Source organism: Oryzias melastigma, linkage group LG9 (genome assembly GCF_002922805.2).
Source record: "Oryzias melastigma strain HK-1 linkage group LG9, ASM292280v2, whole genome shotgun sequence".
Classification (NCBI taxonomy): Eukaryota; Metazoa; Chordata; class Actinopteri; order Beloniformes; family Adrianichthyidae; genus Oryzias; species Oryzias melastigma.
Window position 1 is genome coordinate 15,384,967 of NC_050520.1, and position 72,089 is coordinate 15,457,055.

Genomic DNA, 72,089 nt, shown 5'->3' on the forward strand with positions numbered 1-72,089 from the left:
TAATTTTACAGTGAATTCATGTACTTCAGTTTAATTACATTTAAATTTAACTTCATACATCAAATCCTGCATTTTTATTTGATAATTATTTTAAAATTAACATTAGCAACAAGTAATTACATTGTTTGAAAACGTCACATTATAAATTTATCAAAGTTACACCGTACAGCAGCAGGTTAAACATTGAAGTGCATGAAAGCGAAAATTCCGACGCTCCTTGAAGCGTACACAGACAACTGCGAAGCACGCGCTCAGTTCCCACAGCAAACAGGAAGTAAGTGATCGCTGACATTCTAGCGCTCAGACAAAGTCACTTCTTACCGGGTGGATCTCCTACAGATGGATGATAAATGCTGACAGGTAGACATGCTTCACACACGAGCTACAGAGCCTGTATCTCATCGGTGCTTCTCCCGAATGAGCGCGTGCATCGCTATTAAAAGTCCGATGCAGCATGCGCCCATAGTTCCGGCGCGTGACTCAGACGCTCAGCGCTACAGCCTCTTTAAATGAAAATATAATATCGATACTTGGTGAGAACCCATCGAGAATCGATCGCAGGACTAAATATCGCGATATATTGCAATATCGATATTTTGGCACACCCCTATTTGATTGTAAGATGCTTAAATGGGTGAGCCTAAACTATGAAAAAATGAATAAAAAAATAGGTAAAGGGAAAAAAACAATAAATTTTTCATAAATAACAGTTAAAATAAATGCTCTTTTTATAAAACATTGCTATCAGACTTGAAATATCTCGTCTTTCCATTTACAAATACTTGTACAGAAAATCCTTTCTTTCAAAACACTTGGAAAGAAGCTAATTTTTATTGCAAAGATCTCAGGAGCAAACCTTTTCCTGACCCTTTTGCAAATGTATGTAATTAAGCAATGTGAACTAGTTTAAGCTTTGCCATAGCCAGGCCTTCTGTTGCAGGAAATTAAGGATAATCTTGAAGCTGTGGACATTCTTTGTTGCCACAAGGCATTCTCAAGGTGAAGTGGCTCTGCTTCAAGATTGCTTTTCATCCCAGATGAATTAGTTTTGCGTGTTTCTGCTTACTGTGCCCCTCTCGTTACCTCTTAGTTTTCTTCTTCGGCTCTGTCTGCTTGTGTGTCTGGTTTTTATTTGAACATTTGCTCATATCCCCGGCCATTATCAGTTTGTTGTGTAACCTCAAGCAGAAACAAGACAGCAGAGCTCGGAGAAAGATCTCGCTTGGTTTTGTTGTGGAGCTAAAAATTTCTCACCTTTGTCTTCCTCATAAAACGGTAAACAGGTAATGTAATATTTTTTACAGAATTATTCCTAGAAATGTTTGTACCAATGTTAATTATTAGTTTAAAACGTTCATATTAATTGTAAATTGATCAGATTTGTTTCTTTCTCCGTCAAAGTCAAGATGTTTGAAGGAATATTTTGCCCCTAAATTGAACAAAGTCTCTTCTGATTGGTTAACTTTTCAGCCTACAGTGTACACAAAAAATCTGACATTGACTTTTAGACCTACACTAAAGTTATTGTAAAAATGTAACAGTAAAGTAAGATATAGGGCTAAGAACACATTAGTTTACCTTTAGAGTTCAACTTCAATCATCTTTTCATCTGTTTTGAAAGTGTCAAGTCATTAACTTGTATTTTGTTTCTACAAAACCTTTTGTATTAACCCTTTTTTACCAGCAACCTTTCAAAGTAACACATGATTTGCCTCTTTTACCTTTATTAGATTTATTTAAAAAATATTTATATTTTGGGAATCATGTACTATTTGTGGAGAAAAAAAGTAAAGTCAAACTAGGATATTAAAGTCCAATCATACATTGATCTATTCTAAAAAGTTCCCGGTGGGCTTATAATTGTGATTATACTGATTTTAGCCTATATATATATATATAAATCTGTGTCATTTTCTAGGACTTAGTTTGTGCAAAGTGGCAGTAGTTCATTAGAAATTCAACTCTGAGTTGTGGACAGGACTGTCAATGCAGAGAAAGCCTTCTCTCATTTCCCATCATCCCCTTAATTACACTCGCCCGAGAATTACTGGTGCAAGAAAAATGGCGAGAAATATCTCCAAGCAGATCCAAGCCGTGGTCTTAGTTTCTTTTAGAACTTACTTTTATAAATATTCATTGTGTGTGGAGTCTTGGGTTGTGTTTGTTAGTGGAGGGTAAAGGATGGACTAGGTTTTTCGCTTTTTTATTTTATTTTTTTGTTTTTTTTAAGTGTAAAGCTCTTCCAGCTGTGCTTGAATGAAAGCACTGTTTTATAAATAAAGTTTGATTGATTGATTGAACTATTCAGACATACAGTTTCGAGCCAGATACCAGCTCAAACGAGACAATCTTTTCGTCTCCAAGTGGATTTATCAAAATGAAGTGGAGCGGGAAGCTTGTGGGCCGTCGAATGTTGCACCTACGTTATTGCTACAGGCTTTTTCCAACAAAGTTTGTTTTGTCTGCTCCTGATTTACGATTTGAAAAAAAAAACATTTGTGTGAATGCAATTTAAGCTTAATTTTTTTAAATTGTCATAAAAATTCCACAAAAACATGTCAAAAACATGATTTGCATTGATTGGAGAAGGTCTGTAAAGAAAAAAATATTTGGTTAATTTTAAGTTGTAGTATACAGAAAACAAAAATGTGAAGCAAAAAAAAACTATTTTAAATATTTACTTGACTTTTTGCACAAACAATTATATATAAATATGAATATCTTAAGTCAAAATCTTGTCATGTTAAAAAAAAAGACCTAATTTAACTGTTAATGATTTCTAAACTTTAGATCAACACATAATTACAATGTGCTGTCTTTGATCTAGTATTATCTATCCTTGTGCTCATTTTGGGGGTAATAAATAAGCACGAGATGGGCACAAAAAAGGAGAGGAGGTGTCTGATAGTGATCTTTCTCGAGTTTCCAGCGTTTTGATCTTTCAGACATAGAGGTCCATCCATCACATTGCTCTTCCTTCTGCTTTTATCAACTCTACATCACAGCTCATTTAGCAGCACCCCCTTTTAAAAGCAGATTTCCCTTCATCCAGCAGCATATGTGGAACATCACAGAGAAGATCAAATACCCTAAAAAACATCAAGTTCTCCTCAAAGATACTTATGATTGTTGCCTTTTCTTTTAGATAAAGTAAAGCATGACTTAAGTTCAAATGACCCAGGGACATTTGAACACACCCTAAGTGAAACATGACTGGCACAAACAGAATTTCTGAAAGTTGGATCAAATCTGTTATAATGTTGGTGAATTAACCTTTGGAAGTAAATATTAGAAGACTTTAAATCCTTCCAACAATAATAAAGTAAGATTTGAAGGTGAGTGTCTCAAATCCACTGTTATGAAAGGCTGTGTGAAAACACTCTCGAGAAATCAAGCTCCAAAATCCACCGATTCCATTGTTTGTTCCCCATGACAAAAGGGCTGCTGGTCAAATGGGGTAAGAAAATTTACTTTTTGGTTTATTTTTTTTAATTTATATTGATCTCGTGGTTAAAATGGAGTCTATAAAATAATTTACTGTATTATATTAATAGAATGTGAATGACAAAAATCGAAATGAACTATAAGAACTTTAATGACCTTTTTACACTTTGGAAAAAGAGAATAAACAAAATAGAAGATTAAATCTAACTGATAAAATACAATGTGTTTGTATTTCAATTACATAAACAGCTATAATTGTGTGAATGTTTATTTTTTCATTTTTTAGGCTATTTTGCAGTTTAGCTAATATTTTCGTTTTATGCTAGATGTTTTGGCAAAATTAGACATTTTGCCAATTTGTAGGCTAATTTAGCATTTAGCTAATAGTTTAGCGAGCTAGCAGCTACAGCGTTTTCAGCTATCAGCTTCAGCATTTTTAGCTATCAATTTTAGCATTTTCAGCTATCTGCGCTAGCATCGTAGGTGGCCACATTCAGCTTGCAGCATTCACACTAGCGTTATCACAGGTAATGCTATATATCTAGTTTAAGCTTTGCACACACATAATCAGAGCTGTCATTGATGAGAAAATGTAACAGACTTGGTTACCTGGACTGGAAATGTATTTGTTTACTGTTTCCAACTTTGTTAAAAAGTTACACATCGGGGTCTCCAGAGGCAGCAATGAGTCACATCCTACAAACGGCTGTTTTCTGTCTCAGACACCTCCTAAAATCCAGTCTGCAATGTCCACCTCACACACATACGTTTTCTCCCAGACACTCGCCTCTAACCTGTTCACAACTCTGTGCTGTCCCTCACACCGCCATGAGTGTTTTGTGGTCAAACAAATCACGTCAGCCATCAGTGTGAGCATGTCTGTCAAACCCATGCAAACACGGTTGAATTTATCTGGCAGGTGTAACCCACCAGGGTGGTCTGCAGGTGACACAGGCTGAAAGGGGCAGCAAATAAAAGCATTCAGTAGGTCAAAGAAACTCACTAAAGGAATAAATGGGATTGCATATAAAAGAGGAATTACATGCTAAATAGGTTGAAATTCATAATATAGTGGTCCCTCATTTATCATGGGAGTTAAAAATAAACTGTAATAGGTGAAATATGCAAAGTAGTAATTTTTATTTTTTTACAATTGTAATAGATTTATTAAGGCTGGAAAACCCCTTAACAGACACTTTGCACACTTCTCTCAGACAGACATTAAAATGTTCACACTTTTCTTTCTTGCTTAAGAAAAGTTCAAGTCTTGACAAACAAGTCCAGTTTTATAGAATGAAAACAAATAAATAAAAGATTTAGGAAGACATTCTGTACAACCGACACTAAGGAGACTGATAATTTTCTAGAACCAATCAGTCCGCTGAATACAATGTGCTGTAAAAATTTAGATAAATGTAAGCAACGTGCACAAAAGAAAAGTAAAACAACAAGACAAGAAAGTGAATGATTATTAAGGGAAGGATCTTGGTGTTTGTAGTGTTAAATATATATATTTTAAAAACAATCTCTGATCTAAACCAACCGGTGCTTTGTTACTCGATGTCTGTACCAGTCAAATTTTGTCTGTAAGAACACCATGTTTAAACAACGGCATCTATTTAGTTAATCCAGGACATTTTAGGCATGCGGTCCAGGAAAGACTGTTATTTGGTCATTTGATCATTGGCTGTGTGTCTTGGACACTCAGGTAAAGGGGAGGGATGAACCATCAACTGACCACTGGTTGGTGGTGAGTTGGGATCAATAGCAAAGGAAGAGTCCGGACAGATGCAGCTGACCCAACATGGGAACGTCAAAACGGTCTTCAACTCCCACATCTGAGGTGTCTTCAACCAGGTTTAGTGGGAGGTTGGAGACATTGAGTCTGAGTGCATCTTGCTTTCCAACTGTATTATCAATGCTGCTGTTTGAAGCTGGGGCTGTTAAAATCTCTGGTGGGGGATGCCGTCAAGCTGAACAAGTAATCTTATCAAGTCTGTCTGGCTTGTGTGACTCTTGAGGCAGCTGACAGGTGTCTGCCAGCCAAGGAGCATGCAGTGAAACCAGTTGCTGAAACTTAGGTCTGAGAGAAGTTCAAGGAGGCCATAGAAAAGCACTTATGGTTGGCCTCAAAGAAAATCTGCCAAACCATTCGGCACCTCAGAAGGGGAGAACAGCTCTTTTATACAGGGTGGGTGGTGAGCTGTTGACCTTGACTGTGGACATTGTTGAGAGGTATATTACTTTGAGGATCTCTGTACTTTCTGCTGAGGAAGCAGAGTCAGGAGTGAGCCAATCCATCCTCCAAACTAGAGTCATAGAGGTGGTCAAGAAGCTAATTGGTGGCATGCACAAGGTTTGGTTTAGGTCTGCAAGAGGCGTCTTTGCAACATTGCGTAGCAGTTGGGAACAGTGCTCTTGGATTGACAGGATGGCCGTGGCAGTCCCTCCTTCAAAGAAGGGGAACTAGATGGTGTAATCCAACTACAGGGGTATTGTACTTCTCAGCTTCACTGAGAAAGTTTACACCAAGGTACTGGAGAGTAGAATTTGTCCAATAGTTGAACCTCTTATTCATGATAAAAGTACAGTTTTTGCATCAGTCATGGGTCAGTAGGTAAGGGTAGACCTTACACAGAGTGGTACAATGTTCACAGAATTTTCATGTATTTTGTCAATTGTAGAGAAAGTCTTATCCCTTGTGGATGTTCTATTGGAGGTGTTCTAGGAATATGACTTTGAGGTCCCCTTGTGTAGTTGTCAAGTTACTGTACAACCAGAGCAGGAACCTTGTTTGTTTTGCAGACGAACCGGTTTCCAGAGTATTTATCTTGGAGTGATCCCCTTTGTTATGATTTAAATGGACACAATTTTAACCCTTGTGCTAGCTTATGGGTTCAGATGACCCAACCCTTATATTGATGTGTGATTCCGCCCATGACAAAAGTGGACAGGATTTTATGTCTACCACAGACACCAATGAAGATAAAAAATCCTTGAATCATTTTTGGACACCCCTGTTAGGAGCCAAGAATGACACTTTTAACCATGTTACGAAGGGACAACAGGGGAGTTATCAGTTGTCAATAAAAAGCTGTGAATCTTGAGCAAAAATATTGGATACGAGCCAATAATAACAATTCTGCTTTGCTACTACTCAGTTTTTGAGAAACCCAATATTTGATCTGGGATTAACAGTCTATTTGGTAAAATTTAAACTGCTTGCTAGTTGTTGCTATGTCACAACAAGATTGTAATCCATTCTATAATGTCTCTGGTAGTACGTAAGGAACAATTCCTCTTCTCATATTCCCAGATCTTTCCGACCCTTGTTTTCATTTTTTACTGTTCTGTCATATTTGCCCTTTTTCTTCCTGAGTCTGGCTTTTTTCAGTTTCGAACAAATTTTTAAATTTAAACTTTTTTGTGAAAGACTACATCTGATAGTTTGGACATTGAGTCTCAGGTCAGCTGCCAGTTGGCATTAACCTACAGGTTCCACTTGTATGATTACTGCTGTGTTCATTTACAGTTAGGGTGGAGTCCATGTGTGTGTTCCAACGACTGTATGTTTGTGTGTGTGGCTGGCCTACAAAAGTGCCTCAGAGCAGCACTGTGTGATTGAGGGGGAAAAGGCCAGGTATGCTGAGTGACTGCCATATTACCCATGAGCATGAATCCATCTTCTGTTCAGGCATTTGGCTGTTTGCAGACTCACATGAATTTCATCATGTGTTTTCTTTTAATGGTTTTCTAGGATTTCCTAAAACAACTATAGCAGTACTGTTGTACTGGATTGCGCCACACAAGTCAGAGGATAGGTGGCATGTCAGATGGTCGAAGGGATTTTAAAACAACTTTTAGGGCTTTTGCGTGTATTTTCCTCTTCATTTTGAAAAACAAAACAGTAAAAATCCCCCTTAAAAAAATTGTAAAAAAAAAATGTCATAGTAAAGCCAGTATGACTACTACATATGTATATATATTATTTTAAAGCAAGTTACTTTATTTGAACAAAAAAGAAATCCATAGTGCTCTGGGTTTGTTCAAAGTGTGGAGAACAATCAGAGGCATGAATCTAACCTTTATCTTTTGTATCGTTACATTAGCTTTTTTGTCGTTATAGTTTGAAATTTCATGTAATTCCTATTTCTTTGCCCCTTTTGATTTTATTTCTTTTTGTTTCAAGTAACCCTTCGAATATGCCAGGCTTCTCAAGGGTCTAATGAGCTGGCCACCTTTTTATTTGACCTACGGAGAGGTTCCTGTTTGTTTGTTAGTGTTGCGTATTAAAAAATTAAGGTAACTGGTGCTATGCTAATTCACAGAGTAACAACTTGTCAACCTTTTTAGCCATTTAGTATAAACAACTTTATGGGAAAAAGTACAAAAATGTACAATAAATCCAGATGAAATTTAGGGTAATTTTAATTACTTTTTGTTATAATCTAAAATTTAGTTGTCTGTAGAGCTGCAACCACAATGGGCACCAAACACTGGTGGATGTATGTAAAAGTGGAGTCATGAATGGATGGTTAAGCTAGTGCTGTCATGCGATTAATTTTTGTGCCATTAATTAATTGTGAACTGTAATTAACTAATCTAATTAATCAATTTTAATCGCAATTTTTAGCTCATTAATACCTGTAAAAAGTCTAATTTTTAGGTATTTTATTTAAGTTTGTGACATTCCGGCGCATTTAAAGATCAAAATAAATCTAAAAACATGGCTTTATTTATGTTTTATTATAAAAGACTTCCAATCTTTACTTTGACACCACCGAAGGGTTATTTTTTTTGCAATCTTGAAAAAAAACAAAAAAACCAGCAGGTCCAGAGTGCCCTAATTTACACTTTCTGAGAAATCTCAAAAATATTGAAAACAAACTTTTTTTTATGCCAAAATTAAATGTTGATATACCTGATTACAAAGTTTAGCACAACATCAAGATAGTAGAAAAGACATGAGAGAGATTTTATAGTTTCCTTCAACCTATATAGGTGAATTTGATCATTTTAAAGACTGAAATAAAGCAGAAAAGACATAGAGAATTTATAAAAGAGGAAATGAAACACTGCAAAGGAATAGAACTATTTAGGCTTTGGACTTTTGCTTCATCATCTGGACAAAAATGAACGCCAAGAGGGGAATTTTCTCTCTAATATAACACTTTTTTAACTTCTTGTGACGATCACCTTTATTACAACAGAGCACTCTGTATTTGGTCCAATAATTTAAGAGCTATTGAAGAAACATTCTGTCATTTGTTGACGATCCCTAAATATGAACAGGGCAAATGTCTGTCGAATATCCAACCTAAAACTAACTTCACCGCAGTCTAAAAATGAGTTTCTCTTAAATTTTCTACTAGTTTTTGTATACTTTCAAGTCTTATTGGAGAGCATCTGAAAATCCAAGTATGGGATGTGCAGCCTGCTGAACTTCTCGAGTCACTTAACAGTGTTTTCATTGCCCATTGTCAATCAGTGAGTAAAATGACGGTTTGTAGGAAGCCGGTGAAAGAAGGGATTTAAGGCCGTAATCTGCCTCACTGATCCCTTTTAGAAACAGCCAACTGTCTGGCATACAGCCTGCCACTCGCCACTACATGCCTGCTTTTGATACCTAAACGAAGAACTGTAATTTGACACCCAGAGTGGCATGTTCCTCTCCTCACATACCTTAGACCCAGCGTACATCAAAGCTATATGTGTCCATTGGAAACACAAAGAGGAGCTGTCTTGCAGGTGAGATGTTCTGTTTATCATAAAATAAAGTGACCAGGCTTAAAAAAAAAGAAAAACATTTAGGACAGCTATTTGTTAAATATACTCAAACTTGTTATGATACGGGTCATTTTGTGCCCTATGGTATGAGTCAAACAAAAACAGATAGAATTTCTTTGCAAGGAAAACGACAAAACCCGACTTCAGTTCTCTGTCAAACAGGAGCTCCAACGGATATGTGTCCTCAGTTTAACCCGGCCGAACATTAATCTTGACTTTAATATCTTCAAGCTGATTTTTAGCTTGCCTGAAGCTGATATCCACTCTTGGCTCAGTCTCTGTCAAACAATCGCTCACTGTCTTTAGAGCTGACTTGTTGCCAAGAGGAGTCTGGACAATTAATCCTGCTCCATAAATCTTCTCTTTCAGTCATGCCTGATCATTTAGTGTTGTGTCTTATTAAGCTAGAAAAGCAAACACTTGTTTTGTTTATGTTGTTTAGCGATGAAAATTTTTAAAAAGAAGGGTTGCAACACCATTTTATCTCAATCTGGATAAGACTTGTACCATGTCTTGACTACTTAACCTCGGAGAGCTTTGGCCCCAAGGGCTACTCTTTATTGCAGCTGTGAGAGATAAAAGAAGCAATATTCTACACATTCTTGACCCACAGCAATTACCAATGTCATTTTCTTTGTTGTAAACTGAATAACACTTTTATTGTGGTAAATCTAATACTTTTAATTTCTTTTTCCACTGGTTGTGGCTTGACACGTGGTAAAATTTGTAGACACTTTGATTTATGGACAATCAAACAGTCATAAGACTTGAGCGGTTTATAGAGAAGTAATAAAAATGGAACGCTATACAAAATGAATCCTGTGTGAGTTACACTTTCTAAGGTGGTGTTTTCTCAGAGATGAAGAAATAAACCCGCCCAGAGAGTTATGATCATCGAAGGAATTTTTATTTGAGTTTAATTTTCCAGCACCGCAGGTGGGAATTTGTATGACCTGATCCTTTACTCTCTTCATCTCAACCATTAAATCCAAGGTCCATGCCAAATAACTGGCTGTATTACTAAAAACAAAGTGTCACTGTCTTTGAACACACATGCACTTCTGGTAAAACTATTTTTTGTTAATTTATGGTCGACTCAACTTGACACATTTAATGAAAATAGACAGCTTGAAGTCAGTTAAAAGATTATGTAAATGTGTATCGTCTTTAATGGGTTCTGCTTTTGGGTCCATTCTAAAACTCCACAGACATTGAACACAATTTGTGCATCAAATCTGCACCGGATACTTCTCTTTTGATGCACTTAAAATTCGCTGCCCGACATTTTTTCAAATCTGTGTTTATAAACTTGACAAACCAGAAGCATTTGTAAGGAGCTAGCCTGATCGCTATAAGGAAGTATTGACTGACTATCTAATTTAGAATGCTAGCAAGGATGATGTTGAGCGATCAGTCTTATTCTGAAGAGTTCTCAAAAGTATCAGAATACACGTCTTCATTGTCTGGGTTCATGAGATCATTCAGAGATTCTCTCAGTACAGTGTGTTTCACTCCAGCAGCAGGAGCTGCATCTAAATGACGGCCGCTTTCAGCGGTACTTCTGTCTCTCTGGGGCCCAGTTTAATTAATTGCTGTCCAACAAAATTTCAAAGAGGGAAAACATAGCAAGAATAACATTAGACGATTCTTTCACTGTTGTCTCATTGGGAAAAAGAATCTTATATAGTTCAGGAGGAGAATAGTCGGATTGTCCTCCATGTTGGTTCTAGACTCAACCCGCTGATCAGGTCGTCAAAGCTGTCCCTGATTGGTTGGCGCAGGGTGCCTTCTTTCCAAGTTCAGTTTTTTTAACTCTCGACACCCAAAATACTGCTGCCAGACCTACGTGCCACGCTTGAAGCTCAAATTTTGCATGGATGCCAATGATGTTTGACTTGTCTTTGGTGGGAACACAGCTTAGGACGCTCACAAGCTCATCCTTCCACTAGGGTGTATTCAGACTGGACACATTTGGTTTGCCTAAAGTGAACCAGAGTTTCCTTCCTCTCGATAATCTAGATCAAAATTTCCGTCCGAATACACCTAAGCGGATCCTGGATCGGGACTCGGTTTTTTTACAAACGAACTGAACTTCGGTTCGCTCTGAAATCCCTTAAGACTGAATACAGTCTGTGTTCGGAGCGGAATGACTCGACTAGAAAAGCCTCTGTAACCAGGATTTACGTAATAAAAAAATAGAATCGCGTACAATTGTGGAGCAGTGATGCAACAGCAACTCATTAAATGTGGTCAAATGAATGCAGACTCATTAAAACAATGTTTTAACGTAATATAGATTGCTTCACACACTGTTTTCCCAACAATCTTGTGTCATAAACACTTATCAGCGTACCTTCTATGTTGTCTTTTCAATAACTGGCTTATAGCATGCCTCCACCATACCAAAGTAGCATGTAAAAGGTTTTGTACCTGATGTTGATACAGACGTTCAAAACTGGTCGGCGAAATAAAAAGTTTGAATAAGTGAACTATCCTGACGAGGACTGCAAAGTGTAGGACTTCCATAATTTCCGCCTCTCCACTATGTGTGTGACTGTTAGTGTTGGATGTTTAAGTCAGAAAGCTACATTTATTTAAATCTAAAGAATTATTTCTTTAGCCTTACTTCCAGCTGATGTCTCTTCTCACTCTTCTAAACAGGCCTCTATAATTTCTGTTTCTTTACTAGTGATGTTTATATCCTTGCAGGTATTGCACATCAGTGTGACAGCCTCACCTGTGAAAGTGAAACTCTTAACACCTTATTTACAGGTAAGAGCAAAACCAGTTTTTAACACCATGAGCAAATTGCCACTTCTCCTGGCCTTTATCTAAAGCAGGCTGTGGTTTGTAGCTGCAGCTATTCCCTGAAGCTAAACTATGTTGGAGACAGTGTCATGTTACTAGGTTGTTTTTTTAATCTGTATTAGACTTCTTACTGCAGAATGAGAGGATAGGAGAATGACTGAGAATGTAGTGAGATCTTCCAATTTAAACATGGAAACTATTTGGTTTCAGTTTTTTAATTGGCATTTTATCCAATTGTTTTTCACCAGAAGACTTGTTAAACTCCAATATGGAGACTTTCACTGTAATTAGTCTGCCAACAGTTGTTTTCTAGCAAGTTTCCATGTTATTTTGACATTACTGTTCCAACATAGGGTCCATTTCCCAAAGGTTCTCCAAAAAAAAAACACATTTTTCTCTGGTTGCTCTTACCTTTCCATCTGTAACCTTCTCCTTCTGATGCATGTTAGATGAGCAGATGTTTTGCTGTGTAAATAGTCATTGCGCTTTTCTGTATTTCTTCATCTTGTTCTAACTTGAATACTTCCTTATAAACTATGATGTCACTTTTATCAAACCTTTATTTATACAGGGAAATCTCGTGAGGCGTGGAGTTTCATTTACAAGAAAGACCTGTTTCTAAAATAACAAAATTAGTAAAAACAGTCCTAATTCACTAAACAAGGAGAATAATTAACACAAAACTCATAATATCATCATCAACAGTCTTTGAACATTCACTTGAAAACAAGAACACGAAAACGCTCCAAATGTGACCAGAATAGACACTTTCAAATTCTGTTGTAGGATTATAGATTTCAAATGCATCTGTACCAAGCTTTGTCCATACTTAATGAACACTAAATGTTATAAAGTCCTGAGAGTAAAGGCATTGACCAACTGTTTATGTGAGAAGTAACACGACAAAAAGGATGGATGGGAAATTGAACTGTAAATGAAACCGTACCAACGCAGGAGTCTATGTGTGTCTAGAGGCCAGTTAACTAAAGGGTACGGGGAGCAGTGGTGAGTGGGTAAATTATCTTTGCATAAATCTGTCCTGTTATGAAAAGCTCATATATTTTAACAGCTCTCAATGTTATTGTTGTTCTCAAATGCACTTCTTACTTTTCCTTGAAGTCAATTCTTATTAGACTTTAAATTTCTGTTAGTGTGCTGACATTATGTTTTTTTTTTAATAGAACGAATGTATCCATCCATTTATCCATAATAGATACTGATTTTATCTAAGTTGAGCTTTACGAGAATTCCTTTTGCGCATTCGAGCTGTCTTTGGGTGGAGGTAGGGAAAAACCTCACTCAGGTCAACAGTTCATCACATACACAAACAGAAGATCATACACATTCACTACTATGGTACAATTTAGCATCTCCAAGTGAAGCTATAAAATGTGTTTTTGGAGGCTGGAGCCCTCTCACATGCACTAACAGAGCAGGGGAGGCGATGATACCGCCTAAACCACCATATAGACCCTGGGATTATTCCAACATGTAAGATAAAATATTCCTTCTTTTGATTTTTTCTTTTAAATAATACTTCTACCAATGTGTGTGTACAGAAATGTAAACATCACATTGCAGTCATTGTTTCTTAAAACCTCAACAGTCATGTGTAAGATTCAGTATATTGCTTTTAATTAAACCGTTGTCTATAACAATAAATCTATTCTACCTCATATTAGCAGCTGCTGGATATGTGTTATGCAAAATAAAAACAAAGTTTAGTCCAGTTGGTTCTATTTACAAAGCACATTGTTATCCGTTCGAACAGTTTGCATATTAGTATGTCTGATTATGGAGTCAGAAGATTATATGTTTTTATGTCTAATTTGTATGTAAATAGACATTTGCAGTTACAGTTGATCTGTCTTCTTATGGGGCATGTTAAGCATTTTTTTCAAGGCCCACATGTTTCCCTTTCAGTGCAGTTAATGTAGGGGACGGTTTTTGCTGTGTATTCTAGCATTTCTGTATTGGTTCCCTTGGCTACCTGTTTGCTGTACTAACTACAAGCTCTGCAAAGGCTAATAAACAACAGACATGTTTGAATCAGATTAGTTAGAGCAAGTAGAAGAGGGAGTCTGAGGACAGCCTTTGGAAATAGTGATGAAGAGGTCTGCAGAAATGTATATGGAAAGTTTGAAGCAGCCATTTCAATTCAAAGTTGTGGGTCCTTTCAGCAAAACATGGGACTGTAACTTGTAAAATATAATTTTAAAAAGACACGTATAATGGCTAAATTATGTTGCACCACAGGTTTTGCCTTTTCATCCAAAAAGACATTCAGAAAAGTATACAATACTGTACATGTAGTGCCAGATCATTGGTGTGTAATATCAGGGAACAATAGTGGATGATAAGTAGGTGTTTTGATTCTTGTCTATCACTGAAAACCAATTGACATAAACAAATGTTGCATTTAAACTTTTATATTTAGATGGAATACCACCAATTCTAAAACATTTTATCAAAAACATATATCTCAGTCTGCACTTTAAATGTTTCTATATTTTCAGGTTTCTGAGCCACAAGTTTTTCTGCTGTGTTGGTCCTCGAGAATTTTGTCCCCAAGAGGGCACCACACTTTACAGTTTATTCTTCATCAGTTGAAGTCTATCCATGGGGAAATAAAACATTAAGAGTAGTCTCGCTCCTTCTTGATCTCATTCTGACGAGTAAATCCAATTTCTATAAATGAGTTCTTAAAGTTCAGATTTTGTGTTGAAATGTGGGAATGTTTGATACTCCATTTGTTTGCATTGATGCCTGTTGTCGCCTTTTAAACTTATTTTCTCTCCAGTCCTCTCATACACACAACAGTTGCTCATAGATTTAAATAGAAGTAGTCGGTGAAAGGCACCAACTGGACTTAGTTTATCTTTATTACAAAAGATGTATCATCCTTTCTCCGAGATGCTTTCTCAATTCTGAATTCTCTATTCAGCTTTGATGGAATTGACCTGGATGAATCAAAATCCACACAGTCTTCAACAGTTTGCTTGCCTTCACCAGAAAGGTGGCAGTGTTTCTAAAAAAAGGAGGAAGGGGGGAGTTGGCTTTGCCATAATCCCTGTTCGGAATAAATCAGCCTCCTAAATAAACTGCTGCAATGGGATACTGTTGTTTACCAGCAGTGGAAGATCTGTATTCAGTGGTTACAAGAATCCCTGAGCCGTGACGAGTCAAAACAGAAAACACAATGACTTGTCTTCTGCAGTGATGAAAGTAAATGTCAAAACACACAATGTGGACTTGTCACAAAATGTACTTATAGTGAAGTGCTATATTTAGACAAAATTAAGATTTTAGTCACAGTTCATAGATCATATATGTCATCAATGACATTGAGCCAATTGAAAATATTTCCTAAATGATTTAAAATACTAACACTTGGATTTAGTTTATGATTTAAAATAAATCTCGTCTGACATTTTATTTTGTGTTTGCAGGACAAGATTTAGTGATTTATTAAGCAAAGATCTATAAAATCTCAGCTGATTTATTCCTAAATCAAGACATAAATGTATACTATTAGAAATAGACAAGTGTCTCTGATCATATATAAAAAATAATATCTTAAAAATACACACAGATACACACACAGTATTAAAAAAAAGAATAGTTGAATCCACCCCCACGGTGACCTTGAGGGTGTTAGCAGTGTTGACGTTTATTTGGACTGTGTTTCAATTCCTCAGACGGCTGCAAGGTCACGTGGCTTCACATCAAAGAAAAGAATTTCTTCCTGGGCGACACAGAGGGCTTCATGTTTACTCTGTACTGACTGCCTCACTTGCGTCTGTGTTTTTGACAGACACAAGTCTTTTAAGAGTGAATGCTGTCGTCTCTTTGCTTGACTGTGTGTTTGACTACCCACATCTAAGTTTCACTTCAGTGTATCATTTGTAGTTTAGCTTTGAAAATAAAACCAAATTGTACGTTTGTTGTACTTTTGCTCCACAGAGTAGTTTACTTTGGCCAGATCTTCTAACTGAAATTTGCTCCATTTTTCCCGCTTCACTTGGCTCATCAGTTCCCTTCATGAACGACTGCCGGCTAAAATCTTTGTGAAAAATGCAAAGTTGGTCTTTGTGGTTTGGAGTGTTTTCCACCTGTCTCTCATAACTCACTGTGTTTATTTGCACACAACAAGTCTAGTCAGGATGAAGTGGTTTGAGCCGGAGTTCCTGGCTACAGACCAGCTTGTTAAAAGCCCAGAAGCACACAGACGTTTACACAAAGACAAAACGGCATAACGATAGGCAGTAATAAAAATAAAAAAATAAAAATAAGAAGACTGCTTAAAAAAACCAACACTAGATCATGTGAACAAAGTTACAACCTGAACAATAAAAAGATCCAAGATGGCAGACTTGGTCTAAAAAAAAGCAGAGTAACAGTAAATTGTTTGTCTCTCCGCTGTGCCTTCACTGGAGAGTAATTCATGTGCATGCTTAGCTGTGAGGGTTTTTCTCTCCCCCAAGGAAGTGTTTTGTTTTGATGTCCCCCACTGCAGTCAGATAAATGGCCACATGGAGAGCTGTGGGGGAGGAGGGGATGTCAAAGGACACCTGTGGGGCTTTGTGGGGCCTCATCAGAATGGACACAGTTCTGCTTCAGGTGGCAGTAATTTCTCTAAACTGTGAGAAGGCCACCAGGTTAGCCTTTTATGTGTTTGTGTGTGTGCTAAAAAAGAGTAAGAAGCTGAAGAAGTTTTGTATGTGTGGATACATGAATACTCTAAAGCCTCACACATTGAAGAAATATTTAAATCCAGGCTCTACAGAAGTTTATTTTTGTTCTACTTTAGTACTTTTTGAGATTTTAATGGAAAAACAAGTTACACCTTTCTGAAACCTCTCCAATGATCATTTGAGGAATTGCAACATTTTTCTCAAAGTTTTGAGATTGACATTGACAGAATGGTGACATATCCTGGATGTACTCCACCCAACAGTAGCCGGGAAAGGCTCCAGCAAGCCCTGTGACCCCGAATGAGATTCAGTGGGACTAGTAAATGGATGGATGGATGGAAGTATTGGTGCCACAAACTGGCAGACATCTGGTTCCACATGCAGCAGGTTTATTAGTTCAGACAGGAACTAAGCACAGCAAAAAGTCCACGAAGCTAAACCAGGGTCAGACAAGCAGAGGTCAATCACGTGTATGGAAGCATCAAAGAAGAGACTAGAGTTGTCAGAGTCTAGGCGAGGGTCAGGGCAGGCGGCAGGGAATCAGAGATAGAGCAGGGTCAGGTACACAGAAGATCAGCTCCAGGTAGAAATGTTCTGTAATTCAGACAAGGTGGTACAAACAATACTTTGCACATAGTGTGGCTCTGTGTGCTGCTTAAGAATCAGGTGGGTGATTGTCAGATTGGAAACAGCTAAGCAGCACCAGGAACTGTGCGCTGGGGTTGCTGGGAGATGTAGTGCAGTCGATACTCTGGAGATGACTCCTGCCGGTGACCAGATGGGGAGACAGACGCGGACTCCTCTAATTGTTGTTGAGTTTTTTTTTTTGTTTTTTTTTTTTAACTCAACCACATTGATAAAAAAAATATATATATATGTTTTCTGGGATAGTTTCTTGTTTATCAGATTTGAAGTTCTCTAAACCCAGGTGCAGAGCAAACAAGTAAACTGTAACTTGCTTTAAAATGAAGAAATAAACAGTGGTATAGTTCACTTCCATGTGAATGAACAAAGACCAAAGATTGGTTGTAAACAAAGGGGAGTAAATACTGTCATAGCTCTGCATTCTACTTAGATGTAGGGGTGTAACAGTTAATTGACAAATCAAATTGATTTATTCAACAAGATCAATTTGTCTCAGCCAAGTTGTTAATCAAATCAGCCTATACCACTAATCAAAATGTTTTAAATGTAAATAAATCAATCTGTAATCAATCTTGGAAAATATAATTTGAATTGAGGCATGGCAGTATACTATAAAACAACCAAGTCACAGCAAACCACACACGTAATGACAGCAAAAAAGGATGAGAGTTTGAATTTTGCAAAGACGTGGCCATACAATGTTGCATAATGTTCTAATGATGTTCCGTTTGTATTATTTTGATGTGGAAATACAACCGTGAATTTTGGGCTAACAAACTGAACCAATATTTAGATGTATGAAAGAAGTCAAGTAACAATTTGGAATATATCTTATTTATAAAAGTGGTGTAGAAAATAGGTGCGGGTACTTTTTTGAAATAGTAGGCTAATAGTCAGATGTGTAAGAATTTATCTGTCCTTCTTGTTGTAGTTTTTTCTCTTTGTCAGTTTGTTTCAAATGTGGCGAGATTTCCCATGCTGTTTTGTCCATTTCATTTTTCTTAGAAAGTCCCCAATCAAGTTAAGCATATGTGACTATCTTAGAAAACAACCTAACTGCTCCACACTAATGCTTTACCCACGGTGGTACAATTCACTAATGTGTGTATGTGGGGAGGCCAATCGTTCTCACAGTAATTGCTTCTAATGCCAGTGGAAACACCACACAGATCGTGACAGAGTCTCACCCACAACTAATGATTATGTAAATACGATAATCATCTGTGGCCATGATCGTGTGTGTGCATGTGTGCATGTGTGTGTGTGGATGTCCTGCCTAGCACACTTTTATCTCTTATCATATGGAGATCAGTTGTTGGACAAATGTGGCATTGTTGGAGGCTGACTCAATGCCAAATGTGTGTGCCTGCATGGTTTGGTGTATGTGCAGTTCGGCTGTACTACTACTACTACTGGGCCTCATCCGTTCGCTGATACTCTGCCGGATCACATGGTATTTCAGATGAGGAGACTGAAGCTTGTTATTAAATGTCACAGTCCGATCTTCTAGAATAACCAATAATGTACTGGTGGCTGCCTCACCTACACACATGCACACAGAAGCAGACAGCTACTTTTACAAGTATCAGCCCAAATGGGAAAGATCAAAGAGATCAAATAAATTAAATTGTAAATCATAGGCAAACATTGCAAAATGGAAACCTGTTATAAGTAACAAAGTTATGTGACTATTATTAAATCAATAGTTTGTTTCTACAAGATGAATGAAATCTAATCACTGTTTTAATTATATGCATGAATACAAAGTCTTGTGTCAGACTGTACAATGAGTACATTGTCCTGATCACAAAATCTGAGTTTGAGAAAACGAGACATAGACTTTATCTTTTACTCCTTGACCATAAATTTCTTATTTTATTTTTATAAATAATTTTAGTACTTCAGTTTTGATTCATTCTTTGACTACATTAGGCTTTGCGTATAGCCAAACTTTAATCTTTTGAGGGACTTTGTAGTTTTCTAGACTTTTTACATTTAGAAAACTTGAACAAATTGAAAAAAAGCATTGCACCAGCTGAAATTCCCTAACAAGTTTCTGAAACTTTGTTTACATTTAAGCAGCAATGACATATTCCAACCTTGCCCGAGGTGTGAATAATTTTGGACCTGGCTGTATATTTTTAAATATTTTCCTCTTTCCATTTTGGTCCCAGTAGAAAGTTTCTTTGTCACTGTATGGATTTGATTGACACCAAGCAAGTGGTCAAATGCCAATAAATTTGCAGTCTAAACAATATGAATAGGTACAAATGAATCAATGTGTAATTGATGTATGTGCACTTGCTGAGTGTATACAAACAGACCTATAGTGAATCCCAATTCATTCTACTTTTCAGATCTTCCTTAAATGAACTAAGAAACATGCAAAAGAATGCAAGATCAGCCATGATGTCAGGAACTGCTGGAGTCTCCAGAGCTGACAATGTGTCTATAAAAATATTTATGGAAAACCTTTAGCATCTACATCATAAAACAGTAACCGAATAACAGATTGTTTTCACTCAGGCTTCTTCAGATTGGCTGCAATGGTGACCACCACCAGAGATTATCCCTGTAAATGGAATTTTGTTCAATTGCTCAGAAATGTTGGCTCACCATTTTGGTAACAACCATATAATCAGTGGCCAAGAGGTCAGTTCAAGATGAAATATGAAGATGACATGTGAGGACTCAAAGACATAACATAGAAAGCCTTTCAAGAGCAAACAGTTTGGGATGAGATAGATTCTTTATGTTTACGATCCTTGCAATTGTCCAGAATTTTACTGAGAACTGTCCAGTTTATTTTCTTTATTGCTTGCATTAAAGCAACTAAAAAATGAAAACAATTGAAGAATAACACAGTTTATGAACATCACCCAGATGAAGGGGAGTCTTCAACAACATCATGTCCAGTATCTTTGACTAACAGTTGAGGTTGCTGGGACTCAATCCTAAAAATCTTGGTCAGTTAATTAGATTTACTTATATTACCTCTGTGTTGTATCACACTTTGGACATGGGTGATCTTGAATGCTAAGTAGGGTTGAGCCTGTTTATCCCCTTAATGAAGATTTCAAGGTACTGCAATGCCTCATTTCCACTGAGCGGTCCAGACCAGACCGGTAATTCTAACATGGGCCCATTAGGCTGGACCAATTCGTACCATTGTTGATCCCCTGTTGGTTGTAGGTCCATAGAAAAATGGAATGGACCAGTTGAGGCAGAGCTAATGTCATAATGAAATTCATTGATTGGCAAGTATCCAACCAGAACTTTTTCCCAAAACCCAAGCTGAAAGTTTTGTCCTCCTTAGGCTGTATTTTTCTTCCTCTCCCGCAATCTCTTGCAAAGAATATTCAATTCTTTGCATGCAGTATCCCTCCCATTTTTTTTATTCTGCCAAAATACAGAAATCTTCCACTGGTTAAAAGACATTTCAGACAAAGCTAGCAGTAGTCTAAGGTTTTCACGTACACAGAATGCATCCACACACACGTGTGTGCAAAGGCATGTTGCTACGTGTCAGGGACGCAAGTTTGGAGTGCAGAGGTCATCCCAAGAGGTCACAGCATCAGTCTTGTGTTTCACCCTTTGAGGAGCTTTTCTGTTTCATGCTGAATGAACACCATGCATAAGGTTTTCCAAGAGAAATCCCGGGATAAACTGGGATTGAGGAAAGAAGAACAAACAATAGAACAGAAGCACGAATAGAAGCTGATATGGATGAATGGTTTGGGGGTTGGTCGACAGGGGAAATGAGCATTCATGTTGTCATGTAACCGGATCATGCGCACCTTAATGATGTGTTGGGGTAACAGAGTACGAGTGCATCATGTGAACACTTTTTTATGTGGCAATCCAATGTTGTGTTGAGTAGAAAAACAAGCTACACTGTTGGGTCCCTTTTAGAATTTTAAGTTTTTCATTCGACTTCTGCTAAAAATGGTCTTGTTGCATGAAATGACACAAATGAAATAAATGAACCAGTTTCAACCTTAAAAGTGTCAACAATTTGGAATGTAAATTTAAAGTTGAATAAATGTCTCAGAGTTGGGGTTCTGAACGTTTTGGGAGATTTGAACTTTCATAAAGGGTCAGAACTCTAAATAGTAGGTTCTCTATTTTTAGAGCTTGACCGATGATACTGGACTCATCTCTGATCCGACACCTGCCCAGTGTGTGCTTCTTTATGCCAAGGCCATCACTACCACATGTGTTTCTTTCCTAGTGCTTATTTAATCCTTTTGCACATGTATTTATGGAAACCAGAATAGTCGGTACAGGTTGCCTAAAATCTGTCATCTCTATGAGAGTGCAGTGTGGTTTTGCCTCTAAATTGGAAAGAAGGAGCTGCTTTTGAAGGAGTCTGTCAGCAAATGCGTGACCACTCTCCCAGTTCACGGTCCAAATTTAGGTCTCCGGGTTCAAAGGTCAGGGGGGGTCGAGGGGGCGGTATGAAAGACTGTCTGTTATCAAGTGGTGAACAAAAGAATGTGTGTGTGCATGTGTGTAACAGAGAGAGTCTGGAAGTGAAGTTTGACCGAATGATTGAAGGATGGAAGCAAAGGGATTGACAGAGAAACAGAGGACAGAAAAATGGCAGCCCGTCTGTAATGAGTATCTGAATACTTCTAAAGTGAACTAGAAATGTAAAAGTCGACAAAAAATTGGTAGTATTACATTGTTTTAATTTATTTCTCTCAAATTCTTTGTATTTTTATGGTTTATTTATTCTAGATTTACTGTTCTAACTAAAATAATGGTGTTAAAAAAACTATGAATTTTATTTTCATACATATATAAAATTAAAAAATAAATACATGGCAACCATTACAGATAATTTACTGAATTATAAGAATTATAGTTTGAACTGTGAATCGTTGATCTTTATTTTTGACTTTTTTTATTTATACATTTAAACTAGAGTGGGAGGATAGACCCCTGGAGATGGAACATCTCTTTTTAAGGGGGTCATCCATTTCAAGAAATAATAATCACAAATGACAGAGTAGGAACCCAACTCACACACATAGAAGCACAGCCTCTCAATATCCACCCCTACGCAACATAACATTTCAGAAATTTAAATAAATACATTTTCAAAAAAACAAAAACAAAAACTAATCAAATTTAATCACTTTTAAAGCCTTTTTATTGTCTTGGCATTTTGACCTTTCATTATTTTTTAGTTTAACTTGCTAAAAAACAAAAACAGCTTTCATTAATCTTTTAACATTTTCTTAAAGGAAACAGCATCACTTCTCCATTTTTGTTTTGTTCTCACTGTTGCAAAAGCTTCGATAAAATTATATTAAAGGAGACATTAAAAAAAAAAACAAATATGCTTACCAAGCTCTCTAAATCTAATGAAACACCCCTTCCCCCCTTCCTGTCTTTATATACTTTGTGAGACAAAATGTATGAAGACACTAAACCCCCCCAACACACACACAACCATCTTTTTTTTTCATGACTCTCCCCTGCTAATTGCTTGCCACCCCGTTGTAGCATTCTGGGAGCCAGGCGCTCATTAACCACTGAAGAGGAGACAGGTGGCGCCACAGTTTTCTGATGCTTCTTGTTAGCTGTGCGAATGAATTTATTGTGTTATTGTAGTGTTTGTGAGTGCGCATTTGTTTACAGGAGCCCGGCCTGGTTTGTGCGTGAATTTATGTGCTGGAGTTGTTGTGTGTGTGCGTTTAAATGAGTGTGTGTGGTACCTCTTGTTAGCAGCGTGGAGCCGGTCTCACTGTAATCTCTTTGTTTATGCAGTGTGAAAGGGGCCTGGTGGGGGCATGAACTCCCCACACTCTTACCCCGCTGCAGCTCCCTGCCTAAGTAAACCCTCATGCCTCACCTCCACCAGTCCGACGCTGGCATGTCCGAGTCGCCTCCCGCTGTCTCGTCCCACGCCCCTAACTAGCCTCGTGTCCCACCTGTCTCACCTTCTCCTCTGAATATTAAAATCATAAGATGCTGATTCTGGCTCAGATAAAGGAATTATCACTAAAGTATGCTTTGGGACATCTTGTTCTCGTGCTAAAAGAAGAGTCCAACCAGCTACTCATTCAAAGTTATCATTCTGTTATCTTTGTATTAGTTTATCCATCTCAATCACAGACTGTCTGAGGTCAGAAATAGAAAACAAAACAGACAGGAAGCTGACAGCAGTTCTGTTTGGAATGATTTACTGCAGCTACTATAACCTTGGTTGTTACACATAGTCCCAGCCTCACAGGTCACATGCCCTGCATCGATGCCAAAGGCTCCTGCATGTGAGCCCCCATGCAAGACCCCAGTGGGGGCATTTTATGAGCCCTGGTCTTTTATTGGTAAAAGCAACCAACTTTTATTGTGAAGTAAACTGGAATATTTACTTTTAAAATTAAACAGCTGACTTTGAGTTTAACCTAATTGCACTGAGGGATTTAACTTTTTTTAAAAAGTGGTTTCCACCAACTTTGCTATTTTTTGTGACTTGCTTTGACAAGTAGGAGACAAACTCCTTTGTGGACAAGATAGAAGTCTGTCACTGGGGTTGTTATGTATTTAAAGACCCACTCCTGAAAATCTGACATTTGGTGTTTTTAACATGAAATTCTGGCATTTTTTCTGATGATGAATTACTTTTATAAAGAAAATTAAGCTTAAAACTGCATTTCTGTGTAATTCTCTTTTCAATTTGTTGTGAATCAGGAGGCAGATGAAAAATTTTGTCGGAAAAGGTTTGTAGGTGGGATGTAGAACCTACATCAACAAGCTCTCTGCTCCGCTTCATGCTGATGCATCCACGTGTGGATGACTAGATCAATAAATGTCTTTGTTTTCCTCGTCCGAGCTAGCATATCTCCAATATTGGATATCTCCAATATTGTATTTTTGTTGCGGCGATAATGTTAAGTTGGAGTTGTGAGGGGCTGTAAGCTAACATAGAGCACGGATTTCTAATGAACTCCTGCCGCTCTGCAGAAACTATATCCTAGAAAATGACATCATAATCCTAACAAAAAAAAAACTACTGGGAACACTTTTAAAATAGCTCAAAAGATGATAGGAATGGATCTTTTAAGTCCCCCTATGACAATGTTTTTTATTTTAAAAAAAGTTCCCATTAGTGTTTTAATTATAATTATGAAGTTTTTAACCAAAATCCCACAACCTAAATGTCTTACAAAGCCATTTTTCATGTTGATCTGAAGCGTCTGTTTCCAAAATCTCCTCTTAGGGGGCGTGGCTTTTGAAGCTGAGTTGAGCTGAGCAACTCCACCCCTGATCCCCCCCGTCTGATTATGATAGCTCTGTGTCTCGTTAGCATAAATCTTCACACCAGCTACATAAGTTTCAAGTAATATGGGTAATGTCCAGCCGTATCATTTTGAGCCGGATATCAGCTCAGACGAGGAAGTGACGAGCTTCTTGGACCAAACTTCCTCCAAAAGCCTGATTCGTTCTCCTTCCAGTTCACCAAAGACAATATTAGCTAATTATCCAATGTTCATTGACATTGCTGTTACCAATAAATTCAATCCACTGGTTTCTCAGAGTAAAGTCCTTGGGAAAATAATGAAAGCTAACATCAAAATTCTGTTTCGTTGATTTACAATCCTTTACAACTGCAGTCAAATTCTGTTCACATTTCGGTGGTCACATCAAGAAAGTCTGTGGAGTCTCGCAGATATTTTCCAGCGTTCGCAGCCCTGCTACCATAAGTATTATATGAAACTCACAAAAAAATCCAGTGACAGCTGATTTGACCTTGGAAATGCGAACGGCGGCTCATTTGACTGCAGTCTTCTCCACCACCTGAGCTAGACTCCCTACCCGGGCCAGATGAAGGGTTTTGTGCATGTGCAGCAGAGCTGTTGTGATGTAAAATGACTCATTAATTCAAACAGAACCTGTTTGTAACAGTTGTTTTACAGCGATTTATAAGGAGAAATACTCGGAAATACAAAAACGAAATTATTTTTTTATTACATTTGTTCTTTTTCATAAGAAAAATGCACAGATACATGTTAAAAACTCAAAAACATGATTTTCATCAGAGGGGGACTTTATATGTATTACTTTAAAAAAGTTGCAAAACCATTATAACACATTCTTTAGACAGAATGTTGCTCAACCAAGAAAGTGTTTTCAGTCTCAACAAGGATATATAAAAAAATGAAGACACCTACTATGATTACTAGAAAGTGGAGATTAGCTTAAGATCAAACAATTGAAAAAATTCCAGCCTTTTTTGTAGTTAGATGTTGTTAGTTCTTTGTACTATTTATAGATGTTTCCATACAGCTGAATTCTCTATCTTCTTTAAATGGTCAGACTCTTTTAGTTCTGTACTATAAACAGCTTAATTCATTGCGTTTTTTTTTCCTTTTGTGTTGCAAGTTCTTCTCATCTCCTGTCGCCTTTTTTATTAGAACGCCTGTCTTAATCAAATCACTTAATTCATTCCCACTTCACTCTGCTCCTCTCCTTTAACCTTTCTCCTGGTGATTTTCTTTGAAGTCTTTTGGAAAGGCTCTTTTCTGTCCCTTCCAGGATGTAATATGCTGTTTGGTAAAGTCTATGAGAAAGACCGCTCACAATGCGCCAGTGTTTTACCTACCAAATGTTGTTATCAGTTGCTCAGAAAGGGGCCAGGTCCAGGGGAGCTGATGTCATGGACAATGAAGTGTGAATAGATTAATGGGGGAGTTGTTATGTTGTAGGTCTGCATCGGGTGTACATGTCTTTGTGTCGGTGTGTGTTCATGTGTTAATGCAGGTGTACGGTTCACAGGCGGTTTGTAGGTCAGACTCCTGCCCCCGGTGTCACCTTGCTGTTTGGCCCAAACATGTACTAGAACAGGGACTCTTCTCTTCTCTGTCGTGGTGGGGCGTCTCGTCTGAAGTGAGGCTGAGTGGGACAATTCGTCAGTTAGAAGGACCGACCGCGGAAACTGAAAGGTTTTATTGGGCTGCACTATTCTGAGCTGGAGGAACAGATGTCTTTGGCCGCAGAAACACGTGTGGCTCTTTTATTAGTGTGAACTCCCACTAACTTGTGCCAAAAACAAGTTAGTAAGAAATGGCCTGCTACAAACCCAATCTTTGTGCCCCAGAAAGGACAACAAATGTTGCTGAAGGCAAAAGAATCCCAATAAAATATATATTTTTTTAAATGTTTTTTTTTAACTCATGTGTTGAGTGTGTAACTGATATTTGAACATCTTCTGAATACTTTTATAAATTGCCAACATGGATCTAGATAAATCTAAAATAGAAGCAATTAGGTAAGCTTTTAGCATATGATGGTCAAACAGGACTGTCACTACCTGATACTATCACATGAGTTGGTCCAAAATGTCGAAAAGGTGCACATCTCAGGAACCTTGCTCCAGCTTTTTTCTGTCACAGCTGTATTTCATTGCATGAAAGATTTGGTGACATACATTTCTATCTGGGCACAAACCACAATTATTCAACGCACTTATCTGAGTCCCTCATTCATCAGTGTTGAACTGGTTTTTATCTTTTAACATGCATTCAATGGCTGCTTATTTTGTACGTATAACCCAAAAACTGACTTAAAAACTTGTGTAGCGACATGCGGACGTGACAGTTTTGAACGGGGAAGCCAGAAACATTGGCATGTGACACCCATCAAGACACTCACACACACTTCGGACTTTCTAAATATGACCACTGTCTTATTTCCCTATTTTTACATTTGGTTTTGATTTATTTATTTATTTTTTTTTTTTTACATTTTACCCTTTATTCATATTAGATTTAACCGTTTTTTATTTTACACTGTTTGTGGCTCAATTAAAAAAAAACAAAAAAAACATGCCATCCTTACAAGAGTGAAAGACGACAACAATGTTGATTCCCAGATAACATAACTAGACTAATACCATATTTCATTATTCAGTTATACATGTTATTAAGCCTTTGTAGTACTAAAAGAAGACATCAATTTCTGACACATCTTCACCCTCTTGTTTATGCCTAACCCTTGCAACACCAGTCCCTGTCAGTGATTTTATTGTGGTTGTAAAGCAATATAGTGAGTGGTTTCACAAGCTGTAAAAGTCATTCTCAGTCTGTCATTACACTTTCATTAAGTTTAAATGGGTCAACACTGACTTTTGCGAGAGCGTACTCCCTTACCTATTTTACAGATGCACACATTTGCTTACACATTCTCATTGAATGAAAACTTGTGTCTAAATAGAAGGTCGAGTGAAGTTCAATGAATGGCGACGCCCTCTTAATCAGCAGACTTGGCATTAGGAACTGAAAGAAGGAACATGATTATAGTTAGAGTTCTATCTAGAGTTTGATTTCCAGTTTGCTGCTTGGTCCATTGTCTGTGTTTTGCTTAGTGCCATACAGGATAGGATGTCTCATTCTGAGACGATGGTCATCTAATCCTCCAAAAAAGAGCAAAAAGCCCTTTAGAAGGCTAGATGTCCACCACCCTTTTAATTCCCAGAAGAAAAGATTGATCCCACTTTGCCTAGCAGCACAACTTGATCTCTCAATAATGGATTAAATTAGTACAACCTTCCTAACAAGGCCTTTCTTGTCATGTGTTCAGATTGCACACTATAATTTTCATGAGACAACAGAAATTGAATTTGTTCATTTCTCTTAGTTGACTTCAAACCTCTTGGTGTCTTTTAAAATAAAATAATAAGAACAAACATTTTGGGGATTTCATTTAGTTCCTGTTTTGCAATTACAGTCCCTAAACTTCACCTTTCCACAAGAAGCAAACTCGTCCTCCTTTATTAACAAATCAAATTCTCCACCAGGGATGAATTCCCCCCCACTACTAAAAAATTGTGTAGTGCAGGACTATGTAGTGCCCTGAATTTTAAAGGTAATTCAGACACAATGCTCACTACTTTTCTCTTATTTTTCTAAACACTGGATATGACGTCACCGATTTCACGAAGTGAAAATCGAATAAATACGAACATTCGCAACATTTATTTATGACCCCACTGGGTTCTGATGGTGACAATGTGGATGGTTTATTCAAATATTACATTTAAACACGTTTTTTGTTCAAAATTGTTCGACCGCAATGCATTGTGGTCTATATTTGCTAATTAGTGAGAATTGATGCACGCTAGCTTTTTGCAAAGACTTCTGGGAAATTTTGAGTGCACTTGATTTTGAAATTAGTAGATACGGACAGCACTAGAAAATGGCGAACGCACTATATAGTGATTGGGGGGGAATTTGGACACAACATTACACAAATGCCCAAAGGTCAGATCAGAGAAGTCATTCTATCTGATTGATTCCTTACAGTTATTACTATCTAGTCCTTGTCCATGATGAAGTCTTTCAGTACAGCAATGGAATCTTCAGTTGAAGCATTGTTTATTAACCCCCTCATAGACTCCTAGAAGGCCAAGTTCTTTGGACTGCTGTTTGCCTTGTAAGTCAAAACCAGTAAAGGAAAGCTATTGTAGACCTGAAGGGACTTGACCCTCAACAAACAGCTAAGCTAGGCTGGTCAGCAAATCCACACAAGTCTCATAAGTCCCATTAGTTGTCACACACCTATGGTAGGTCTGTGATATTTGTTCTCTACATTTGACCCGACCCCTGAGGGAGCGGTGAGCTGCAGAGCCAGCTGCGCTCAGAAACTATTTGGCAGTTTAACCTCCAATCAAACCCCTTTAATGCTGAGTTTCAATCAAGGGGGCACCAGGTCCCAATTTTGAGAGTTTTTGGTATGACTCGGCTGTTGATTTAAGCTCATAACCTTCCAGTCTCTGGGCGCATACTCTACGACAAGGCCACTGAACTGGTCCAAGGGCAACTCCAGAGTGGAGGAGAGTCAAACACCTCTTAAGGAGTTGGGTCTCATTGTCCAAACTGTACATGGAGGCAAGTTGGAGATATCAAGGTGATAATATTCAGTCTCTTGCTCAAGCTTGGACTCTTTCAATCTTACGATGGTTTGAGTCCATTACCATGGATTGGGCCAATGAGGCACTGCCCAAATCACACTAGTCTCTTGTGGTCCTTCTGGCACCACAAGATGAGCTTACCGAAGGTGATCCTACACAGATTCTATGGGCTGTCTGCCTGACCCATGGCAAGAGCCCTGGGGCCCCAAAGATGTTTGTCAACTTATCTGATCTTCCTTTCAATGTTTTCATGAAGCTTGTTTGAACATATTTGTAATGTCTAATCACTTCAGGCCTGTCTACCACAACTGAGTTGTCAGTTCACGGAGGCAGACCCATTCTTATTGTGAGTCTGCTCAGAACATCTGACTGACTGTGAGAAGAGTCTTCAACTTCCACATCCAGGGGAGCTTCAACCAGATATTGTGGGAGTTTAAAGACATTAAATTCAAGTGGAACATGTTTTTTTACTGCTATCGTCAATGCATCTGTTTGAAGGATTGGCTGTAAGGTCATTATGCCTGTTAGGGTGGCAAACGATGAACTTGGCGGTGGTTACCAGAAGTAAGAGATGCTGTCAAGCTGAAGGAGTCCAATCAAGTATGGCTGGCTTGTGGGAGCCGTAAGGCAGCTGACAGGGATTAGCAATCCAAGCAGCATGTAGAGCAGCTTGTTGCAAAGGCAAAAACTTGTGTCTTGGAGAAGTTCGAGGAGGGCACAGAGAAGTACTATCTAATGGCCTCAAAAATTTTATTCTATTTCTTGAGTTTAAAGGAAAATTTCTTAAAAAAAATGAAAACCCAAAATGCTACTAATTGTTGGTATGGAAACATGGAATGTCAATCTCAGCAAGCAACATTTCAGAAAGTTGGGAATTTACATTGTTTGCATACTACTCTGTTAAAATAAACAAAAAGAAATCATGAAACCAGTTTGTAGAGTGAACTATGGGACCATGTATTTAAAGGATATTCAGTCTTTGTGATCTTCAAAAGGTTTGGACTTTTCAAATGTGGATAATTTTCTTGCTGTATGATCCAGAGTTCATCTGAAGTTTAACTCCTACACACAGTCTTTCTTGTTCCTTAGCAAATTTATGCAGAAAGAACTTCTATGTAAATGCATCAGTGAATGGGAGTGAAGACACAGTTTTAAAGCAGATCATGTTAAGCTTCTAGTTTAAAGGCATAATAAGGTAGAGGAGGGGGGGGTGCATATCTGCAGCTGAGACAAAGAAGAAATGTTTTTGAATCCTCTATCTTGTCAGTCTAGTCAGTTCACATGTTCTTTTTTTCTTTTTTAAAAAAAGGATATATGTTTAATAAATGAGTCAATAAATCTAAAATTGATGTGGTCCGTAATTCAATACAATGGAAATCCTATAGTGAAAACGTTAAAAGCCAAAACATCTGAAGCATTTTACTTTCAAATTTGCAAATCTACATATCTGAGAAGAAAAAAAAAATCATGTTTTAAACCCTTTAAGATAATTTTACATGTATTTCTTGGTGATAAATTATTATCTACCTTAAAAGCGGTTTGAAAACTTGGGGCACTACATATAAGTTACATAAATTATATAATAATACAACTGCATATAAATTACTTTTTTAGGTTTGTTGTATTCATTTTTAATCCAAATCTCAAGAAAGCTTTGAAGGATAAAACAAGAATGTATTTCATGTATTTTGTTAGAAAATGCTTAGTCTATAACAGTTGATATGTATTTGTAAAGAAGAAAAAAAAAGTAGCATTTTTGCAAATGTTGTCTACATAAACCCTTTAATGTGAACATTTTTCTTGTAACATCCAACACGATAGTTTCATTTATTCTAAGTTGAGGTGATTTGATGTTTTTTTTTAATATATATATATATATAAATATTTGATTTATTAGTTTTGTCGCAGAGTGATTTCCTTGATGATAAAATCCTCTGACACGGGTTGTGACTTTGTCAAAAATGTCTCCACAATGTGAAAGGACAACTGACCTCTGGCAATAATAGTGGCAGAAAATGGGTTTAAATGCGGATAATCTACAAAAATGGAGAGTAGTGTTAAAAAATATTATAAGAATTATTTTTTATTATCTCTACTATTTACTATAATGTAATAGTAAGTAAAATATTAACAATACATTCTTGTGTTTTGATTGACTAATTTACCTCAATTTTCCCTAAAGTAATACTTCTCCATGAGTCATTAGTTTAAAAAAAAAAAAAAAACTAAAAATAATTAACTTAAATTATAATGGGGATTCTTTGCTCAATTGTCCTTTTGGTTTTCTTGTCACAAAGCCTTTTGTTTGCTTGTGTGTTTCCTCTTTGGTTTCACTGCTCATCCTCTGCTTGTGGTGGTCACAGCCATTCATCATCCACCCAGCATGAGGGCGACTCGTGAAGAATAGCACGCATGTGGGTGGATGTGTGAAGGTAGCCACAAAAATACTGACTTAGCAACATATTATTCCTGCCAGTAACTTTGTGCATGGCAGAGCTATTTTTCTTTCACAAATGCTAATTCATCAGTTGACATCTTGAGGTCATTACTATTTCTTCTGATCTTGCCCTAACCGGTTGCTTTTTGGAGTTTTTATGAGTCTTACAAGGATTAAAAATATAACATTTAAATATGTCATAGTGTGAAGTCCAAAAATGGAGGGCTTATTTTGGAAAAAAAGTTTGGTTTTCATTATTGTTTCTATTTATTGTTAAAGTAGGTAATTAGAACTCACTCATTTTCACTTTAATTTTAAAAGTTGTAATTCAGACATACAGTAATAATAAGTAGATGCTAAACAGATAAAAAGCCAATAAATAAAAAAAAAAAAAACAGGCGAAACTTTATGACTCTTTATTGTGAAATTGTTTTAAATGTAATAACTCAAAGATAAAATTGTATGTTTTTGAAGGGGTCACTCCTTTCCTTATCTGTATATAAAGAGTTGTCTTTCAAGGCTGACACACACACAAACACACCCCCACACACAGATTCACAGCTATTGGGGGTAAATGCTGTCACAGTTTTAAAAAGGCTTCCCGTGGTTAGACATGCTTGAAATGACATTCTGCTTCACTGGAGGAGGCAAGGAGAAGGGGGTGGAGAAGAGTAAAGCAGAATGGAAGGAGGTTGAAGTTAAGTAGGAGGGGTGTGCGTGGAGATAAGTTCATATTTTACATCTACAGCAGAAAAAAAAGGACCTAACAGAAGCCAGAACTGTGACTGAGCCATTTATCTCAATCAACAAGTGGGAAACATCACGAGAAGTGAAATATAACAGGGGAAACACTTCCAATATTTTAGTGGAGTTCTTTTTTTTTTTTTTTTGCTAAAAAAATACACAAAAGAGCAGTGGTTTTTAGCGTGAGATATCTGAGCTGTAACATTTAAAAAAAAAAGAATTTTATAAAAAAATGTGAAAAAAACATAGACATACAGTACATAGATTTAATGTAGCTCCTTAAAAATGACTGAATAAATACATGTATGCATTATACTGATGTAACTATTAAAGTTTTTCAAATTTGACAGTAAAGATGACTTATGTTCAACTAAAAATGATAAAGTGAATTCATGCAAGAGGGGTTTGGGTATCTTGTTTTTCTCAGTATATGCTAAAAATAATAATAAGAACCCAAATGTCTTATCTGCTAAGCCTTTGAAACTTTAAAAAATTGCATTTGGTCTTAAAAGAAAAATCTTCCCAATTGACTGTTCTAGATGAAACAATGTGTTCGCAGCACGCTCAGCTTCACAATTTTGTAAGCAGCAAATGCCTTAAAGGGTAGAGGACAGGAAAGGAAATGGTCAATTAGAGTGTCTACCCATTTATTTATTAGTGAAACAGCCTCAGGCGTAGGTGACGTAATCCCCTACATTTACTTAAAGGTTGGTGGGCTGTCCAGGTGGCTGTGTGACAAAAAAAAGGTTTTCAAAATTATCTTCTCATTAAATTATATAAGTAAGATGAAAAAATGTTGCTTTTGGTTTATTCAATAAAGATAGAAACAACAAATGTGGAAATCTTATTTCCATTTTCCCCAACTTCCATGAAAAAAATGAAATAAGCATGTATGTTAAACTCTTTTTTGGACATTTCTTACATTGATAAAAACTTACACAATGAGTTATTTGTTTTACAATAAAGACCAATGATTAAAAACCAGTTATCTTTTAATCCACTTTGATGATTTCAGCTAAAGCTGTTGACAAACAGCACTTCCCTGCCAAATTTAGTGCCGTAAGAAGCGGAAGGAACCATTAACTTTTATTGTCGGCACATTTAAGTGATGCAGGGAGACAGATTAAGACTTCATTAATGAAGTACGAAAATAAATAGAGGAACAAACGAGTGATTAGAAAATGAAGTAACTGAACAATAAAACGAGTAAATAAATAACAGTCACAGCAGGAGGTTTTGAACAATTAGCCTGTTTGTTGTTTATCTGGGTTAATTGCTTACACACTCATTACTATAAATGTAAAAGCTTTTTTTTTTGGAATTGACAAACTTCAAGAAAAGAATATGAGGAGAAAGGTAGATAAGTTTGACAGTTTTACTGGTTCCATTAGATGTTTTAAAGTCCAAATCCAATCATCCTTTGATGTATTAAGTGTTCTAAGTGGTGTTTACAGCCCCTCACAACCTAACATTAATAGTGTTGCAAAAATAAAGAGCAATATTGGAGCTATCCGCCCACGCATTTTTGAGCCAGATTTCAGCTCAGACAAGAAAAACAAAGACGTTCGTGGATCAATTTGTCTGCATCAGAATGGAGCGGAGCAGGTAGCTTGTGGCTTGTTGGTTGTAGCACCAACTGCAGGGGTCAAACTCAGTTACACAGGGGGCCAAAATCCAAACACACTTTAGGGCAAACTTTTATTAAACACACTAAATCTAACTTTTTAAAACTTAAAAAAAAAGTAACTTTTTAACGCGGACCAAACCTTGGGATGCGACTAATACTGGTACCCTAACCCTAGTCTGGTCCGCATCCTGTATTGCTTTTGGAACCACTGAATGTCCAGTACGGGTTAAGGTTAGGGTTATGATACCGGTCCAGCCTACGTCCCAGTACCGGACCGATACCAGTTTGCAGCCTGGGGGTTGGGTAGCTTTGACTAAATTGGATGTTAAAAAGCGACGAGTCGGGGACACACAAAGCATACATTTTTGATGTGGAGGGTCCTTAACCATTCTTCAATATGTGACGATTTGGAATGAGAATGTGTTGCAATATGTTAACAACGCAACATAACTTCAGGTCATTAATAACAAAAATACATAATCATCTGGTGGGCCGGATAAAGTTTCATTTGAGAAAATGCTAAAAGAGAACGGTAAAAACAACAAAAGCAGGATTTTCATTGCAGTGGGTCTTTAAGGAACCTTCCTAAAGCTCCCACTCCTCTGAACCCCATCTCGCTCCTCACTTCCCTGCCCCCGTTTTCCTTCCATGTGCTCCCTCCTGGAGTGTGTGAGTGGGTGTCTGTGGGTGTGTTGGAGAGGGTCAACCCAACCTACTACAAGGCAACCGAAGTAAACTCCCCCTTTTTTTCCTCTCCTTCTCTCAGCTGGCCTCACTCCTACTGTCAGACTGGGCTGAAGACTCTCCACTCTGATCTGCTGCTGCTGCTGTTATGGTTTGTGTGGTGTGGACTTTCTCACGTTGCGGTGGACCGACACACACAACCAGAGGCTTGCATGCCTGATACTCCCCCCACCACGTCTCTGTCTCTCTCTGGCTCACACACTCAGGAGGAGAGTCGGCGTGTGTGAGTGGGAATCCTGTCTGCGTGGAGAGGACTGAAGAGGAGGACGTAGAGGAGCCGAGCGGCAGACCGTACCATGCCGGGGCAGGGGGAGCAGCTCAAGTGCTGCCTCTCTCTGTGTTTCTGCGGCTGGAGTCCTCTGCTTGTGCTCGGACTGTTCTCTCTGCATGCGCAGTCGCACGGTGAGTCACCACAAACTTTCTCCGCTCGCCGCTGTCCTCAGCCTTCTTCACACATTCTCTTAAAGTTTAGATGGATTTGTTAGCCGAAGCTTCTCTTTCTTCTTCTTCTTCTTATATATTCATTCAAATCTGACTTTTGACATGTATTATTATTTATTACTTTTTAAGCAACCAGTTTTAAAGATTTGGCTTTAAAACTTAGTAGTTGACATTTTATTTATACAATGATTTGATCAATCCCAGATGTCAACTTTTATAAGCTGTTAGTTGATATTTACGTTATTTTATCTTAAAAAAATCTCTTTGAGATACAATGTATTAATTAATAGAAATATATTTTAACATAAATCTAATTTTACACAATTTGAGAAACTATTTAGTATTGCCTCATTTTTAAAACGTTGTACCGGTATTCATAAAAGAAAAACAGATTTGTTAATACTTTGTTGTATATCTTTGCTTTTTAAAAATGCTTTTTTGGGTTAAATTGGTACAGACTTACACTTGTTACTCTAAAAAGTTTGTTTTCTGTACTGTTATTTGTGAAGGTTAGAAATCTGTTGTCTGTCAGAAAGGTTTGTTGATTTTCTGAGTTTATTTTAAATCTCTGGAAATGGTTTCAGCCGGGATGTTAAGTCTGGAATGGCTGCTGCGTGCTGGCTGAGGTGGCCTTGTCTGCATGGCATTCCTGTGCATCGTCTGTCTTTCTCGTCATTGTCACCGGCTGATTCCTTATGGGGTGTGCGCATTGAGTCACTCTCCTTTCATTAGCAGCAGATGTTTTTTTCTTTGAATGTATAACTCAATCTTGGCAGCAGTTGTTTAGAATGCCGCAGACACTTGAGCATTTACACTGTACACTTGAGTACACTTGGAGCCGACATACAAAGTGCTCGAATGTTTTGGGTTCACGTTAACACTGGCTGTTCGGTCCAAGAAAGCAGCAGCTGCCAAGGAGTAGGATGTTTAATCGGACATGAAGTTGGACCTGCACCAAGATTACTTTTGTTTTGCTCCTTTTAAGACATTTATACTGTTATTGCTTTCACCCTTTAAAATCAAGGATTTTCTAAAATGAGAACTTTAAAAAAAAGAGATTTTGGAAAAAAAACGTAACTGCACATTTTTTATTTTTCATTTTTATGTCCATAAAGTTAGTAGAGATTAAACGCAAACAACCACAGGTAGATCTTCTTTTTTTAAATAAAAAATTATATAAATTACATGTATTTTTTCTATAGTATTTCACAGCCCGGGGGACATATGCGGCCCGGTAAAATATTTCATCTGGCCCACCACACTGAAATAAATCATATCGATAATTAGGGGTGTAGGGAAAAATCAATTTGACGATAAATCTCAATATTTCATTTAACATGCTTGTATCAGTTTAAAATGTCGACGATTTAATTGTTTACCAGCAAAAGTATACTTTAAAGAAAATTGTGAAAAGTCGTTCTGGTACAGCCTTGAGACATATCGTTATACGTATCGTATTGTTAGACACGTATCACGATACGTACTGTATCGTCAGACTCTTGCCAATACACACCCCTATTGATAATCCATATTAATGTATTATATTTCCCAGTAATTTTGGTGTCTCTCATTAGATGGTGCACCAGAAATAAACTGACTTGTGTTTAGGTGCATGAATTCATTCATGTTGTGTTGGAAAATTTGTTGTTTTTCTCACATTCATCAGTGTTTTTTGAGTCAGAGTATTTTTACTGATCATTCCAACAAAACTAACACATTGTTTTTCAAAGTGTGTTTTTCCATGAAGGACATCAATAAATTCCTGCAATTGGCACAAAATAGCACCACAAATCACAGCTTTTAAATTAAAAAAGAGCATGTTTTTGTCCAGATTCCATGTTGTTTCTTTCTCGTATAAGGTCGCTTACTGAAACACTTCAAGTTTCTGATCCGGACGTTTTGTCAAGTTGTAGAAGTCTTTGTGGCCCACCAGTCCAAAAGTAAAGTAAGGTCATATAAATCTATCTAAAATGTAAAAACTGTATAACATATAGTTTCACTTGAGGTCCTCAACAGTTGTCTGTATTGGTTGAACCATAGATGATTGTCTTGACATTTGTTGTGCTCTGACTGAACAGATATTTATTCAGGGGGAATAGAAGATCTGGCGCTGTCTGTGCTTAGGTTGCTGGTTTTTCCAGGTGATGCATCGACAGGTGAACTACAGACCTTGTGGGTCCTCAGTCAGGCAGCAGACGAACCCATGTTGTGTCTACAGAAAGGGCACTGTTTGCCCTTTTCGTGTTACTATCATTGTCTCTGCTGCAAAAAATAAAAAAATAAATAAATGACGTTCTTTTGTAAAGAGAGTGGAGAGCAGAGGGAAATCACACACTTTATAAATCACGCACATCTTTTTTGACCTTCCATGCTGCAGCTCTCAATGTGAGTTCTGGGAAGAGAAGAAGGATCGTGATAGCTTACATTTCATTGTCCTTGGTGGGAGTAAGCAGTGGCGTATCAGTTTTCACAGTCAAAGCTCTGTCAGTTGCTTTGCTTTGGTCACAGCTCACTAATGAGCCTGTTGCAGAAAAGTAGCGTTTGTTTTTGGAAAATGAAAAAGCCCATCTTGTTTTTAAAAACATGCTTTTTTATATATTTCAGAAAAAATCTAAATGTTTGGTCTGTGCATGAATGTGACACATCAAAAATTTTTTCTTTTTTTTTCTTTTAAAGAAGTTATTTTTAATTGAAAGACTCAAACTGGATGTTTTTTTGTTTATATTATACAGGTAAAAAGCCTTATTTCCATCAAGTATCATAAATGAAAACCTCTTATTTATGTTGGAGCATTATTTAGCAAATCACAATGAAAATCAGTGATCTATTATGCATTTTTTTGTGTAAATGTCACCACAGGACAATAAAGCTAACTATTATAGCCACTTGATTACCTGGTCAAAATTCTATCCATCCATCCATCCATTTTCTTGACCGCTGCTTCCCTTTCGGGGTCGCGGGGTGCCGGAGCCTAACCCGGCTACTGAAGGGCGAAGGCGGGGTACACCCTGGACAGGTCGCCAGTCTGTCGCAGGGCCTCAATCACACACACATTCACTCTCACATTCAAACCTAGGGGCAATTTAGAGTCACCAATTAACCTATGAAGCATGTTTTTGGACGGTGGGAGGAAGCCGGAGTCCCCGGTGAAAACCCACGCATGCACGGGGAGAACATGCAAACTCCACACAGAAAGGTCCCAGCCGGGAGTCGAACCGGGGCCTTCTCGCTGTGAGGCGAGAGCGCTAACCACTGCGCCACCGTGCAGCCCTGTCAAAATTCTATCATAAGATTAAATAAAAATGTGATCTCTCAGAGCCATGAAATCACACTCAAAAAAACAGAATATTATCATCTGACCCATTTCAGTTCAGTTGCTGCATCAAAACTGAGAGATTTTTCAAACTGCTGTTTTTTTTTTAAATCTGCTACTAATCCATCATGATTTCAATAAAGAAATACTCAGAAAGACAGTTTTAATCTTAAATTCTTTAAGAAATGTCCCCCATCATGAGAAAAATACAACAATAACATGTCATTAGAGTGGATCTTTCAAGGTAAAGCCATAAGGACAAGTGTGAAGAGTTTGGAGGTTATTACATCCTGTAATGGATACAGATCCAGTCACTTCTATCCTAGTCCAATTACCAGTCTGGAACCGACTCCTTAACTCACATCTGGAGTGTGTGTTTCAGAGAGAGGTTTTAGTATAGAAAATTAACCACAAATTTAAGTTTTTGAGTGATCAGATCAAGGACACAGATGTGCTAATAACTTGTTGCCATTTATTTTTCTGTATCTAAACCTATTCTGTAATTTGCATAATTTTGCCATTTAACCCTTCATTGAGTTTGTGTTAAAGTAATGTATCAAAGATCATTGTCGGTGTGATTCCTGGTTGTTTGTTCCGAGCAGCTTGATGTGACACGATGGAGTGATGGACAGAAAACAGGTGAGGCAGAGCAAAGCAAAGCTGGCTGTCACAGCCACAGCACACAGGGACCTGAAGGGCTTAGGGTTTTCCACTCACACCACCTCCGGGATATCAGTGCACGGCGAGCAGCGGCACTCAACTTACAAAGCTTAAAAAACATAAACATAGATGTGGAAAGGGGTTTGACACCTGTGCTGATTTCTTATATCGTTTGTTTTAGATCATCAAATAATTTTTTTTTATTTTTTTAGTTATTATGTTTTTTTTTGGTTTCATTAAATATTAGTAAAACATAAAGCTTACTTTCTAGATCAGATTACAGCTATCCCTGTTCCCAATCAAGAAGTCACTTCAGCTAAATCTATTTGAGAAGGTGAAGAAGTGAATTAGTTACTCAAGCACTTGACATCCCTCTGCAATTCAAAGAAATTCAGGAAAAATGACAAAACTGACTTCAGATCTTTCAGTCAAGAAAAGGTTTTAAAGCCATTTCTTAAGCTTTGGGATTTCAGGAATAAGAGTTCTTATCCTCAAATGCTAAAAATGTGAAACCTTTTGAGTAGTGGTGATATCTCATCCAAGAAGTCACAAAAAAAACTCAAAAAGAAAAAGATACAGAAGTGGATGGTCTACATAGAAGAGTTGGAGTCTAAAAATATTAAAATATTTAAAGTTATAAGAATATCACGTTTTGCCAGAATACATTTAGGAAATTCCAAGTTTCTTAGAAAAGTACATTGTGGAGACAAATTTGGGTTAGATGCAAAAGAATTTTAGAAAAAGATAATCATATTAACAGGCAAATACGGTGGTGGTAGTATAGTAGTGTGGGTCACTTCGCTTTTTCAGAACGTGGAAGACTTGCAGCGGTAAATGAAACAATCAGTTCTGTTTTCCACCTAAAAAAATCGTACAGGAGATATCCATGCAGCCCATAGTTGAATCACTTAATAAGAAAGACACTTTCTTGTAAACTAGTTAAAGTTGTGACTCTGAGATGCTGTGCTGTCATGCTGAAAGACGGTTCATGTTCCACATTCCTCCAGTGTTGCTGAACACCACGGATTCAACATAGATGAGTTTGGTCAAATCCGTCCATTGTTCTGACAAATACTTATTTTCCATTATTGCAAACATTTGTTTACAGTAGTTGTTGCTATAGGTTACCCAGCAATGTATTAGGTTTAGAACACAATCCGTTTTTCAAACAGGTGCACAGACAGGTTGATGCTTCTTTTTCTTTAACCCTCTTAATGCTAAAAACACTCATTATGAGAGTGTATTTTGTGTAACCCAATGGGTCTGAACCTCAGCAAAACTGGATTTAGAACAGCATATTTCCTTTTTTTCTTTTTCTACATTCATGTACCTGTCATTTTATCTCTGGTTCAAGAGTGATTTGACAAGAGAAGTGACAGGACAAGCCAAAGTGTTGGATCTCTTTAGGCTCTGATGGATCTTAAAGACCTGCTCTGGTGAAAATGGTCTTTTTTGTGTTTTAACATGTTCTTGATGCATTTTTCTCAAAATAGAGGACCTATATACTGTACATTAATTTACGATTAAAACTGTTTTTCTGAGTATTTCTAAATTCGAATTACATTGTATCAGAATACTGGATGCTAGAAAATGATGGGCTAAAACACAACTACTGACTGAGTGTGCCAACGTCTCTCTTACCACTGCTACGCCCCCTCACGCACATTCACTTTCCTGGTCCGAGCTGATCAGAGAGGCTAGAACTGTACGGGTGGATTCATCCAATGTTGCTCGCCATTGTTTTTGCACGGCTAATGCTAGCTTGGGGCTACAAGGTCGCGCGTGAGTGCGAGGACAGAACTCCCGGGGAGGGTAAGGGGGCGGGGTTGCTCCGAGCCAACAGCCTCTCCCACAAGCCAGAATTGCTACTTCCTCTAGGCATAAAACATGTCTTAATGTGAAGTGATCACTTCACAACAGAAACGTTTTGTTTAAAATCATTTTTTATTTTTACATTTTCAAGAAAATCTAGCCCTCTTTCAAGGTGCTAAGAAAACATTCATGTTAGTTTGATCATGTGATCAGTCTGTAATCTAATCCTGGTGGTGCATTTTTTCTTATTTTTGTATGCAATAGCCACCATTAGTGTGTATATGTGTGTGTGCAGGGTAGAAACGTGCACTACATACATACATCAGTTAATATTAACTAGAACCCTTCCATGAACTTAAATGGGATTTCAAAATTATATATGAAAAAGTTTTAGATTTCCATAAACCTGCACTGTCAAACTGTCTTTTTCTACTTTAATAAAGTGACAGACAAATAGAAGTAAACACACCAAAGAGCTGTGATAGAAATGAATTCATCTTGTAATTTCAGGTGGTTTGTGTGTATGAGGATGTACATTTACAACCAAATGCAATAGAGATGATCATTAAATGCACTGATAGGTACATAATGGGTGTCCAGATGGGAGTGGATGTGCTGGGCTTTGCAGCATGTTTGGCCTCTGAGATAGTGCAGACAAGGCCTGGAGCCACTGATGGGTGATATGTGATTTAGCAAATGGGGAGCTAATCAGGCATAGGAGACAGTGAGACGCGTGCAGCTGAAAATACACGTAGTCTTATGTAAGCTCACCGCCACAGATGAATACGCCCTAATGTCCACATTTCTCCCATCATCCGCGTATGAAGAGGTAAAACATCATCTGAAAGCATACATACATGCAGGCTGAAAATGGAAAGTAGGTGCCTCAGTTGATTGATGAGCCACAGAGCAGAACTTTGGGAAATAAACACATGGTAGCTGTAATGTTAACACCACGAGCCCTTCCTGTAAACACACACAGACCAGCTCTCAGACACACAGCAACCCCTTAGCTGCACACAACTCCACATTTAGAGGTAACAAAAGCTGGATCAAACCTGAATTTGCCACTATTTTAAAAAGCTGCTGCCTTTGTTCTTTCTTTTGGACCACCTGTTGTTACAAAGGACAACACAAAATGATTTGTTTTAGCACCGTTTGATACTTCTGGGCACTTTATGAAACTCAACCACCTGTTGTTGCCAGAAGTGGGAATAAATGTTTGGTTTTTTTTTTGTGGTCTGTCAGAGATCTCGATCTGTACAATCAAAAATGTGAATTATATACTTAACATTATACATTATATATATATATATATTTAACTTTTGGCTTGTGAACCCAAAGACTAAACTTTTATGCTCTTCTCTAAAACTGACCCATCATAATGTGAATAAAATGTTTTTACATTAATTTTCTTTGAAATTTCTAATAGTATTGTGTTTCACAATGACAATAAGTGATAAATTACGCATCTTCTCTGTGCATAAATGTCAGCCCAGGACAATAAAACAAACAAATAAGACTATTTGTACAGAAAATTAACATGAACAATATCATCTTAGCAAAATCACAGGTTAACATTTTAGACAATTTGTAATTTTTTTTTTTTTGGTCAAAAGTAGATTAGAGAATAAAATGAGCAAAAATTAAATATTGTCTAAATTATTTTTTGGGAAATATTTATTCTATTCCTTTTCATAGTTAGTTTTGCCTTACAAAACACTTCTCATAGGTAAAGCTACAAAAATAGAATTTCTGGTAAATATCTATCCAGCTCTAATAATATACTGTATGTTTCCATTTTTTATATGATTTTTTTCTCCTTAAAAATATGAATAAAGTTTGGATGAGAAACAGAAACTTGCCACATATTAGGATGTTGTGTTAAAAAATAATAAATAATAATTTAAAAGCTTTTTTTTTTCCTCTAGAATTAATTTCTTCACCTTAAATAAGGAAACATTTTCCGATATATTATTTGTGTTCTACATTTACTACATTGAACATACGGTATGTTTGTGTGTATGGGTACATTTTATTTTATCGTTTCTGAATTCTAAAATTAAAACATTATTTTAGCCATGGCCAAGTATCATTCTGGCAAGTATGAGACTATTGTTTGTCAGTTTATGGACACAGTTTTGGCATAACCTCCTGATGGAACAATAAGTCACATGATGATATCATGGGGCTAGCATATCCAATACGATAAATATAGCTGCCAATTTTATATTAGTGAGAGGGTGGGTAACCTACTGCAAGAAATAAAAGTGTGTTTTTAAAAGTTGTTCTGTGACACGCAAATTTCTCAATAAAATATCAAAGTAGACAATCATCCTGCTGAAATACTTGTTTTTATGACCTCACCTGTGCTTTTTTTTGTCCTTTCTTGGAAAAAAAGATGTCATCGTGTCAACAGTTGGAAGACGTTAGCCGTCACTTCAGAAGGGAAAAGTTTCCCAGTCCTGTCCAAAAGAAAAGCTGTGCATTCCAATATTGCAATGAGCTGGGACACAATTCTATTAGGAATCGACTTGGATGTGCTAGATCTCTAAAAACCTTGGAGTGAAACGTTGTTAAAGACGGCTGGAGAAGCCAAAACTGTTTATAGTCATCATCCATAAAAAGCCTCCAGTTTAAAGAGACCAGAATTAACATATGCACAAATGAGAAGAAAAAAATAGAACAATTTACTTAAGCTAACAAGTCTTTCTAGAGTTACTAAAGACTTGGTGACTTTTGTCATAATTTATTGTTTTCAAATCAGAAAGCTCTTATTCTTTGTCCAGTATCCAAGTTGCCAAAAATGCTTGAAAATCAAATAGGATTTTTCAAAAGATGTGTGCAAGTTGACTTAGCACTGGTTGTGTTTTATAAAATCATTGGCTAAATCCAAATAGCTTCCCAACCTCTACGGCTCCCTATCCTTACATTTATATCTTCAAGCAAACAGATGTGGAAAAAAATATGTTCCAAAACCGATTTCCCAAGAAATTTCCCAGAAGTCTTTTGAAAAAAAATATATATATGCATAAATGCTCACTAGATTGGCAGATATAGACCCCAATCTATTGCATTACAGCATTTTTTGGAAAAAATAATACATTTTGTAACAAATTATCCAAGTTTTCAAAATCAGAAAAGCGTGTATTCATAAATACTTTTCATAAAATGCTTGTATTTATTAAGATTTTACTTCGTGAAATTTTTTACATGTTTGCCATAAAAAAATTGAAATCCAGCTAAGTATAAAGGTAATACAGACCACAGTTTCTCCAATTTTAGCTGTCACTATTGCTTGATGATGTCATCAATAGTTGCCTGTTTTCTACGTTAGTGCGTAGCTGCTAGCACTTGGAAAATACATAACATCAGGTTCATAACTTTAAAAAGTCATGCAAAAATAAAAGCTCTTTGAAGTGTCACGTTGATTAATAAAATACTTACATTTCAATGTAAACTTCTGTGCTTCAGAGCACGCAAACATGAAGAAATGGGTTTCTCCTCTGCTCTACAAGAGCGACTTGGATCCATCTACTGGCGGAGGGATCTACACGGTTCCTCCTTAAAAAAAAAAAAAAAACTTTAAGACACCCCTACAGCTTCAAATGCCCCTACGATTGGAGAATAGGGAGGAGCCTGATGGGCTGGAAAGCAATTCGGATTTGGTCGTTAGTTATTCCAACTTTTCTTCCTAGTTTTTTCTTTCTTTGTTTGGCTGCATTTAGCACACTAACAGCAAAACCTAACTCGAGATTCGTCTTTTGTCGTTGTTTCTCTAGACTCAGAAGGATGTGAGAGCTAATTGAAAAGACAAAAAATTCACACAAATCTGCAATTCAGAAACAATTTTTACAGAATCAAACAAAATTGCCAAACTTTTTTTTTGTGATAACCATCAAGTTACTGAAGCTCTTAAAGTCTTTTAGTAGAGACATTTTACACACACAAAAAACCAAAACCTCCTCCAGCACACGCTTCCAGCAGATCTGCACTGGACCCCAGATACTGCACAGGCACTGAGCCCGCTGTACTACTGTGTATGCTTTTTCATTTGAAGCGTTCCATTGTGACATGCACATTTGTTTGGCTGAATACAAAAACAGATGCCTGAAGGAATCTGCGAGGTATCAAGGTTTTTGTCACAGCTGTTCTTTGAATGGAGAGAAGGAGGATTTATGAAAACATTTCAACTTTCTGATGGAATTCCACACTTGACATCCGGAGCTCATTTTCAGCATTTTTAAAAGGAGGATTTTTTTTCTCTTTCATAAAAGTTTTATTTTTATTACAAGAATTCGCTAAGCAAACACAATTACAGTGTAAACTGTGTAATTAATTGCCAGGAAATTCAATCATGTCATTTATGAATATCATAGGTAACCCTTTTTTTTCTTCTTTTAGCAAAGTGGAAAGATTCGATTATCTTTGTCAGACTTATGTAAACAATAAAATACACTGTTACAGTGAGACATTGTGCAGGACTTCCTTAAATAGCTGCTTAGGAACTGCCTCATAACATTTGTCAACCTTACAGTGTCTGCCTTTTTTAAATCACAAGTTAAGTTCTAGGTGTGAACATTCTGGTAAATTAACAGTTTATGAGTCAGATCTGAACCACGGGTATCAGGCTGAGTAAGAGTACACAGCCACATCCCACTGATCTGCCCCCATGTCTGGGAATGGATGTGGGCTGCTTAGTGTCGAGTCGGAGCACACAGATGGCCATGAGAAAAAAAAAAAAAAAAAAAAACTGTCCTTGAAGGAGCAACCAGCTGGTCTTCTTTCTCTGGTTGCTGTGCTCTCTCACACTCCCTTCAAGGACGGTTTCATCACCCCCCCTTTATTCCAAAGGCAACGCTAACGGCTTGCTGGAATTAACGCAGAGTTCCGGCATCCGTGTGTTTGTCATTCATCCCCATGAAAGGGAGCTCAGGCGTAGACTGACACACACCACTGGCTGCATAAAGTAAACCTGGCAGATGACAGCTGTATAACCGCAGAGCGGCACTGGCTCATTACCGCATCCTTCATCTGCATGACATAATGAAGGAATGCTTGAAAAGCTCATGATGATGTTGTTTGTGTTGGACGCTAGAGGGGCTGAACGCACCAGCCGCCGTCACATAACGCATTACTTTTTTCTACGGTGGTTGTAAATGAAAACAAACTCAAGGCTGATGTTCAAACCATTAAGTTTTCATTTTTGCTGTTTGCAATATATATATGTACTGTATATATATATATAAAAATATATATGTACTGTATATAGATAAAAATATATATATGTACTGTATATATATATATACAATACATATATATATATATATATATATATATACAGTGCATATATATTGACACACAATATATACACCGTCTATGAAAATCCTGTTTTTGGTGTATTTAACACGCTCTTGTAACATTTTTCTGAGGGTGTGAGGGAGGAAATATATAAAGAAAATCATGATTAAAGCTGCATTTTTTTGTATTTTTTTCTAATTGTGAATCAGAAGGGGCTGCGCGGTGGCACAGTGGTTAGTGCTCTTGCCTCACAGCGAGAAGGCCCCGGTTCGAATCCCGGCTGGGACCTTTCTGTGTGGAGTTTGCATGTTCTCCCCATGCATGCGTGGGTTTTCACCGGGGACACCGGCTTCCTCCCACTGTCCTAAAACATGCTTCATAGGTTAATTGGTGACTCTAAATTGCCCCTAGGTGTAGGGTTGGGCACCGAAGATGGTCGGCTTCTGCAACGTCGGTGGGTGGGACTTTCACTGTGAATAGTGGAGTTTCCGCAAATTTTAAACAACGCTGGAGCCCCATCCCAAAATGAAACAATGAATCGTTTCCTCCTTGTTGGGCTGCTAATTACAGAAAGCTCGGCTCGGCTCCGCCCACCACCACAGCGGGTCGTCATCATCTGCTGCGCTTTGCAGCCGTGTGATTGACATTTATCTTCCGCCTTATTTTATTGAAATAAAATATTGCTTTTGCCCAAAAACAACTGCAAATAAATGCCACATTCCTGATTTAATTTAATAAAATGTCAGGCTAAAATTTCAAGGACGTTTAAGTTTATTTAAGACGGAGTTTTATATTATGCTTTATATTACGTGCGCACAGCTGCACGGCAGGAGGGAGTCTGCGCTTGTTTGAAGCCGTTCTACTTTGGGTTTAGGAAGATGAAGGCATTATTTTTTATTACTGAAGTACCGCAATAAGCACTGAAAGGGAACCGAAACCGAAACAAAAGAACCGCGGTAGCACCGGAACCGCATCAGAACCCATTGGTGCCCAACCCTACCTAGGTGTGAGTGTGTATGTGTGTGTGATTGAGGCCCTGTGACGGACTGGCGACCTGTCCAGGGTGAACCCCGCCTTCGCCCATCAGTAGCCGGGATAGGCTCTGGCACCCCCGCAACCCCGAAAGGGAAGAAGCGGACAAGAAGATGGATGGATGGTGAATCAGAAGCAGACAACAGAAATGCAGAAATGAAAACTTACGATTGTAAGACCACAAGCTCCCTGCTCTGCCCAATTCTGATGCATCCACTTGCAGACAAATAGATCCATGAACGTCGTCGCTCTTCTCGTCTGACCTGACATCTGGCTCAAAACTCTTCCGCTGGATACCTCCAATATTGCTCGCCAGATTTGTTGCACCAGTAATGTTAAGAGGGGTTGTAAGCTAGTAAGAGAGAGCGTTAACAAAGAATTGATGGGAAGTCAGGACATTTGCTATGTCCCAGAAAACAACATAGATTTTTTGACTTTTGCAAAAAAAAAAAAAAAAATGGATGACCACAAAAATACACTGGGAACACTTTTACAATACATCAAAAGAGGATGTGGTCAGAGTTTAAATTAGTTAGAGCACTAAAAATGAGACAATTTTGGGTCAGTTTTATCTTTCTTCTTTTTTTTTTTCTTTTTTTTTTTTTAGAAAATTGATTTTTTTTTGTTAACTTTGAAAAGGGATATAGTTTAAGTTGAGCAAACTGTTGTTAAGTTCAAAACATGACGAAAGACGAAACCTTCACCCCCCAGCATCCAGCCTGGACCATGACAAAAGTGGGGTTCATTTACGCATTCCTGCACATGTGGGATGTCTCTGCTCATCTCAGCCCTGACAGGAAGAAGGACGTCGACTTAAGAGCAGGAACTGAACATGCTTATCTGTGTAAGGAAAAAACAGATGCCAAGTCCTAACGGCGGGAGTTAGAGAGAATGAAAAGAAACTCTTTTCTCTCTTTGTGTTGCTTTTGCCGCACAGACCACACTGTCAAACACCTGCAAGATGAACAGCTACTTAGAGGGAAAAAGGGGGAGCAGTTTTGTTAAATGAGAGTGCCGTAAGTGGAAGGGGAGGCGGGCAGTGTTTACATGGGCTCGGGGAAAGGGCTTTTCTGGTTGGCCTTGTTTGACACGGCTTGGATAACTAATGAACACATTCCCTCTCCTTCTGCTCCCCTCTGACAGTTTATCTGACTCTACATCTCCTCTCTTCATTTTCTTCTCTCATGCACAATTTCCATCTCTTCACATGCATCCTCTCTGTCTGCACAAAAGTTCTTCCTCTTTTTTTTCCATTTAAACAAAGCTACATCTGTTGAAAAGAAAAGACTGAAGGGTTTAGGGGCCACACTTGTTAATTGCATGTTGACAGTGGCCCCTATATCCCACCATCCAGCCAGAAACAGCCTAAAGGAGGAGATCTGATAGGTTGTCGTTTATCTGAATGAACAGTTTAGCCAAGAAGACGGGTTCAGTTTTACAGCACTTGGGTAAAGTGAAATTTGTTCCCATGTTTTAAGCCTTTTTAACAACACATTTCTGTCTATAAATTTCCACCGTCTGTTTATCCTTACAGATAAAACTGCAAAGTCAGAGTCTTTTTTTTTATCTTGAATGTCAGAATGTCCTCCCACAGACAGATGGGACAAATAAAAAAAATAGCTGACAATTTGTGAAGGTCGTCTGAAATGCACAACAAGCATATTTGTGGGACATTGAAATGCGACAGTTAAAAATTCCAGACTGTGTATCTTTCTTTAATAAACATGATAAGGTAATGTAATTCTTTAGAAATGTTTATTTAAGTTTTTTGTGTAAAATCTATTTATTACTTAGTAAAAGCATAATTTGCTGGTCCAAGATTTAAGATAAAACACACACATTTAGAGGTCTCCTTTAAAGATTAACTCAAAAAAATATGTTTTTGGTGTTTTTAACATGTTCTTGTTGCATTTTTTTTTCATGAGGACAAATATAAAGAAAATTAAGCTTAAAATTGCATTTCTGAATATTTCTTTATTTCTATAGTTGCAAATCCAGAGCAGATGTAAAATGTTGGAAAAGGCATAGAGGTGTGACGTAGAAGCTTTTACGGCAAGTCAAAAGCTCAGTTCTTAATTCCACTCTAATGCATTCATGTAGAATACTAGATCCATTTACGTCTTCGTTATCCTTCATTATTGCTCGCCATATTTGTTGTGTTATGTTGGGGTTGTGAGGGGCTGTAAGCTAGTGGGAGAGAATTTAAACAGATGGATGATGGGTTAACGTCTGGTTCACACCATTCGGCACCATTCAGACGTAAAGACTGATCGCAAAATGCAGCGGTTGTTTCGGCGTCCGGTCTATTTTTGCGCGAGCTACAAGCGATCCGCGTTATTCCTGGCAGGAAGTCACGCCAAGTTATGCCAAGACAATTTTTCACAATAAAATTCTCCTATTGACAAATGTGATCATTTTTGTATCTTAACAGACTGTAGAGATTAAAATACTGTAAACACAAACAACGCACAACACACAAACAAACAGACATTGAGACACACGCAGGTCAATGTAGTGGGCTGACTATGGAGTTGGGTGTCTAAAAACACAATCGAGAGAGAGCAAGATGGATGATGTCAAATTAATGGTAGAAGCTGTAAAAACCACAGCTGAGGAGAACCGCCTGTTGACCATTGCGAAAAAATATGCGTCTGGCGTGAAGCGGATTCCGCCAATTCACACAGTCCTGCCAACAACTCAGAGATTAATTTCTCATGAAGCACTGCTGCTCTGCAGAATCTATGTCCCAAAAAAGGACCTTTTTTCAATTTTGGCTAAAAATAGCATAATCATAATTAAAAGACGACTGGGAAGACTTTCACAATAGATGATGGCAGTTGGTCTTAAAAGCGACATCATAACGAGGAAGCCACTTTCACCAGTTGCTTCTGTCATGTATGATGTCCCCTTGCAGAAAACATTTATGCATAAAGCTGTAACTCCTCGTTTCCTGGCCTCTGCCCCTCTGCTTGTTTTTCACACAAGCGCTCACCTGCACACAGGAAGCAGCAGCCAAGGCTCACAGGTGCAGGTTGGATGTGAAAGGCTTTGTGTTTTGTCAACAGCACAGCAGCACCTCACATGACAATCGGGAAGACTCACGCTGGGCACAAAGTGTGAGATGAAAACAACAAAAAAGAAAAGAGGGATGGGGCGGGGGGTCAGCGACACAAAGTATCTACAAATCTGAGCCGATATGGAAGTTGAGTTTTGTAAATGAATGTGAATGGGGGGAGAAGCATAAAAGAAATGAGGGGAAGAAAAGGTTGGCAGCAAATGAAGGACAAAGTGAGTGGGGATTATGGAGTGGGTTGGAGGGAGGAAGGGGGGAAGCAGAGTGAGAGAAAGGGTGGAAAAGGCCAGTGGCCTCTGCTCTGCCTCTTCTGTGTGCTGCTAAACTGCCCACCAGTTCCCCGCAGCTCTGTCACTTCTCGTTTGTTAATCCCCTATTCTTCTCCCCCTCCTACTCTTCCTCGCTCCCTTTCGCTCAAATCGGTCAATTGTTAATGTGACCCCTTTAAACCCTTCTGTCTCCCTTTTGCAGTTTTGTCAACACATTATCTGTGTGTACAGGAAGGGCTTCTCAAAGAAAGTTGCCAAATGTATTTTTATGCTGAATTCATCGGTGAACCTGCCAGCATGGCGTTTTTGTTTTGCTGAGCTGTGATGAAGAGGAGCCTGCCGTCTCATTATCGAGCTGCTGATTTTTTTCCTACCAATTGAAAAAACAATTTAAGAAAAACTTAGACTTTAGTTTGGATTTGTCTTAATCGTCATTGCATTTTTTAAGACACAAGAAAAGGATTTTTTTTGTTTTTGGTGAGAGACTTTTTGTAACTGCAATCCAAGCTTATACTAGTTAAAAAAAATAAAATTAAACAATTAAAATGTATTTTTTGTTTGTTTTTTTCCCCCTCATATATGTTGAAGAAGTCACTTTTATGCCTAAAACAAGTAATTTTAGATCATTTAAAACCTTAATGTTACCATTCAATTTTCTTTAAAGCTTTATATATGAATAATGCCTCCACCTGCTGAAAAGAAATCTGAACTTGTGTTGTAACCAGAGAATAAGATTGTATCTCGGTGAATAAAAACATGCAGCCCTCTTTGGACCATCTCTGCTTGCAGCTGTTAAGCATCTGGTCTCAATGATCTCGCTGGAATGAATGAAGATCTTAAAAGCCGTACAGAAAAGGCACATCCGCGGTCTTTTTTATTTTTTTTCTTCCCCTTCAAGTGACAAACAGGTGTCCTTTTGAAATGGGATAAGCAGGGAATAAAGGGGCTTGGTTCTGGAGCTTTGGAGCTGTATCAGTTGTTCGAGCAGCGAAATCTGCCTTTGGAGAGCGAATTTCCTGATATCAAATGCTATGAATGTTGAGTGTTTGTAAGCGCAGGACTTTCATCTCCTCATTTTTTCGTGTGTTGGGTTTCAACCGGAGTGTAGAGCTGTATTTCCGCTTATTTAGTAGCACATGCACACTTGATTTTTGTCGTTTGGGCTCTGACGTCTTCAGTCATTGTATGAATACACACGTCATCTCATATTTGGCAGGAAAATTCATATTTACAAGATATAAGATGGTCATTGGAGCATGATTACTGCTGGGGCAGTGTGGCGTTAGGTCCAGTTATTACTTCAGAGTGATTTGTAATCGCTTGGGTCGCATTGGTCGCAAGACTAACGGAAGGGAATCGCCCCAATTGCTGCGAAGTGTGACTCAAGCTGATGCTTGTGCAATCGCTATTAGAAGACACGATCGTACAGCAAATTCGGTTTTTGTTTCTATGTCCCAGAGTTTTGAAAAGAAGGTTGCTGTAACTGGATTCTAAATACAAGAGAGGTTATTTCATTAATTCAATTAAAAAAAATGCATTTTTACTTTCTAATACAACAATAACTTCAGCTTTATTTAATCAGGATATGGAGCAGGAGGGAAATCATTTTAGATTTTACTTCTTTTTTTAAAAAGATAGTTATTTGGTATGTTGAGCCTTTTAAAATACAAAATAAACAAACAAACGGATGTACTACCTACCTTATCTGCATCATTGATTACCCACTAACTCATTTATATGAGTTCGATTAAATTCAGTTTTATTTATATAGCCCAACATCATAATACAGTCGTGTCAATTGGCTTCTCCCTGGTAATTATACAAAAAGTCAGTCATAAAATATAAACAAAAGTTGATTGCTAAACTAGACTAAACAGACTAAGCTTAACTGACTATCCCTGCCCTTAGACCCTCCTTCTCGGTAAAGAAAAAAACTCCTAAAAAAAACCTGCTTCCAGGGAAAAAAGAAGAAACCTCAGATGTCCACATGAAGGAGGGATCCTCTCCCAGGACGAACAGGCAATGTACCAGGACTGTTAAAGAGGAGTGAGCTTATCTAAAATCTCCCGCCCGGGAGTGGGAAAGAGGGACAACACATGAATCACACTGCACCAATCAGAGGCATGGAGAACTAAGTGAAAAATAGATGATAACGAATAGAGGGAATGGAAAAGATGCTGTTTTGGTTTTAAGGCCAAAAAAGTTCCAACCTTGTTTAAGAAAAAAAAAAAAAAACAAGACTAATGTTATTCGCAGCATAGGGATATTCTAGGATTGAAGATTCTGGACTTTAAAAGGTGTTTTCTTCATACAGTTCAAACTTTGACTCTGTGTGTGTTAAGGATTTGTGTAGTCGTGTCTCCCATCCTCCCTGTGAAAACATGGAAATAAATGCTGCAACACTACGTAAACACTGCTAACGCACGCCATAATATTAGTGCGTGACAGTAATCTCGCCGTGGTGGTTTGTCTTTTAGGTGTCACGATGTTCCGGTGAATGTTTTGCTCTCCTGGTGAACTGGCCTGCTTTGTCTCTGTTTGTTGATAGGTAACATACTGGACAGCATGCTGCTCCGAGGATCCAGCAGGGAGGCGGTGGAGAGTGGAAAGGAGACTTCAGGCAGCATCGCTCCGGCTTCGGCGTCCCACAGATTCCTGTGGTGCCACTGCTCTCACCACTGTCCAGATGATTCCACCAATAACACCTGCAGGTATGATGTGGGGGAAAAACTCAAATATAATGTTGCTCTTTGCAAATGTTATTAAAAAATGTTTCCTTTTTCAGAACTGATGGGTACTGTTTTACCATGGTGGAGGAGGAGGGAGGAGTTCCTGTTCTCACCGCAGGCTGCTTGGGTCTGGTTGGATCAGAGTTTCAGTGTAGGGTGTGTGGATTATTTTAACATCCCGGCACACTAGACTTTAGAACTTGTGGAGCAAAACGCTCAGATTTGTTTTACAACTTTCTTTTCAGGACACAGGGGTGTTTCGTCAGAGAAAGTCTCTGGAGTGCTGCACAGATGAAGACTTCTGCAACCGAAACCTGCGCCCGACGCTGCCGCCGCTCCAGCCCCCTCGTAAGTTTGCCTCCATCACTCATCGCTGCCCTCCCTCTGATCTCGCTGGCGGCTGACAGTGACAGAGCGGCGGGGATGATGATAAAGACCGTGACAGCTGTGAGTGATGGCGTTGCGCCGCACAGGATTGGGAGTCATAATGGCTTTGTTAGAGAGTCAAATGGGCAAGACGGTGGAAGAACTCGCTGTCAAACCGTCCCGCTGCCCACCGCAGTGTCTGACGGAGCAGGGAGGTCTCTGTTCTGCCAGTCTTTTTGTGCGGATGAGGAATGGGGAGCTTTGGTTCTTGGAGTAAATCGCTAGAGCCAGCAGAAGCAGAGGGCCCAGTCATCAATCTGTAACAGGATTAGATGCAGAACTCAGCTGAGAACTTCCTTACAGCTTTTGAGGAAGTATTAGAAGACAAATAAAAGATCAGGAGATTTTCACATCCTTTTTTGGACAATGTAACCTGTTTTTTGATCATTTCGTCAAACTTAAGCATTGTTTTTTATTCCTATTTCCAGTCTACGTTGATGGGAAGATTCACCACATGGCTCTGCTGATTTCAGTCACTGTGTGCAGCATCATACTGGCTGGGATCATTGTCTTCTGCTACTTCAGGTAAATTATACTGCTTTGTGTGTGTTTTACTGAGCTTGTTTGGTCTCTAAGAACGTGTGTTGTTGCAGGTATAAGCGGCAGGAGTCCCGTCCTCGCTACAGCATCGGTCTGGAGCAGGATGACACTTACATTCCTCCCGGAGAATCCCTGAAGGACCTGATCGAGCAGTCGCAGAGTTCTGGATCAGGCTCAGGGCTCCCTCTTTTGGTGAGTTGTGAACACTGCATTTTTTTAAGGCAGCTTTCTGTTCATCCTCAGAAAACTTGAAGGCATTCTGATGTTTTCCTTTCCAGGTTCAGAGAACGATAGCCAAGCAGATCCACATGGTGAAACAGATTGGCAAAGGGAGGTACGGAGAGGTGTGGATGGGCCGGTGGAGGGGAGAAAAGGTGGCTGTGAAGGTTTTCTTCACTACAGAAGAAGCCAGTTGGTTCAGAGAGACCGAAATCTACCAGACTGTCTTAATGAGACATGAGAATATCTTAGGTGAGTTCAGGGTTGTTGCATTTTCTCTTGTTTTATTTTTATCTCTTTTTATGTTTCAAAAAAAGCAATAAAATAAAAAGGTAAATGTACATTTAATCTAAAAAAAAATCTTAATATTAATGTACACGCTTTGAATTTAAAGCAAAAAAATAAAAACTTAATAGTACAAAAACCAAACAAAAGCGTGTCCCATCTGCTGCAGCAGAATGCCCTCTGCTTCAAAACAGATTAATTATGACTAAAAGCTTGTTTAGCACAACAGGTTCTGAAGTCAACAGCGACAGACTCGAAACAAAAAGTCGCCTAATTAAAAGCTTACATAGCATTGCAATTAAATTCTTGGGGCAAAAGATCATCGGTTAGAAAACAGCATCACAAACGAGACGTTGTACTGTATAATGCTGCCTTTAACACTAGACAACAAATGCTGTCCTCTAAGCTGAGGGTAAATAGTGGGATTTGGCATTAAATATTCTTATAAAATATGTGGTATGAACAAGGAAGGGAAAATATTCTTGCCTGAAATGTGTTCTTATCATTTTTTGCTTCAATTTTACTTGTTAGGTTTTTTATTATGAAAAAAATGCGAGATTTTCAGCTCATTTTGTCAGATTTTATCATAAAACCACTTCTATGTAAAGTAAAGTATATATAACTTTTAATTTTTATCTTTAGTTTTTTTTTTCTATTTTTTTGTGCAAATTTCATTTTAAAATCCAAACATTAAAGCTTATAAATAGAGAATTTTTGTGAGGTTATCCACATTAAATAAATGTGTAAAACAAGAAAATTAATTAATTTTACTGAGTCTAAAATACATGTTTGTCTATTGAAGATTAAAAAAACCTAAAAACCTAAATAGTTGTTTAGGTTTTTTATTACCTTTACTTATAGCATTTAGAAAAGTCCACCACAGTCTCTGTAAACAGATTTCCTCTTCTGTTTACAGGCTTCATAGCTGCAGACATCAAAGGAACTGGCTCCTGGACGCAGCTCTACTTAATCACAGACTACCATGAAAACGGGTCTTTGTACGACTACCTCAAATCTACCACTCTGGATAACAAGGCTATGCTGCGTCTGGCCTACTCCTCGGTGTCGGGGCTCTGTCACCTCCACACGGAGATCTTCGGCACGCAGGGGAAACCTGCCATCGCTCACAGGGACCTGAAGAGTAAGAACATCCTGGTGAAAAGAAACGGGACCTGTTGCATCGCTGATCTGGGACTGGCTGTCAAGTTCATCAGGTGCATAAAACAAAAAACTGAAAAACGTGAAAAAGTCTGTTTTTCTAAAATAATTTTTTTTAAAGATTTTGAACTTTTAACTTGCAGTGACACCAACGAGGTGGACATCCCCCCCAACACTCGGGTCGGCACAAAGCGCTACATGCCTCCAGAGGTTCTGGAGGAGACCTTGAACAGAAGTCACTTCCAGTCGTACATCATGGCTGACATGTACAGCTTTGGGCTCATCCTGTGGGAGATCGCTCGGCGTTGTGTGTCGGGAGGTAAATATACACGAGTCAAAGAGTTTTTGTGTCACAAACTCTCTTTACAGGACCGCCTCCATCTTCTTTGTGCTCAGGAATCCTGGAGGAGTACCAGTTACCTTATCACGACTTAGTTCCTACAGACCCGTCATATGAAGACATGAGGGAGGTGGTCTGCATTAAAAAGCTGCGGCCATCGTTTCCGAATCGATGGACTAGTGATGAGGTAAAAAAATTAAATCCTGCATTATACACAGAGACAGAAATAAAGCTTTGTAACACAAATCTGTATCTCCTCTAGTGTTTAAGGCAGATGGGGAAGCTGATGACAGAATGCTGGGCCCATAACCCCGCCTGTCGCCTCACAGCGCTACGGGTCAAAAAGACACTTGCCAAAATGTCAGAATCACAGGATATCAAGCTGTGAGTTTTGAAGTGCCAGCTGTGCACGGAAAGTCGACTGACAATCACTCGGAGTCTGGTCCGTTCCGCACTAGCCTTGTTTTCTGGAGGGAAAAAAAGGAGAAGAAACTAAGAGGATCCCATCGATAGAAACTCTGAATCCACGCTCTGTGAAGTCTGCAACCCAAATCTAAAACTACCCTGTCTGACCCGGCATCATGTCAGATTAGACTTCTGTGCTCCAAAGCTCTTGGATAGGGACATTGAATGTGACATGAGACTGTGGCTGCAGAGACACTCCAACAGGCTACTGACCAGTTAGTGGAATATTGTATCCCTGCTTTCTGTGAAAGCTGCCCTACCTGTAAATGAAGCTCTGGTAGATAGAAATGAAGGGATGTGCTTTAAAGCATCTTTTTTTTTTGTTGTTGCAACAAACACCTCTTTTCTAAACACTCAACGCCCCACTACTGGCTTTATACTATTATTATTATTATTATTATTAATATTATTCTTGTTGAGCAAACTCATTCTGTCACTCTTAAGTGATTTCCCTTTTGCCTACAGGCCCAAATATGAGACAAAAGTATTTTTTAGGCTCTATTGTCATTTGATTTTGATCGTTGTGATAACGTTTGTAGACACTGAAGAGACGTTCATTTAGTTTGTAAGTTGTGATAGGCTGGTTGAAAATTGCAAAAGTCCATTTTCCATGTAAAAAAAACGGAATCTATAAAATCTGTATTTGCAGAAATAAAGTTTATATGTTCAAATAAAGGACTGCACTTTTCTGTGGTTTATAATAAAGACGTTTGACCTTGGAAAAGCTGATTTAAAAGAAGTGGATTAAAATTTATGAGAGAATTAAAAAGAGGAGATCGCCCCCTTTAGGAAGGACACTGTAAGTGCACAGAGGGAAGTTTATTTTGGTAAGAAAGGTTTACTTTACTTCACTTAATTGTTCTCTTATCTGCATATATGCTAATACATTCTAATGCATATATTCAAAAAGTGATGAATAACTGAAGACTTAAAATCTTGTATAACTTTAGAATTATCTCAAAAAGCCACATAAGCGATCAACTTTAGCAACGTTTACATGAAATTTACTAAATAATTAGCTTCTATTGGGTCAATGGGTCAGATAAAAATGTTTATATGTAATATGAATACAGTTATTAATGCATTTGTTGTCATTGAATTTATGTCCAATTTTAAACTAATTTTATTTTCTTTTTTCTAAGCCCCTGATTTATTGGTAGTTTCAAATTAGTGATAATTAGGGATTAAGTGATGGTGATTTTAAAAAAGTGTAAGAAGTGTGAACAATCTGGAAAATAACAACCTCTTGAGTCTGGAACCTAAAGTTATAAATCATCAATTTTAGCCACATTAACATAAAATTCACTGTGAATAATTTGATTCTATTGCGTTGATATATCAGATAATAATACTTACATGCAATAAATACAGTTATTGCCATTTTACCACCTTATATTTAGTTATTGCTGGCATTTTTACACTTTATAAGCGATTTAACCCCTTCATGTCTGAATTTATTTCCAATTATATAAAAAAAATGTCTTTTTTTTTCATTAAAGATGATTCTAAATTAATTTGAGCCCCTGATTTGTTGGTAAATTCCAAATTAGCTACAATTAGGAGTTAAGTGATGGTGATTTTAATAAAAGTGTTTACGGAATTTATGAATAAACAACTTTAACTGTATTCAATTGGGTCAATATATCAGACAAATGTTTACATATAATATGAAACAGTTATTGATACATTTACTGTCATTTGATAACCTTGTATTTCATTATTGCAGATATTTTACACTTTGTACCTGATTTATCCCGTTCATCCTTGAATTTATTTATAATTATATAAAAAAAGTTACATATTTTTTTCCATTAGTTGATCCTAAATTAAGTTGAGTCCCTGCTTTATTTGTAACCTGAAGCTATGAATGACCAATTTTACATAAATAGTGAATATATATATATGTATATGTATTTTTGGGTCAATATATTAGACATACATGACTAAGTAAAACATAAATACCTGTACATAAACTGAAGAATCTGTCATTTCTTTGACTTATATTTAATTATTTCATTTAATTCACACTCTTTGTTACTGATCTAAGTGATGGTGATTAAAACAACTATTTAAAGTTTAAAAAGTATAAAAAAAAAAAAATTACAAAAATAACAAACTTCTTTCATACCTTAAGTATGGTACCTAAATTTGTGACACACATATAGGAAAAAAAAAATCCACCAAATACACATCGTATTATTAGCATTGCTTATAAATATAATTTATTAATTGTCTTAAAAATTCTTTCTTACACTTTGTACAGAAAACTATTAGAGGAGATAGAGAGGCAAGCAGTCAGCAAGACCGAACAGGACTCTTGAAGCGTGCCAGATTTAGCTAAGAACGGACCGTCACTATCTCACACTAACAGAACCAAACCAACTGGTCTTCAAATCAAAATGCACTTACAAGGACAGCTCTAGGTATAGACTCCTATCATAATAACCAATGCCAAGTTTGCATAGTAGACACTGCTTTTACAAAACAGGAAAGAAAACTTGAAACATACAAACTATTTTCTAACTCTTCTGCAATTTTTTTTCTTCTTTTTTATAATCTGAAATTTGTCAAACATAGTCAACAGTACACAACTGTACATATTTGAATAGAAAATACTTTGTACACACTGTCTTTGATATCGTAACACTACTTTCTACATGTTCAAATGGTGGAGGATCATACGATCCACTTCTGCAACTCTTACTTTTAATCCTTAAAGAAAAAATCTTTAATGTAATGTAATTTTTTAGGCATTAACACGATAATTACAGCAGAATCTGCTGTAATTATCGTGTTAACAGTTGAAAAGCTACAGCAAATTAAAGAATATAAACACTGGTAGCCCATCTTTCACTTCCTCAGTATAAAAAAATCACACATTTGGATTTGTTCCGTCCAAAATCCCGATCTGAAGTGTTGGTTTTTTGTTTTACAGCCAAACAGAAAGAGGGGGGGGCATCTTGTTTTTGCACATTTCTCACCGACTGAACAAGGCAAGCAAAATCAATATGTGAGAAATCACTGTCTGAAGGTTTTCCCCCCTCTGTGGACGGCTACAAGGTGAAAGCTGTCATGTCGGGATGATGACCGCACCTTTTGTCCTCCTCTTCAACTTCTTTAGCAACATCCTCCTTGGAATCTCCTCTGCATACCTGATGTTCAGTTACATATGGCGTCTCTCCAAACTTCACAAAAAAAAAAAAAAAAAATCCTGTTTTTGAATCTTTATCTGAAGTCAAAGAACATCGGATTTTCCAAACCCCTTTCAAAATAAAGCTGTTTTTTTTTTTAACGGCGAGCTTGCGCTGCACCTTTAAAAACGACACACTGTTGACCCGAGTCAAGGCAAAACTTTCAAAGCCAGGTTGTTGTTTTTGGAAATTACACGTATATTACACATTATTTTACATAGGCCACTTTAGTTGATCTTAAGCTCTTATTTTTTTTCAACAGATACTTGCTGGAATGTTAGTTGCGAGACGAGAAAATCTGCGGAAAACTGTCACAAAAAGAACAAAAACAAACTGATATGAAAAAATGAATCCGACATATAATCATGTATTTACACAGTCGAGACACAAGAATGGGTTCTGTAAAATTGTAATGAGAGAAGATCGATTAATTTATGACATAAAGTTGGTTAAAAAAATCAAAAACATCCTCCATGATAGGCAGCAGAAACACTCTTTATATGGGATAAAATAATAAAAATCCACTCACTACAGACACATGATAATGCTTGATTATGCTCTCAAATGAGGATTGTTTAGTTGAAATTTTACTTTTTTTCTTGTTGGTTTTGGTATTCTGCCCTGCAGATCCATCTGTAAGAAGCTAAAAAAGTGTTACTTCGTTTATCTGATTAACTTCAAAAGCGTCCACGTCTACAATCTTTTCACTTGCATCTCTCTGGAATTTGGTTACGAGAAGATATTACACCCAAATTAGTATAAAATACCTTTTTTTTTCTTTTAACGTGTGCAGACTGCACGCTCTGGACTTACAAATGCAGCTGGGGCTCAACAGAAGAGCCCCTCCTGTAGCCGCCCAACCATTATCTCATTTGCATCCAGATGATCACCTGCTGCTGATTCCATCGCTTTATGCTTTTCTGATTCCTTCATAATTAGTTAATCCTTTCTTCGTTTACTTTCATCTTTCTGAAGAATCAGCTTCGCTGTGCATTTATCCTCAGTCGAACTTCTTCTGATTCCTCCATACTAATTCACTTTCTTATTTACCCTTTTCTTTTTTTTTCCACAAAATCTGTTTTTTCCATCCTTTCTTATCTGAAGTAAGAAAATACCTGCTGAGTACAGACATATTTGTGTTTTTCTTGGTGTGTTGATGTTTTCCTGATATGTTGAATTATCTCTCCTGGGGTCGACATCTTGTGCGCAGAAGATGCGCGTGGAGCTCTGGCTCCGGCTTAAGCATCTCTCCTTCCTTCCTTCTGTTGCCATGTCGGTTTGATTCCCCCTTTTCTTTAAGCGCTGCTCAATCACCATGGCGACGGCTTATCTTTTGCTCCCGTATAATTGTTTCATCGCAGTAGCAGCAGGACCAACCATAGAGAATTCACGAGTAATTATCTCCAGAGTTCTGTCGTCATCTTAGCTGCCTCATCAGTGTTCACATGTCATGGAGGCGAGGCTGCTGTCATGGCGACCCATTTCTTCCAGCACGGCGGCCAGTTCGTTTAGGTCGCCGTCGGGGAAGTGTTGGGCCTCCCAGAGATCCAGGATCACACCTGTCGGACTGGACTTGGTGGCAAAGTAGTTCAGGTACCTGGAGGACAAGAAGCAGAAAGAACAGCTTGTTGTTGTGGATTCTTTATATTTATTTATTCATTTCGTAATTCTTCATGCAAGAAGATTTAATACTTTTTGTTTAAAGTTTCCCAGCAAAAAGTCAAACTCTTGTCAAATTTAAGTTAAGAATTATTACACTAAATAAAAGAAGTACTATGTCAAATCAGGGAACACTTCATTGATTTTTTTAATGAAACTTGTTTTCTCTTCTAAAAGCACAAAAAAGAAGAAATGAAAAAAATATTATATTTCAGAAACATTGTCTTATAATTTGGTTATTTGATTAGAAAATAGACAAATACACTTTTTGGAATATTTGTAATGTGGGAAGTTTTAAAATGGGCGTTTACATTCTAAGGTGGCTCCATTTCTCTGCCTTAAATGCACATTGAGAAATAATGGTGACAAACTAACGGTGCCACCTTAAAAGAAGAAAACTAATTGTTACTAAATGAACCGCAGGTCGATCAAAGTGAACATTTTTTTAATGAAGAGCTATGTTTAACGACAGAGTATTAGGGCCACAAAAAAAAAAGAAAAAGCAATATTAGGAGATTTAAAGCACTATCGCAATCATGATTTTCATCCAAGCACAAGTATATACATGATTTTCAATATGTTGCATTTTGAGTGTCATAGGTCTCTGGGTAAAGTCTCACACGTCCCAGGAATAGGTGGACCAAAGGCCAAGTCTCCAGTATAATAGTTATTTCTTTAGGAATTTTTTTCTTCTCAGATTCCTAATTTTTCTGTGATTTTCAAGCATGTTTTTAGGATTCTCTTATACTTTTTTATTTCCCATTTTGTTACATAAACCACAGTTGAAATAAAAAAATAAATACTTCATTTTATCATCCGTTTTCATACTTTGATCTATTTGTATGACAAATACATTTCATTATATTATATCGGATAAAAGTTACCCGGCAAAAGTGATGGTGCAACTTTTTATTGAGAAAGTGTTCTCGTCACAATTTATTTATCTATTTTTGTAAACTGACCCTATTGCTCCATTGCAGTGTTTTTAGAATACACACATTTTTTTGCAAAAATGTGTGTTTTTAAAAAGAGGAACAACACTGTACTGTCCTCTAATCTACTATTGTGATGGAAAACTTAATATTTGTAAAGAATTAATCTTTTACTATTGCACATTATCAAATTTTAGATGTTAATTGAGTTTAAATTAAAGTCTAAAATGTAAAAAATGTTTAATATTTAAATGTATGTGAACTTAAAGTAAGATGGTTTGTAATTAGTATTAAATAGATTATATCTTTGTTTTGAACACTGCTTTTTGAATGGCGGTTCATTTTTTAAGGAGCATGTTTTTGTGGTCTGAGCAGCACAGTGGACGTAAGGTTCACCTCAACTCCTTAAGCTGTAGGGACAAATCACTTAGAAAGTGGTAAGTAACTTTACAAGGTTGATTTTATAAGGAGAACAGAAACTTTTCATTCACCAAAACTGTTCCAGCTGAACATGTTAGGAGGAATGGATAGCACAGCCAAAGAACTGCTCTTGAATATTTCACGTCTATATTTTTTAGAGGACTCTGCAACACTTATAAATTATATATGAATCTGTCCAGGTTACTCGGAGGGTTTTTCAGGGACAGCTATGAACTTCCACGTGTTTCTAAAGCTGAAGCACAAGACCTCCAGGTCAGTTTGGTAACTTACATTAATCCTTAACAAAAGTATTTTATGTAGGTGGAGATTTGAGAAAGGTCGGCCTGGTTTATCATCACGTTAACTCATTTTCCCTTTATCAAAGAGCTGTCCTCCAACATGTTTTTTCATTTAAAATATGAAGGAAGAGAAAATGTTCCATTTGCAAAACTTTAAAACCTCTCAGTTACTGATTTAACTATTATTTTCATTGAGTTAGACGGATTTGACTGTCTTGTAACTGTGTCTTCATTACATCACTTAATGGTTTAGGACTATAGGATCTGCTTTACATACCTGCTGTGTCAAATTTGAAACGCAATTTTCAACATGGTTTAGAGTTCCCCAGTGACATTTTGTTTAATTTAAAAAACAGTGTTTTTCATTATGATAATTAAGTTTTTAACCAAAATCCCACAACCGAAAATGTCTTAAAAAGCCATTTTTTCTGTTTATCTGATGTCTCCTGTTTGCAAAAGGGGGCGTGGCTTTTGGAGCTGAGCTGCCTGCAACAGTTTGATTGACAGGGATTTAAAAGGAGAAATACTCAGAAATGCAAAAACAAAATTATTTGCTCTCTTTAATAAAATAAATGCCACACATACATGTTTAAAACTAAAAAAAACATGATTTTTATCAGAGGGGGACTTTAACCAAAACAATTTATTTTATTATTATTATTATTATTATTTGCAATTGCATCAACCCAGTGAGTGCCCCTTTTTATGTTTCAGTATAAATTATAGTATTTTTCTTACTGAAGCTTTTTTAAATGTAGCATGTTCTTCTTTAACAATGTCCAACTCATGAAACATGTCAGCCTTGTAGTGTCACTTGAAGGCCCTATATTGAGTGAATTACTGCCCCCTGCAGGATTAACTGTACACTGCATGTATCTAATAGTATGTCAGGTTTTCTTTGAAAAAAAAAAAAACTATCCCACTACTTTGTGGGGGGCTAACAAACTAATAGGGTCGCCACGATTAGTCGACTAATTGACGACTAATCGACTATTAAAATAGTCAACGACTAGTTTAATAGTCGATTAGTTGTTATTTTATATTATATGGAGTCAGAGTGTAGTAAAGTTGAAAGTTATAATGGGCTTCTGCTAGCTTTTTGGACTATTTTGCCATTTATTAAGGTTTTTTAGACTATTTTGGCGTTTAGCTTACATGCTAGCTATATTGGCTAAATTAGGATTTATTTCAGTTCTTTTTTTGGGCTAATTTCGAGTTTAGCTAATATTTCAGTTACATGCTAGATTTTTGGCTAATTTAGGATTTTTTTTCTTTCCTTTGGGGGGCTAATTTGGAGTTTAGCTAATATTTCAGGTACATGCTAAGTTTTTTGGCTAATTTAGGATTTTTCAGTTTTTTTAGGCTAATTTGGAGTTTGCCTAATATTTAAGCTACATGCTAGCTATTTTGGCAAATTTAGAATTGTTTTAGTTTTTTGACTAATTTGGAGTTTGGCTAATATTACAGCTACATGCCAGCTATGTTGGCTAATTTAGGATTTTTCTGTTTTCTTTTTTTTGGTGGCTAATTTGGAGTTTAGCTAACTTGGGATTTTCTTTATTTTTTTAGGCTAATTTTGCATTTAACTAATATTTTAGCTGGCTATTAACTTCAGCATCTTCAGCTATCAGCACCATCATCTAAATTTAGCTTACAGCATTCACACTGGCAGTTTGATGGTTAAGATGTGTGCTTTACATCCAGTTTGTGCATGACCCGATTAGTCGACTAATCAGAAAAAATAATCGGTTATTTGTCGACTATTAAAATAATCGTTTGTGGCAGCACTACAAACTAATGTATCAAATATGATACGTTTGGCGTTAAAGGGTTAGAACAATGAGACTTGTCCAACCACATCCCAAAGCAGGACTTAGCAAGCATACGAACAACCCTCTAAAACAAACGAGGAGAAAGTAGACTTAAATTATGATTAAATCAGAAATATCTGTCACCTATTCAGCAGGGAGCTGCTGCGGCTGTCAAAAGTCGAGACCGCAATGATTGCAGAGGAAAAGTTGGAGTCTGAGTCGTCTCTGACAAACGTCACTTTGAAATGCAAAATCCATCAGATAAAAGTCCCAAGAGGAGAAAAGTGAGACTTTGTGTTCTTCTGAAAATCCCATGATTGTACTGTAGGCACACTGTGTTGCTGCTTAAATAGAAGGAAAAGTATGTATCATCACTCCTACAGACTTGATCCTCCTTCACATTTTCCTGGTTCACAACATAAAGCTAACTTCATTCCTATCAGTACTTTTTTTTTTTTTTGATCTGTCTTCAGTTTGTGATTAGGACTTATCCAAATGTCAGGGTAACTTAGCAACAGTGATAAACCTAAGAAACTTCCCCTGTTTATTAGAGCGCTGCCAGTGCAGTTCAGCTGACTGTATATGAATAAGATCATATAAAAAAAGTTATGTGAAGAGAGATGGCTGTTAAATCCAAGCATGCCTGACGCTAGAGCCAAACATCTGTGAAGTATCAATTACAGGAGTAGAAAGGAAATATATGCTTGTTAGATCATTTCCTTTTATTGGAGTTATGAAGTGTATCTTTTATTAGTAACCTGGAAATAAACAATATTTGAATGAAAGATTTTAGGGCTTTTGAGTGTTCTGGCTCTGGTTGGGGAGGCTGCTTTTAAAGTGATTCATTCAGGAATTATCTGTGTAAAGCAGAACTATCAGTGGTGCCCACAATTCAGACAGAAAACGCACTCTTATTTTGTTATCATAGCAGCGATATTTCATTTTCTCTGCAGGGACTCTGCAGGGATTTACGTTCATGATGCTGAAATGTGTGCAAATTGAGTAAACAGATTTATTTTTCGTGCGTCTGCAGCAAAGGATTCCCACAAATAAGGAGATTAATTGTTCATGAAATTATGTCAAATTGATTTTTGCTTGTGCTATTGTTCATTTGAGCCCAGCGGAGACAAAGTGGGACTACAGGGATGAGTGAGGCTTCGTTCTTTTATTTTTTATTTTTTTTAGATTTTATTTCGGAGCTGTGATTTTATCATCAGAGGCACATCTAAGTACACACTGTCTGATCCTGCTTAATGAGCCTTTCAAACAATTTAATTTTAACTACATAAAATATCTAAAGGGGAGCATAAAAACAAATAAAAAAGTGAAGCAATCCAAACGCTACCTGTCAAGATGGAGTTTGTGAGCGAGCATCCTCCAGTCGTTCCCTCTGGTCTGCGGCGCATCCAGACTTCCACACAACTTCTGTCTGATGGATAACGGAATACGGAAGGCGTTAGGCCCCATCAAGGTAGTGATGTTGCTGGCTGGGTCCATCAGGGACGTGTCTATGCACTGGAGCTCCTAGAAAGATAAAAAAAATTCAAAGAATAACAATTATGGTCAGAATAAAAGTAAATAAAAATGCTGTTTCTCCGCCTCTCCTTGTCGTTTTCAGTGTCACCGATTACACTTTCCTCTCCAAATTAAAACACGAGTGAAACAAGCAGGGCTAACGCGCTGCGAGCTCACTCTCGCCTCTCTCTGTCGATCCCCATCTCTTTCTAAACCTTCATCCCATTAACCTGCCACTCCTGAGCTGAAAGGAGGCTGCAGACTAATGAATGTGGCCTGTCAGAGGGAAACAACAACTGCCACTGTTGATGTGAATGATTACCATTTACTGCATCTACTTAGCCCCTTTCCAGAGAAGGATGTGACTGGAGACTGAATGATTGATGCAAAGAGACACTCACATTGCTGAAATATAATAAACCTGCTTTACATTCCGCGTACTGGAGAAATGAAAATTTGAGGTTTGTGCCTGGCCGCAACTATATGACAGCAAAACTTTAATATATTGGAATAGAGCTGTGAAGGAAAACGCTTGGAGTAAGATTCACAAGATTTGCACTGCTTCAGCACTTCACACTCTAAATACGAGTATATGCGCTAGTATCAGGTAACTACAGACCAGTGTGAACACCGTATGCTAAGAGAGCATTCAGGAATGTCTGCTTAGCGTGTTCTTGAACGCGACACACATCTTCCCCATTTTAACACTTGAAAATGGGTACATTTTGACCCAAACACAATATAAGGGTTAAGTTGCGCAACTACAGCCTATGAAGTATCAGTAAACAACATTAAAGGGTAACCAAACCCTAAATCAACTTTTTTTGGCTTTTGACCTTTATAATTGGGGCTTTAAAAGTGCCGTCTTTGCCAAATTTTAAATAAATTAAAATAAACTTGTTTGATTCTTGAAAATATAGTCAAAAACGGTCTGTGTGCTGCCCCCTAAAGGTTGAATTGAGGTATTACAGTTGAATTTTGTGATTGGTCAAACCATGTAAGTTCCACATAATGATCTGCAGCTCCAAAGAATTTTCATTTCAAATTTTATTAAATATTTCCCATTTCATTCAGTTACAGTATTCCCATTTTATGACCAAAAGTGACGCGTCTTATCTGTTTGTGGTCTATACTTCTTTGTTTTTTTTTTTTTTTTAAACTGGTGGTCGGCATTCAGCGTATCGGTGCATAATGATCGGTTTTATTTACATTATTTAATTAAAATAATAATGACTGAAAAATTACATTTTGGACAAGACATGTAAAACGGAGACGTTTCAAACTGCAACAATTTTAAGGCTGAGATGTCAAAATTTAAGATTTTTTTAAAGCTTTTTAAGAACCCTGTTTGATTATTTAACAATGATTCATCAGTTTAGCTTATTTAGCTAATGCATTTAAATGTATTGATGTAAATACAAAACAATAAAAGGGAATTTTTACAATTGGTCCGTCGCTCACACGTGTGCTGAGCATTGTTACAGCAAAGTCACACGCACACACATTCGTGTGTGCGTGTGACTTTGCTGTAACAATGCTCTACAAAAAAATCAAAGACAAGTTATTCCTCCTGTGTTGTGTGACCTTTAACTGTTGCATGAATGATTGAACAGAGTCACAGAACCATAACAGAAACCCCGACTGTCACCGCAAGCAAAGCCTGGTGACTTTGGACCTTCGGCAGAAGAAAAGACAAGCTGCGAGTTTGAAAGAATTCCCCCGTCCTCGGTGTGAAGTCACACACAGGTATGAAGGATTTTCTTTTGTTCCAGTCGACTCAGAACCTGTGGGACATGAATATTTCTCCTTCAACTTTTCTTTTCGCGCTCAGTCAGTATGGTTTCGGTGTCAGGATTGCTGTGTTTCCACTGACTAACCTCCTCCAGTGTGTTGCTGAGCTGAAAGATTTGTCCTTCTCCCTCCACCTGCCGCACACACAGTTTACAGCTGAGCTCCATGGTGGCTGCTGTCAGTCTCTCCAGGGTGAAGGTGCAGTGAAGACTCCGCTGGCTTCCGCTCCATACCTGGTGGAATGGAATCTCCTAGAAATGCAAAAACATGCATCAAATAAGGCGTTCTGCTAAACCGCTGAGGCAGAGCTCCCCAAACTCAACAGTATTCTTCTCTAATGTGGAGCCGGGGTCGGCTAGTACAGAAAAAGTCTAATAATCACTGCCTATACATAAACATTTATGTTTTTCCAGAAAGCCACACACAGCCAAATTTTAAATAATTATTTTCTGTAAACTTCACAGACAGAAATTACACAAAAAAATGTAAAAACTAGATATATAGCATTACCTGCAATAATGCTAGTGTGAATGCTGGAAGCTAAATGTGGCTGCTAAAGATGCTAGTGCTGATAGCTGAAGATGCTTAAACTGATAGCTAAAAAAGCTGAAACTGAAAACGCTTAAAAAAACTCAAAGATTTCTAAATTAGCCAAAACAGCTAGCATGTAGCTCAAATATGAACTAAATTCCAAATTAGCCTGAAAACTGGAAAAATGTCTAATTTAGCCAAAACAGCTAGCATAAAGCTAAAATATTAGCTAAACTCCAAATTAGCCTAAAAAAAACCCCGGAGAAATGTCTAATTTAGCTTAAACAGCTAGCATGTTGCTGAAAAATCAGCTAACCCCCAATAAATTCGCCTAGAAATTCTTAGCAAGGATTGAAAGAGCTGAATATTTTAATAGCTGAATGAACTAAATAGACGAAAGAGCTGATAGCTGAAGATGCTTAAAGTGATAGCTAAAAAAGCTAAAGCTGAAAAAGCTGAAGCTGATAGCTAGCTAAAATAATAGCGAAGTAAAAAAAAATCCCCTTAAAAAAACAAAAACAACAAAAAATTATAAATTAGCCAAAACAGCTAGCATGTAGATTAAATATGAACTAAGTGCCAAATTAGCCCGAAAACTGGAAAAATGTCTAATTTAGCCAAACAGCTAGCATAAAGCTAAAATATTAGCTAAACTCCAAATTAGCCTAAAAAACCCGGAGAAATCTCTAATTTAACTTAAACAGCTAGCATGTTGCTGAAAAATCAACTAAACCCCAAGAAATCCGCCCAGAAATTCTTAGCAAGGATTGAAAGAGCTGAATATTTTAATAGCTGAATGAACTAAATAGATGAAAGAGCTGATAGCTGAAGATGCTTAAATTGATAGCTAAAAAAGCTGAAGCTGAAAACGCCGAAGCTGATAGCTAGCTAAAATATTAGCGAAGTGCCAAATTACCCTTAAAAAAACACAAAAAAAATCTAAATTAGCCAAAACAGCTAGCATGTAGATTAAATATGAACTAAATACCAAATTAGCCTGAAAACTGGAAACATGTCTAATTTAGCCAGACAGCTAGCATAAAGCTAAAATATTAGCTAAACTCCAAATTAGCCAAAAAAAACCAAACTGGAACAATTTCTAATTTAGCCAAAACAGCTAGCATAAATCTAAAATATTAGCTAAACTCCAAATTAGCCTAAAAAACCTGGAGAAATGTCTAATTTAACTTAAACAGCTAGCATGTTGCTGAAAAATCAGCTAAACCCCAAGAAATTTGCCTAGAAATTCTTAGCAAGCATTAAAAGAGCTGAATATTTTAATAGCTGAATGAACTAGATGAAAGAGCCGAAGAGCTACGGACATCCAAAAAATGTACGGAGGAAAAATAATAGTAATAGTAAGGGAATAAAGAAAAAAAGAATCACTTTAGTGTGAATGCTAGACAGCATTCTCACAATTAAACCAATAAATAGCCATAAAAAGTTACGTTCTATGCGGGTCTTGTTTGACCAGATTGACAAAAAAATAAAATAAAATAAAATATGCGTCCATGATAGTGTTTGGGGGGCCGGGACAAATGTGGAGGAGGGCCGCGGGCCGTAGTATGGGCACCCCTGTGCTAAGGAACTGTCTGTCTCTAAGCTCACCTGGTACTTTGCAATAAGTTTGCTCTTCCACTGCATGTGTGGTACGTCGTGAATAGACAGTCTCAGATTGTGAGTGCTGTCTTTGAAGTTCAGAGTCTTTGGCTCGTCCAGAAGCTTCCCTCCCATTTGGGTCTCCATCTGAAGAACCTCCTACACACAAGCCCAGATACAGACAAAAAACTTTGATGGGTGTCATTTATTTTTCATGTCTAAGCAGCAACCGGAGAGTGCTATTGTATAACTCCAGACAGAAAAATACTTTATTCATATCTAAGTTTCTGTCAGGATATCATCGCACTGTTTGTTCCCTGGATCTAAGAAAAGCTTTGAAAGGGAAATGTCAAGTTCCAATGTTAAAAACACTTCAAATCTGCAACTTAAAGGAAGAGAAGTGGAAGTAGTCCTTGATGTTTAAGTGTATCTAAACAGTTTCCATCATCTTTTAAAGTTTCGATGCTTCGAGGTGCTTAAAAATACCAAACAAATGATAAGTTAACCTTACAACAATTGAGTTAATAACAGGGTTATATGGAGAAACATCGATCCCTCATCTATCTCCTGTCATTGCTGTTGTTTTGTTGCCTTACAGAATTATTGAATTACAAAATGTTTCACCAGAAAAAGAACATTTCAGGAGTTTCTGTTGTAACCTTGTGTCTCAGATTTCAACAGTTGGAAACAAGTTTTGAAATGTTGAAGTAATGCTCGCCGTTTTAGCTTTGAGGGGAGAGACAGCCGACCCTTCAGGGCGCTTTGCTGAACTTGTTTCAGCTGTTTGCAGTACTGTGGGGACAGATTTTCTCTGCCTCAGGAGGAAAAAAATTCTCCCCATGAATTTTTGTTTTATTTTATAAAACGTTCCCAGTAGTGTTTTAATTATGATTATGAAGTTTTTAACCAAAATCCCACACATGCATGTTAAGAACTCAAAAAACATGATTTTCATTGAAGGGGGACTTTATAAAGGGCTTAACCTGTTAAAATTATCAAAAAAAATTAAAGGCGTAACAATTAACCAACTTTAATTGATTTATAGTCACACAATCCAATCTGATTGATCAGTTTGACGTAAATTATAAATTTAATCAAAAAAACTTTTATCATTGTAAAATGTCTAAAATAAACAATTAAAATTTGGAAAAAAAATGTGGTAGTTATTTTACTATAACGTAAAAATGACCATCAAAGCAGACAACATACGTGTGATGGGAGCAAAAAAATGATCAACCATCATAACAGTCCAGTGTGTGGAAACACTTTGAATTTTGCAAAGATGTGTGACTATTCAAAGTGGTATCATGTTCTAATATTGTTCCATTTGTGTTATTTTGATGAGGAAAAACAACATTTTTATGAAACTAAAATGTGAATGGATTTGTCATTTATTCTTATTTACTTGTTTGTACACATATTTAATTTATA

At 37.4% G+C, this 72,089-nt stretch overlaps 2 protein-coding genes across 2 annotated transcripts in view; one reads left to right on the forward strand and one right to left on the reverse strand.

The window, feature by feature from the left end:
* The first annotated feature begins 11,932 nt into the window (after positions 1 to 11,932).
* Positions 11,933 to 57,634, forward strand: bmpr1ba (bone morphogenetic protein receptor, type IBa). Its single transcript, XM_024276177.2, has 13 exons — positions 11,933 to 12,003; positions 34,870 to 34,938; positions 35,054 to 35,249; positions 53,297 to 53,459; positions 53,534 to 53,633; positions 53,723 to 53,825; positions 54,332 to 54,428; positions 54,497 to 54,635; positions 54,722 to 54,914; positions 55,864 to 56,161; positions 56,249 to 56,424; positions 56,502 to 56,632; positions 56,708 to 57,634. Exons 3-13 carry the CDS (start codon positions 35,144 to 35,146, stop codon positions 56,831 to 56,833), a joined length of 1,632 nt encoding a protein of 543 aa, XP_024131945.1. The 5' UTR covers positions 11,933 to 12,003; positions 34,870 to 34,938; positions 35,054 to 35,143; the 3' UTR covers positions 56,834 to 57,634.
* A 1,472-nt stretch (positions 57,635 to 59,106) lies between these two features.
* LOC118599138 (netrin receptor UNC5C-like) overlaps positions 59,107 to 72,089 on the reverse strand; it is a gene marked incomplete at its 5' end in the record, with an annotated part of 17,643 nt that continues 4,660 nt past the window's right edge. Inside the window, 4 exon segments of the mRNA XM_036213510.1 lie at positions 59,107 to 61,698; positions 66,568 to 66,746; positions 68,615 to 68,779; positions 70,668 to 70,817. Of these exon segments, the coding sequence (XP_036069403.1) occupies positions 61,536 to 61,698; positions 66,568 to 66,746; positions 68,615 to 68,779; positions 70,668 to 70,817 (657 nt within the window).

What these genes read in the sequence shown, in the direction of transcription:
- bmpr1ba (XM_024276177.2), top strand. Translation starts at nt 35,144, where the DNA reads ATGCCGGGGCAGGGGGAGCAGCTCAAGTGCTGCCTCTCTCTGTGTTTC. An exon ending in GATCAGAGTTTCAGTGTAGG is followed by an intron (nt 53,634 to 53,722) that starts GTGTGTGGATTA and finishes CTTTCTTTTCAG; the next exon opens with GACACAGGGGTGTTTCGTCA. An exon ending in GCTCAGGGCTCCCTCTTTTG is followed by an intron (nt 54,636 to 54,721) that starts GTGAGTTGTGAA and finishes TTTCCTTTCCAG; the next exon opens with GTTCAGAGAACGATAGCCAA.